The following is a 72,089-nucleotide window of genomic DNA, read 5'->3' as shown; positions in this document are numbered from 1 at the left end:
TGCCTTGGACCCACTGTGCAATCCCTTTTGAGTTCACCCCCTGAGATGCTAAGTTTCACTACTTCCCATCTCTCTGGGTGGAAGTCTGCAGTTCTGCCATGGTTAGAGTTGATTCTAGGGTAACAGCTCACCTGTTTCCACCTGTGTTAATGTAACAGGTTTAGCTACAATTGTTACCTCCAAGACACTCTGCTCTGGTGCCCGTGACCAGCGGCTGATTAAAGTAACTCAAAATAACTTCTTCCAAAGACTTATCTGTTTGCCAAAGGCTCCCAGCAAGCAGGGTTAAACCTACAATAGACTGCCACATGCTTGGGACTTGTTTGCAGTTCATCACCTCTCTCAAGAGGAGCTCTGTTGGGCACATCCTGCAGCGCTCTTGCCTTTGTTCCACAGCGCTGCTGAATTCTTTGCTGATTAGTGTCCCTCCCAGAGAAGCTGCTCCGTCTCTCCCGCTCCTTTTCCTCTAGGTGGGGGGTTTTAACAGCTTAAATCATCATAAACCATATACTACTCACATATAAAGGATAACTGTGCTTCTCTGTTCTACTAGCATTCTTTGAGCATGCCAACAAGTCAATAACAGAAGGATTGGTTGATATATATTTGAAATTCCAAAAAATCTTTGATGGAGCCCCTCACAAAAGATTATATCATCAACTAAAATCATTGGGTTAGAGGTAGGGTTCTGTCATGGATCAGAAACTGCTTATGAGAGAGAAAGAAAAGAGTGGATATTAGTGGTCTGTTTTTCAAGTGGTAAAAAGGGGGGGTTGTCATTGTTCCAGGGCTAGTTACACTTCTCTTACCTTTCTCTTTTGATTAGGTGATTCCATAACTGTCCACTACTTAATTTCTTGCATCTTCCTCTAACGCCTCTAGTATTGTCAGAGGCACAATACTGGATTTCCTGCTCTAGTTGCCTGATCAGATAGGGCAGCTTTCACACTACCTCTATATAAGTATAATTAAAAAGCATTACTTTGCTTTCTATTTTGTTTTATCCTGTGTCAGCCACTTTTCATTATACTGTAATTGTCTGCATCTTGTAACCTGGGATGTTTACTGTAATAGCTCTTAGCCACTGTGTTTTTTCTCCCTGCCTTTGTGAACAGTCAAGACTTTTGATTATAGTACAGAAAGGATGTACTCAGCCACCTAACTTGATGTGCTGAATGTGATGAAGGGCTTTTTTTAAAATCCAAGGGCATTAAAAATATATTCACTTTGGCAATGGGTCAGTAAACTCACAGTTGCACCTGCAGTTCATGAAGTGGAGCAGGTTGCAGCCACTTTTATTTTTAATAGCAAGTCTTGGCCGATGGAGACCATACATCTCAGCATGCAGTGCTCCATTTTGATACAAGTGGCTTTTATTATTTAGATACCACTCAGCATTAGATTTCAATTTTCAAAGCACAGGCAACTAGTCTATTCATTTTCATTAAACAATTTGCAGATGATCACAAATTAAAAAATAACTGTCAATAAATTGAGATACCCTAAATGTCAATAGCATAAAAAGTTTAGAACAGTAATACTGTAGCTAGTAGTTCTGCATTACAATAAAAATCAATACTACAATATATTTTTGAAATGAGTTTTTATTATGAAACAAACATGTATACCAATAATATACTAAATAATAGGAATAACATACAAGTACAGGGAATCATTTTTACAGGGTTTTGTGAAGGTTTTACTGAAAGACAGGTAGTGATTTTTACTTCTCTTGACTGCCAGAGTGTTTCTAGTTTTCTCTCCTTTTTCTTTCTCCTCAGTCTTCCTCCTTTATTACTTCTCTCAGTTATGCCCCCCCTTTCTCTTTCCATGTTTCTCTTTTAAAATGAGGGCTAGCCAAGACTGTGCTATGGAACTCCATGGCTGCACTGCCAAGAGGTCACACTTTGGCTACTCCTTCTATAACTTGGTCTATTGCTTGTGCAAAACAACAAGCAAACATATGATAGAATTAGATGAACAATGCATGAACATAACATGGGATATCTGAAGAGCTAATTCTTGATGAACAGCATGTCTATAATGCTGTTCCTTTTGTCATTTTTTGACATTTGCAAAAATCCCTAAGGAAGATAAATTTGTGCAAGACAGAAATCAAAACAGTGCTAAATATGACTGCTACCAGTTTCGAAAAGAAGTCATGAAAGCTGTTGTTATACTTGGCCAATTTGTAACATGCTGATTCACTTAGGATTTCATTTTGATTTCATGTATCTAAACAGTTTGTATTAATAATACAAGTCAATAGAAGGTTTGTTTTGCCTATTTAAATGTTGGATAATCCAATGGATGTTTTGTATTACAAATAAACCTCCAGTAACTCAGCTCAGAAATGTTAAATACAGGTTTTAAGGCTAAAATTATAGCAAGGAACCTGAAATGCTCTATGATATAAATTATTTTCTAAACAAAAAAATGATTGGTCAAAATGACCAAAGAGGACAATTCAGCTTTCAGTTAGATTTTTACTAAAATTCTAGGAAACATAACTGTCCAACTACTGCATTTTGTTGTTAACACAATTAAACTATAATCAGCTGTGGTCCTATAAATCCTTTTCATATTGAGGTGTATTGTGAAGTAACAAACACTGCTGCTAACGACTTAACAAGCATCTCTGCCAAACTCATAGAGGAAAAGAGAATAAACACTGGGAAAGAATCAACATTCTGTTCCCATTCAATTAATCTAACACTGATACTTTACATAATTTTATGTGGCTATTAGTATTTCCATTCATTTACAAATCTTAGTGGGAATACTGTGTTGTGACAAACTCCCCATCTGCTGCTACCTTCTCCTCCTCCTCCTCCTTCAGTTGCTACTTCCTTAACTTGTGACTACATGTAGTCACACCTCCCCAGTGGCCAGTCCAACTAATGGTAGCCCAAGGGTTTCCTTGACTCCTGGCTGCAGACATCCCCAGTCCATTCTGGTGGCCATTCCTCCTGTCCAATAATCACCCCATTATTACCTCTTCCTTGAGGGTGGCTCATCAGCTTGGTGGCCTCTGTGATCCTTAGTGGTAATGTACCCTCTTCCATTTACCGAAGTATGCAAAGAGTCCTCACTGATTCTAAGTTATGGGCAATGCTCTTCTGGTGGCTTTGCTGGGTCACAGTAGCTGATACTCCATTTCAACTCCTCACACAGTTTTCTTTAATTCTAGCTCTCTGCCAAATCATAAAGGACTGGAATAAAGTGACTGTGATGGGATCTACAAAACACAGGCAGGAAGTGGTTTTGTTATGTAGCTGTCCTTTTAAAAGCAGTGAACCCTTCTTGCTCTGCCATTTCATTATGACCTTCATGAAAGGTCAGAGGGCTTTTTCTTCTTTTGTGCAGCTATTTTCCTCTCTCACAGGGACAAATGCATTCTCTCAGGGATCAGGAACAATTTTTATAGTGGGGGTGCTGACAGCCATTGAACCAAACATAAACCCTGTACATGATGGAAACACTTTAAGGCAAGGGGTGTGGCTGCACCTCTAGTTCCAGCACTTGTGTTCTCTCTTGGGGAAAGGTGTCCCCCACCCTCTTGATAGTTTATTTTATGAAGGGTTCTTATTCACATGAAGGAGGGTTTCTGCTTCCCCTTTGATTCTCACAGGAAAGGAAAGTTTTCTTTTACTGTTGCTTCTAATTCAGCCAAGGGGACTATTTGTTCTTTGTGTAAGGGTGTTACCTGGATTTTGTATGGGAAACCAGTATTTGGCCTGACATAAAGGCTAAAGGATGGAATAGAATCCTGTATGGTGTGTGTAAATGTCTTCTGATGAAATACAATAATTTAATATACTTGTAGATAATAGGCATTCTATTATGTAAATAGGGAAATATGTACTGGGATCTGTATTCATTACAATATGCACTGTTCATCAGCTGACTGATAATTTATTGAAAAAAATACATAGGGAGCAAAACAGAACATTTGTTTAAAACTGAGTAAATGTCTACTGTCTATACACATTAGAATATACAATCCCTATATACACACATTTGGACATAATTAAATTGTAAAATTTAATTTTAGAGAGATTTTCCAAATCTCTGTGGATACTAGTCTAATAGGTTATACTGGCTGTAGAATGACTGTGCCTAATAGGGTACAAAATGTGAGCGAGGCCAAACAGCAAAAATTAAGATGTTTGTACACCAATGCGAGGAGTCTAGGTAACAAAATGGAGGAACTAGAGCTACTGGTGCAGGAAGTGAAACCAGATATTATAGGGATAACAGAAACATGGTGGAATAGTAGTCATGACTGGACTACAGGTATTGAAGGGTATGTGCTGTTTAGGAAAGACAGAAACAAAGGTAAGGGGGTGGAGTAGCATTGTATATCAATGATGAGGTAGAATGTAAAGAAATAAGAAGCGATGCAATGGATAAGACAGAGTCCGTCTGGGCAAAAATTACATTGGGGAAGAAAACTAGTAAAGCCTCTCCTACGATAGTGCTTGGGGTGTGCTATAGACCTCCGGGATCTAATTTGGATATGGATAGAGCCCTTTTTAATGTCTTTAATCAAGTAAATACTAATGGAAACTGCGTGATCATGGGAGACTTTAACTTCCCAGATATAGACTGGAGGACCAGTGCTAGTAATAATAATAGGGCTCAGATTTTCCTAGATGCGATAGCTGATAGATTCCTTCATCAAGTAGTTGCTGAACCGACTAGAGGGGATGCCATTTTAGATTTAATTTTGGTGAGTAGCGAAGACCTCATAGAAGAAATGGTTGTAGGGGACAATCTTGGCTCAAGTGATCATGAGCTAATTCAGTTCAAACTAAATGGAAGGATTAACAAAAATAAATCTGCAACTAGGGTTTTTGATTTCAAAAGGGCTGACTTTCAAAAATTAAGGAAATTAGTTAGGGAAGTGGATTGGACTGAAGAACTTATGGATCTAAAGGTAGAGGAGGCCTGGGATTACTTTAAATCAAAACTGCAGAAGCTATCGGAAGCCTGTATCCCAAGAAAGGGGAAAAAATTCATAGGAAGGAGTTGTAGACCAAGCTGGATGAGCAAGCATCTTAGAGAGGTGATTATGAAGAAGCAGAAAGCATACAGGGAGTGGAAGATGGGAGGGATCAGCAAGGAACCCTACCTAATTGAGGTCAGAAGATGTAGGGATAAAGTGAGAGAGGCTAAAAGTCGAGTAGAGTTGGACCTTGCAAAGGGAATTAAAACCAATAGTAAAAGGTTCTATAGCCATATAAATAAGAAGAAAACTAAGAAGGAAGAAGTGGGGCCGCTTAACACTGAGGATGGAGCGGAGGTTAAAGATAATCTAGGCATGGCCCAATATCTAAACAAATACTTTGCCTCAGTCTTTAATAAGGCTAAAGAGGATCTTGGGGATAATGGTAGCATGACAAATGGGAAGGAGGATATAGAGGTAGATAATACCATATCAGAGGTAGAAGCGAAACTGAAACAGCTTAATGGGACTAAATCGGGGGGCCCAGATAATCTTCATCCAAGAATATTAAAGGAATTGGCACCTGAAATTGCAAGCCCATTAGCAAGAATTTTTAATGAATCTGTAAACTCAGGAATAGTACCGAATGATTGGAGAATTGCTAATATAGTTCCTATTTTTAAGAAAGGAAAAAAAAGTGATCCGGGTAACTACAGGCCAGTTAGTTTGATATCTGTAGTATGCAAGGTCCTGGAAAAAATTTTGAAGGAGAAATTAGTTAAGGACATTGAAGTCAATGGTAAATGGGACAAAATACAACATGGTTTTACAAAAGGTAGATCGTGCCAAACCAATCTAATCTCCTTTTTTGAAAAAGTAACAGATTTTTTAGATAAAGGAAATGCAGTGGATCTAATTTACCTAGATTTCAGTAAGGCATTTGATACCGTGCCACATGGAGAATTATTAGTTAAATTGGAGAAGATGGGGATCAATATGAACATCAGAAGGTGGATAAGGAATTGGTTAAAGGGGAGACTGCAACGGGTCCTACTGAAAGGCGAACTGTCAGGTTGGAGGGAGGTTACCAGTGGAGTTCCTCAGGGATCGGTTTTGGGACCAATCTTATTTAATCTTTTTGTTACTGACCTTGGCACAAAAAGTGGGAGTGTGCTAATAAAGTTTGCAGATGATACAAAGCTGGGAGGTATTGCCAATTCGGAGAAGGATCGGGATATTATACAGGAGGATCTGGATGACCTTGTAAACTGGAGTAATAGTAATAGGATGAAATTTAATAGTGAGAAGTGTAAGGTTATGCATTTAGGGATTAATAACAAGAATTTTAGTTATAAGTTGGGGACGCATCAATTAGAAGTAACGGAAGAGGAGAAGGACCTTAGAGTATTGGTTGATCATAGGATGACTATGAGCTGCCAATGTGATATGGCTGTGAAAAAAGCTAATGCGGTTTTGGGATGCATCAGGAGAGGCATTTCAGTAGGGATAAGGAGGTTTTAGTACCGTTATACAAGGCACTGGTGATACCTCACCTAGAATACTGTGTGCAGTTCTGGTCTCCCATGTTTAAAAAGGATGAATTCAAACTGGAGCAGGTACAGAGAAGGGCTACTAGGATGATCCGAGGAATGGAAAACTTGTCTTATGAAAGGAAACTTAAGGAGCTGGGCTTGTTTAGCCTAACTAAAAGAAGGTTGAGGGGAGATATGATTGCTCTCTATAAATATATCAGAGGGATAAATATAGGAGAGGGAGAGGAATTATTTAAGCTCAGTACCAATGTGGACACAAGAACAAATGGGTATAAACTGACCACCAGGAAGTTTAGACTTGAAATCAGACGAAGGTTTTTAACCATCAGAGGAGTGAAGTTTTGGAATAACCTTCCAAGGGAAGCAGTGGGGGCAAAAGATCTATCTGGTTTTAAGATTCTACTCGATAAGTTTATGGAGGAGATGGGATAATGGGATTTTGGTAAGTAATTGATCTTTAAATATTCAGGGTAAATAGGCCAAATCCCCTGAGATGGGATATTAGATGGATGGGATCTGATTTACTATAGAAAACTCTTTCCTGGGTATCTGGCTGGTGAATCTTGCCCATGTGCTCAGGGTTTGGCTGATTGCCATGTTTGGGGTCGGGAGGGAGTTTTCCTCCAGGGCAGATTGGAGAGGCCCTGGAGGTTTTTTTGCCTTCCTTTGTAGCATGGGGCATGGTTGACTGGAGGGAGGTTTCTCTGCTCCCTCGAAGTTTTGAACCATGATTTGAGGACTTCAATAGCTCAGACATGGGAGAGGTTTTTCATAGGAGTGGCCTGCGCTGTGCAGGAGGTCGGACTAGATGATCAGAGTGGTCCCTTCTGACCTTAGTATCTATGAATCTATGAAATCACTCAGCATTGGCTTAACTCTGCTCCCATTTAAGATAATCATAAAACTCCCATGGACTTTAGAGAGCAGAAATAGGTCAACACTGAGTACTTTGGAAAATGTTAGAAACTCTGAGCATGAATTTGTTTTTATATATAAATAGTTTGAGAGGTTTTTATAATAAAACTTAAATGATAAGGGCAGGATTTTCAAAAGTGCTACATATCATTTTTATATTTTTGGAAAATGATCTAGTTTGGAAATTTCTGAGGGAGAAATATTATAATGTTCTCTGTTTAGGTTTACAATATCTGCCTCTTGAAATGTTCTGAAGTTAAACAGACCTCATCTCTAGCTTATCAGCATGAAAGAGAGAATCCTAAGAAATTATATATTTAGTGACATTTTTATAGGTGATAATATTTTTAATTTAAATTAATAGGTGAGGTATCATTTTGTTATTATTCACTAAATACTCCTCATATAGTATCAAAACATCCTTTTATGAGCACAGAGTTCTCACTTTCCACAGAGACATGAGTCACTCTAGCCTACTTCAATAGTAAACAAGAAGAAATTGTTCTAAAAGCATGTAAGCCTTCCTGCTACTGTTCATTTTAACATTTATGTAGGACAGGGTGGAGCAACCACAGAATCTTAACTATCAAGTCTTCTCAATTGCTAAACTTTCATCTTATTTTTGTATTGTTTTCCCATCCATGAATTTACACGTCCATAAAATAAATTCATATTTTACAAGAAATTGTATTTCAAATATTGGAATTTTTTTTGTTCAAAACTAATTTATTCCTGTCATGTCTGTCTGTCTTCAGAGAAATCAAGAATAACTATAAGAGGCACAGGTTTCAGAGTAGCAGCCGTGTTAGTCTGTATTCGCAAAAAGAAAAAGAGTACTTGTGGCACCTTAGAGACTAACACATTTATTTGAGCATAAGCTTACATGAGCTACGAAATGCATCCGATGAAGTGAGCTGTAGCTCACGAAAGCTTATGCTCAAATAAATTTGTTAGTCTCTAAGGTGCCACAAGTACTCCTTTTCTTTTTATAAGAGGCACAGGATACTTCAGTCTGTAATTGCTGATTTAAGGCAAAATTATCAAAGATTTCTTTTAGAACATGTAAATTAAGCTGTGGATAGACTTTATAGTCTGACTTTGGAAAGTTATTTGTTTAGATTAGACTAAGTAAATAATAGAATTAAATGACTAGCAAGTTTGCAGTTTCTAGGATCTGCATAGAAATGCAAGGCTCCTCTGTTGAGCAGCTCTAAGCAGATGTATGCTAAAACCCTGTCTAATGATGCAGAGTTACTACTGTTGAGTTGCAGTAGCAGAAGCATCTTGTTAACATCAGCCAAGATATGATGAGTTGGAGTTTATTTCTCTGAAGGAGTTAGAGTGTGGAATAGAGGACACCTGCAGGGAATAATCTAGGGAAAGTTTGGGGAGAAAGTTTAGGCTGAGATTTGTTGGATTATCTGAGTCATCAATAAATCAAACTCCAGGAAAGGTATAAATTTGGACTAAATACAGTGTATGTATATGTAGTGTTCAGAGCTGGATAGGAGCTACAACTGCTCGTAATGACTTTACTTTGACAGGAATTGCCATATTAGAACATCTAATCCATTTTGTCAAATAGTCTGCATCTGACAGTAGTCTACAATGGGGGCTTCATAGAAAAACTAGACAAGTGTAAAGGTAATACAATTACACTTATTTCTGTCCCTTTTTAGCAAGGTAGAGAAGAGTTCCATTTGAGGATTGGCCCACAAATTGCAAGGATTTCTGTGGTCACTAATAAGGAGTTTCAAAAAGATTTCAGGACAGTAATGTCAATAGGGTTCAATAGATTTAACTGATGGCAGAATTTGGCCCATATGCTCAAACATACTTTTTTTTTTCACCTGAGAATGCAAACCAGTCCTCAGTTAATTGTACTTCTAATTAGTATTTTTCTTCTGAAAATTCTAGGCATGTCCTCCACACCTCATCTTTTAAAAAGTTAAAGCTTGGCTATATATAACCTATAAACTATGTTGGAATAAACATAAATTTTAGTGCCAAATGCTTAATAAAAATTCTGCATACAATATCAAGCACCTAAAGATTTTATCTATCCTATTACCTATCTGAACATTTTGTGTGCCAAATTCTTCTCTCAGTATCTTCAGTATAAATCGTAAGTCACTCCATTTTTGCCCCCAAATGCAAAGGACCATCTATATATGGACTTTGCCCCCTACCTTGTGAAAGAGAGACTTGGTAGTCCATGGCACTTTCCCTTTGGATTCCACCAAAGCCTCTATGGTTCAGTATCCATAGTGGGTGGGCCAAGGATAGCCTGAGGGTGGATGTACATTATTCTCATTCTCCTGTGGAGAATCTCCAACAATACAATAAAACTCCATCTTGTATAATCTTTTCTGGAGAATCTCACCCTAGCACAAGACCAGCTGTGGTCAGGAGGTGGCCCTTCTAGGAAGCCAGTGGTGCTGTCAGGATCTGAGCCAGAGGTGATATGGATGAAGATTTCTCCCCCAAAGCCTCCTTCCTCTATGCAACTCATGGAAGGAAGTGTTCTGGGCCACAGACTTCATGGAGTTACTCTGGATTTTCATCGGCGTTGTTGAAAGCAGAATTTGGCCCTGCTACTGTTGTCCTAGCCACTTATCGACTAAGAAGAATAGTTACAGTAAGAATGATAACAGAATTAGATCTGTGAAAATAACCGATCTTTTGATTTGCTGGCAATTCAGAAAAATTGAAAAAAGTTCATATAGGCTCAACCTGAAACTATTTTTTTTCTAAATTTGTGGTGACTCAAAAGTTGGAGAAAATTGTTTTGGGTTGAACAAAATGTTTTGTTTGATTTGGGGTATTTTAAACTGTTTTACTAATAAAAGCAAAGGAAATTTGGAAACAAAGGGCTAGATTAACAAAGGGATTTAGGCACCATTCACAAAACCAAAGAGGAGGTGGATGCCCCACCTTAGACCTAATAGCCCAGTAGCTAAATAAACATTAGGCAAGGACTGGAGCCCAAGTGTCCCCCACCGCCAGGTGAATTCCGTAACACCAGGCTACACTGTCATTCTTACTCTTCCCTCCTCTCTCTGGCTCAATGATTATTGATTTATACAAAGTGGAGCAGCTTCCACAGGGGTGATTAAGACCCACTCCTAAATACCAAGTAGCCTGATGACTAGGGCAGCCAGCTAGAGAGGTAGACCTTGGTTCACGTCCCTGCTTCAGAGGGACCTGTATCTCCCCCGTTCCAGGTGAGTGCCTTAACCACTGGACTACTCAGTTTAAGGGGGGGGAACCACCCCATTTAGTGAATGGTGCCTAAATCCCCTAGTGAATATAGCCCAAAAAATGAAACATTTTATTTTGGAAATATCAAAATGAACCATTTTAATACTGCTGATTTTTTTTTACTTTTTTCAACCATGAAAAGAGTTTTGTCTGAAAAAATTCTCACAGCTATAAAAAAGAAAAAAGTTAGATCACCATTTGTTTTAAGACACAATGTTAGATTTTTTTCCATGATAAACATGCTGTTGTGTTTATAGGTTAAGTAATAAGGACCTCCCTCATATTCAGGGCTCAATCCTTCTTCCATTGAAGTCTATAGCAAAATTTCCATTGCCTTCAGTGGTGGAGGATCAGGCCATCAGTTAGGGAATTAGTAATTTAGAGACTGTTAGATATGGATAATTTGTAGGATGCTATGGATAGTGGTGAATATATTAGTTCCCGTATTTCTTATTTTAAGCTTAGTTTTCACAACAGACTATATAGCCATAAATCTAAACTTCAACTTGAATACCTGCTCATCAAAAGAATCCAAACAATTGACTAATTATTTCAGGAAGCAGCTGACTTCTACTTAATTCTCAGGTTTTTCATGGCATGTTCTTGACCTAGTCATTGGTGATATCTGCCCCCTTCTCCTATTCTTCCCAAGGAGCTGTAGGGCATATATAGTAGCTGGTCCATTTCCCACCCCTTTTCACAGACTCCTCCCTCTACGCTTCTTAAATAAATATTGGATCATTCAATTTACAGTGAAAAGTACCTAACTTCTTTTTAAAGTGACACAGTGTGAGGAAAATATTTTTTCTTTCAGTGGGTACAACTACTTTTGCCTGGAAATGTTTAATTTCATAGCCTCTAATTATCATACATATATTAATGTATGTAATTGTATGGCTAGAGCTAGTTCTATAATAATGTAATTTACTAAGATAGCACCTTTTATCCAAAAATCGCAGTGAGATCTTTCTAAACATTAGGTCTCAGAACACCCTGAAAGTTAGGTAAGTGTTATTATAATACCCTTTTTCCCCCGAGGAAAGTAGAGGACACCTCATCACTTGAAATAGGACTAGAGAGAACAAAGCACTAACAAATATTATTTGGGGAACAATCTTGCATTTGCAGACATAGAATGAGATAACCAAGAGCCAATCTGGCTCATTTATTGTGATTACTCATGGGAATAAGGAGAGCAGATTTGGCCCTTAATTAGTCTTTTCCATCTCTATTTTGTTTGCTTTTTATATGGCTAAACTGAGGCACGGAGTGGTGGTAAATGCCTTGGCTGACTCCCAGTCCACTGCTCTAACAACATTTCCTCTACATTTCTTCGGAATTCTTCTCTTCATAGAAGAGCTTTACAAAAATCTCTGTCTGACACTTATGCATAAGCCATCAAACAGGGAAAATATTTTGTATCTTAGAAATAACTGATACATGGGAATGTTGTGCCTAAGGAAGCAGTAAATGCAACTCTTTACCTCTGCTTTAAAATTGATGACTGTGAATATCTGAAACTGAGGTATTTTTATAGTGTGCCTTTCATTGTTATTGCTACTAAACTGAAAAAGGCAATTTTAAAAAAATAGGCTGTCACAATTAACTGCATATTTTTGAAGTTTGGTCCCAAGACAGACCACAGTATTGATTAATGTTAAATTAAGAGAAAAGTTATGCATTGGCAGACAATCAAAGTGAAGGATTAACATACTGCTCTTTCAACAGCTTTTAGTTAGAACCAGTTTTATAATGTGTTAATTGGATAAAAGCTCAGTTTTTTGATAGGCTGATGAAAGTTCACTTTTAGCACAATAGTTATATCCAGGGCATTTCTCAAGTATTGCACTTAATGGCTGGTTTACTAGCTAGTGGCCTGAGGTGAAGCAGAGATGTTATTGCTTGTTATGATGTTTGGTCATAAACCATCTACTGAGGGAAGGATATTGAGATTTTTTTCTCCATTAACTGTCCTGAATATGAGAAATTTATATTTCATATAGTAGGAGTTAGGGAATTTGTAATCCTTTATAAAGACTTTTAATGGAATTTGGACTCTCTACCGTATAGGATTCTGTTCAGTCAGCACCTTGTCCCAGAATCTCTCTCTAGGCTTCTCCCAGGGCCATGCTGTGCTTCCAAGGTGCTGCTTGGCTTGCTTTCTTTGCCTCTGAGTCTATCCTCCTGCTGGTCTTTTCTATACATACAAACATACACCTGCTCCAATGAGTACCCATTCACAGGGTGCTTGTTTTTGGAGCAATCTCCATTATGCTTTATTTGTTGGGGTAGGGGCCTTTAACTGTCTCATACAGCTCTCTTACGTGAAGAGCATACCCACACCCTAACATTTCAATGAGCTTTTAACCAACCATAATCCATTTAAGGTGGAGAATGGGTCTTTAAGGCATGTGTATACTGTAATTAAAAAACCCATGGCTGCCTGTTCTGGGCCAAGGTGTTCGAAGCACCACAGGCCTGGCAGGAGTACTCTGAAAAAAGGAGACTTACACACAGCTGTGAGTTATTGGCTTTACTGAAGGTTAGTGACACACCCCCAACGGGGACTCCAAGCGTTGCAGTCATGGAGGCGGGGAACCATGCACAACGGAGCTCTGCCTGGGACGGAGTCCAATGGGGGGGCAGATGGCCAGCATTAATAAGCACTACACAAAAACAGCTCATGAATATAGAATTAGGTATTTTCCAAAAGGGGTTTTCCGCTACCTGGCAAAGGGCCATGTGAAGCAGTTGTAACCGGCCGATGGTCGGTTCTAGCTGGTTTTCTATGTCCTACAATAACCTATCAGTGTGAGAAAGTGGAAGTTCCCTAGCTAGGCCGTAACAAAGTCTTCCGCAGTCCCCTACACTCCTCCCCTCGCTTTCTCGAGCGATGTCAAAGACCATGAGGATACATTGCGGAGGGGAGACTGCACACAGCACTGGGAGATTAGGCCACAGCCGCAAAGGCAGCAAAAATACAAGCCAAGAAGACAAATAAGGCCAATAAGTAGGCCTTGGACAAGATGGGTGGCCCAACCCCGTAATGTGGAGAGCCAGGACCAAAGCCAGGCATCCCCTTGCTGTTGGCGGATCCCTTCCGCCAACTGACGGAGTCGTTGTAAATTGGCTTCAACGGAGGGCCCGGCGTCCGTTACATTAAAGCAACACAAGCCAGCAAACTTCTGGCACGAGTGGCCGTGTCGGAGTAGCAAATAATTAATAGCTAGCCTATTTTGCAGCATTCCCTGGCGTACCTTGCCCAACTCGTGTGAAAGGAGTGCAGGACTGTAGAGGTCAGGTTGATGGCTTTCGCGACAGTACACGCAAGCTGTTCCACCGCATGATAATTATGCACCACCAACCCAGGAATGCCAATCAACGAAAAAGCAAGGGCCGCAGCCTCGGCCTTGGAAAATAAGGTTACATCAGCTTTACAGGTGGAGTCAAGAGGGATGATGTCTCTCCAGTGGCGGGCAAGGACTTGTGAAGGATGTGGAAAGATGAGGGGAGCCACATGGCCAAGGGCACAGGGTTCCCCTGAACTATTGGCTGAGATCTAGGTGTAAGCGGTCCTGCCACATAAGAGAAACCATCCTGTGGGCAATTCATATGCCCGTATGCAAATGAAACATCAGTACTTTCATTACAGATTAAGTCCACATTGGTATGATTTGCCTCAATGTGCCTGGCATTTACAAAGACCATACAAGAGAAGGCAACAGTTACATTGGTAAGATGAAATGAATACATAGACGCATCTAGATTGTATTGCGCGGGACCCAAGGCATACAGATCCATATATGTAATAGTTTTGTCAATTGTCTTTAGTAAGGAATAGTGCTGGACAAGGGTTAGTGCTGTGCAGATACCGATGAAACAGGTTTCCACCACGGCACCCACAGCATACGTACGCGATAAACAAAATGACGTCGCAATTACAGCACTTTGGGTTAACACCAACCAGGCATTCACGGAGGAGGTAGCAGCTCCTTCAGCAGTGATTCTCATAAGGAGCACCACGACAAACAGGAGAGTGAGACCATGCGGGGATAGTTTTCCCCTTCTGGGAGTATGTATGCCCATCCTTCCCCGGTGGTGAGGACTACGGCAGCTTGTGATTCCCGCTGCGGTACCGTCCACCACACGTTAGCCAATACGTGCCACTCGGTCTTGCTCGGGGCGCTGGTTTACGGAAGATGGTAGTGCCAGTCCACTGCCACGTCTCGCTCGGGGCGCTGGTTTCTAGACCTACAGGAGGTAAAGGAAACAGGTTACACAGGGCCTCCCCTCGCTCCCATTGCAATGGCTCTGTTAGCCACTCTAAGGTCTGTAATCGAGTGACCAGAGAGATTGAAGTGTTCTCCAACTGGTTTTTGAATGTTATAATTCTTGACGTCTGATTTGTGTCCATTCATTCTTTTACGTAGAGACTGTCCAGTTTGGCCAATGTACATGGCAGAGGGGCATTGCTGGCACATGATGGCATATATCACATTGGTAGATGCGCAGGTGAACGAGCCTCTGATAGTGTGGCTGATGTGATTAGGCCCTATGATGCTGTCCCCTGAATAGATACATGGACAGAGTTGGCAACGGGCTTTGTTGCAAGGATAGGTTCCTGGGTTAGTGGTTCTGTTGTGTGGTGTGTGGTTGCTGGTGAGTATTTGCTTCAGATTGGGGGGCTGTCTGTAAGCAAGGACTGGCCTGTCTTCCAAGATCGGTGAGAGTGATGGATCGTCCTTCAGGATAGGTTGTAGATCCGTGATGATGCGTTGGAGAGGTTTTAGTTGGGGGCTGAAGGTGATGGCTAGTGGCGTTCTGTTATTTTCTTTGTTGGGCCTGTCCTGTAGTAGGTGACTTCTGGGTACTCTTCTGGCTCTGTCAATCTGTTTCTTCACTTCAGCAAGTGGGTATTGTAGTTGTAGGAATGCATGATAGAGATCTTGTAGGTGTTTGTCTCTGTCTGAGGGGTTGGAGCAAATGCAGTTATATCGTAGAGCTTGGCTGTAGACAATGGATCATGTGGTATGATCTGGATGAAAGCTAGAGGCATGTAGGTAGGAATAGCGGTCAGTAGGTTTCCGGTATAGGGTGGTGTTTATGTGACCATCGCTTATTAGCACCGTAGTGTCCAGGAAGTGGATCTCTTGTGTGGACTGCTCCAGGCTGAGGTTGATGGTGGGATGGAAATTGTTGAAATCATGGTGGAATTCCTCAAGGGCTTCTTTTTCATGGGTCCAGATGATGAAGATGTCATCAATGTAGCGCAAATAGAGTAGGGGCATTAGGAGACGAGAGCTGAGGAAGCATTGTTCTAAGTCAGCCATAAAAATGTTGGCATACTGTGGGGCCATGCGGGTACCCATCGCAGTGCCGCTGATTTGAAGGTATACATTGTCCCCAAATGTGAAATAGTTATGGGTGAGGACAAAGTCAAAGTTCAGCCACCAGGTTAGCCGTGACATTATTGGGGATACTTTTCCTGATGGCTTGTAGTCCATCTTTGTGTGGAATGTTGGTGTAGAGGGCTTCTACATCCATAGTGGCTAGGATGGTGTTTTTAGGAAGATCACCGATGGATTGTAGTTTCCTCAGGAAGTCAGTGGTGTCTCGAAGATAGCTGGGAGTGCTGGTAATGTAGGGCCTGAGGAGGGAGTCTACATAGCCAGACAATCCTGCTGTCAGGGTGCCAGTGCCTGAGATGATGGGGCGTCCAGGATTTCCAGGCTTATGGATCTTGGGTAGCAGATAGAATACCCCGGGTCGGGATTCTAGGGGTGTGTCTGTGCGGATTTGTTCTTGTGCTTTTTCAGGGAGATAAAGGAAATGCAGTGGATCTAATTTACCTAGATTTCAGTAAGGCATTTGATACCGTGCCACATGGGGAATTATTATTTAAATTGGAAAAGATGGGGATCAATATGAACATCAAAAAGTGGATAAGGAATTGGTTAATGGGATTTTGGTAAGTAATTGATCTTTAAATATTCAGGGTAAATAGGACTAATCCCCTGAGATGGGATATTAGATGGATGGGATCTGAGTTACCCAGGAAAGAATTTTCTGTAGTATCTGGCTGGTGAATCTTGCCCATATGCTCAGGGTTTAGCTGATTGCCATATTTGGGGTCAGGAAGGAATTTTCCTCCTGGGCAGATTGGAGAGACCCTGGAGGTTTTTCGCCTTCCTCTGTAGCATGGGGCATGGGTGAACTGAGGGAGGCTTCTCTGCTCCTTGAAGTCTTTAAACCATGGTTTAAGGACTTCAATAGCTCAGACATAGGTGAGGTTTTTCGTAGGAGTGGGTGGGTGAGATTTTGGGCTGATTCTGCCCGTACCCAGTGCCCCAGGGGAATCTGCGCATGCACGATGACCGAGGTGGGACCCATTATGTGCTCGGTATCCTGCAACGCCCAGACCACTGCCAGGATCTGCTTTTCCAGGGGGGTGTATCCGGGTTCAGCCCCCTTCAATGTACGAGACTAGAACCCGATCGGTTTTGCTGGGCCCCTACCTGCTGCCATAGCCCCCAAGAGGCCACGTCCGCCACCGTGGTGACCTCGAGCTCGAAGGGGACCCCGGGCTGCGGAGCGTGGAGCCGAGCATGAGTGAGCAGGGCCTCTTTACACAGGTCAAAGGTAGTTTGAAGGCCCTGCTGCCATTTCCAGGGTGCCGCCTTTCATACCAAGGCCTGCAAAGGCCGTATGAGGAAGGCTAATTGGGGAATGAAGGCATGCCAGAACCCAAGTAGACCAAGGAAGGCTTGCAACTCTTTCTTCATCTGGGGTGGGGGATAACCCTGCACCGTTTGTTGCACCTTTCGAGTAATTTGCCGATCTGGTCTCGCCTTCATAATACCTAGGTAGACTACCGTCTGAGCGGGGTCCTGTATTTTCTGTGGGTTCAGAGTCCATCCGCGCACCTCCAAGCCAGTAACGACTGCGTGTAATGCATCCGCCACCAGTTCACAGGAGGGGCCAGATACCATCACGTCGTCAATGTAATGAGAATGGGTCATGTCTGGCAGCCGTATTCAGGCAAGGTTGGCACTCACCAACTGGTGGCAAATAGTTGGGGAGTGCTTCCAGCCCTGTGGCAGAACACAGAAGGTATATTGGCAGGCCTGCCATGAAAATGCAAACTGCTCCTGACTCTCAGGAGTGATGGCGATGGAAAAAAAGGCATTTGCGAAGTCAATTATGGCATGCCAGGGTAAGGCAGCTGCCGCAATGTGCTCGATTAGGATCACCGTATCTGGCATGACAGCCGTCAGATGAGGGGTGACCCTATTCAACTCGTGATAGTCTACCGTCATACGCCAGGTTCTATCTGGTTTCCGCACTGGCCAAAGGAGGCTATTATACGGGCTTAAGGTGGGCCGAATAATCTTGGCCTCTAACAGTGCACTGATAGTCTGGGTAATCTCCTTCTCCCCTCCAGGGAGGCAATATTGTCGCTTAGATACTACAGCAGTTGGGAGAGGCAACACTACGGGCTCCCAACGGGGTGCACTTACATAGCGGGGATGTCCGAACGCGAAGAGACCGTACTGGGTATCCACAGAGCGACCCCGCAGGACGTCGATGCCCAGTATGTATTCTCCAATAGCGGCCACCAAGACTGTGGCTCAGAACGGGGGAGCCTTCCCCAGGGTCAGAGTGACAGTAACCTCATACGCCGGGGTCTCCACTCCTCCAAGGCCTTTAACGACAGTGGCTTGGCCCTGGGTCGGCGCGGAGTGTAAGATGGTGACCTTAGCGCCCGTATCTATCAACACCAACACGTGTTGGACTCCTCCCCTCGACCAGCAAATCGCTAGGGGTACATAGGGGCGTTGGTCCCCCGCCTCCCTCCCGTGTGTGGCCACCATGATACACGGAACGGAGGACCCGCCATGCCCTCAATGTGCACGCGGCAGTTTCCACTCGGCTGGCAAAGCAGAGGGCTCCACTGGCTTGGTTCGCTCCACACTTTTCTCCCCTTTTCCTCCGGCACTACGTTTGGTAGGGGGCAGCTGCATCCACCACTTATATAAGTCCGCCGTTGGCTTTCCATTGATTTCCTCACGAGAGACACCAGCTTGCAAGAGATCTAGCCACAAGATCTTCCGGGGCACCCGCAACTCCCCTTTCTCCTGTCCCCCGCCATGCTGCCCTTTCGTAGCCTGTATGGCTGTTGGCCTAGCACCCGCCAAGGCCGTCTCCAATTGCATAAGGGTGGCTGCTAAGTCTCCTACGCGCCCATTCTCTGCCATGACAACCACGAGGAGGGAAGGTTTTAACTCATCAGGGGCCAGGCGTAACACTGTGGCTTTAATTGATTTTGTCACCGGTACATTGTCCGGCCCCATCTCCCCGCCCGTGGCGACGGTCCAGGCCATTCCCAATTGACGGAGGGTTTGCACCCCTTCCAGAACGGTCTTCCAGGGGCGTGCCTGTGCCTCCAATTCCCCCACCGAGGAGTAGGCCGCTTCCACTGCAGCTGCCAACCAGCGGTACAAAGAGGGGCTTTCGACGTCTTGTCCCCCGGCCTGCGGCCGCGGCGCATTTGCCAATTGTGCATGTACCTGAGAGTCTTGTAATAGGATGCCCAGCTGTTGAAATTCATAAGGGAGCAGCAGAACCGTGTTACCTGCATTGTCCCAGACCCTCATGAGCCACTGCAGGACGCTCTCCCCGGGCTCCTGTCGGAACGTCTTCACAATTTCCTGCAACTCGCTCGTTTTAAATGTGCGTAGGAGTTCTGGTTGTAGGGCGCCTCCTTGCACCCGCAACTCCCGGACCGGGGGTGCCAGAGCCACCGCGGGGGACTTCTCCTCCCCCACCGTCCGAGGATGAGGAGTCCCAAATGTTCCCATCCCAAGTCTTGGGGTCCCAGGAGGGGGTAGCGGTCACCGGCTGCTGCCCGCGCCTGAGGTGCCTTTTATTCGCTACCTGGGCAACCAACACTTCGCAGCATCGTGTCAGCTCCTGGGCGCGCTCCGCCTGGGAGGTGACAACTTCTTGAGCCACGGCATGGGCCACTGCCTGCACCGTGCATTCCTGAGTCTTCCCTTCCAGTGCCTGCTGTAAGCAGAGCACCTCCTCATCCTGGGCCTGGACGGCGGTCAGGAGGAGCCACCCTAGCTCCCCCATTGCCCGCCGCTCCGTCCCAGAGCGCTGGTTCGCTCGTAACCATTGTAACCCCTCAACCAGCTGCACAGGCGTGACCCCTGCGGCCTGTTGGAACTCCGGCCAATCCACCAGGGCAGCCCACCCAGCCATGATCTGCGCTACCGGCCCCCAGCGCTCCATCGGGGACCATCCTGGTATGCGCTGTAGGGACAGCGATGGCTTCCCCACTTTCCCTACCATCGGCCAAAGCGGCATCGCTTCTCAGAGTACCCTGCTTGCTGCACCAAATGTTCTGGGCCAAGGTGCTCGAAGCACCACAGGCTTGGCAGGAATACTCTCAAAAAACGAGGCTTACACACAGCTGTGAGTTATTGGCTTTACTGAAGGTTAGTGACACACCCACAACGGGGACTCCAAGCGTTGTAGTCACGGAGGCGGGGAACCCAGCACACTGAAGCTCTGCCTGGGACGGAGTCCAACGGAGGGGCAGACAGCCAGCATTAATAAGCACTACACAAAAACAGCTCATGAATATAGAATTAGGTACTTTACAAAAGGGGTTTTCCGCTACTTGACAAAGGGCCATGTGAAGCAGTTGTAACTGGCCGACAGTCGGTTCTAGCTGGGTTTCTATGTCCTACAATAACCTATCAGCGCGAGAAAATGGAAGTTCCCTAGCTAGGCCGTAACAAAGTCTTCCGCAGTCCCCTACACTGCCCCATGCCAACTGACTGGGGCTCCGGCTAATGGGCTGTTTAATTGTGATGTAGATGGTTGGGCTTGAGCTGGAGCCTGGGCTTTATGACCTTGCGAGGTGGGAGGGTCCCAGAGCTTGGCTGCAGCCTGAGCCTGAACATCTACACCGCAATTAAACAGCCCCTTAGCCTGAGTCAGCTTACACAGACCAGTCATGGGTTTTTAATTGCACTGTAGACATACCCTATGTGTCTAAAGTTGGGAGTCAGGCAATCTGTTTTTGTAGGGAGGGTCCAGTTAGTCTTTGTTGGGGGAGAGAAGAGAAGCTGATGTCTGTGTGTAAATTCATGCCCAGAGTTGAGTAAAATGGTTGGTGTCTCAAACTGGAGACTCAGGAAGTCAACTTCTAGCAGGGATCTTTCACTGTGTGATTTAGCATTAGTATGTGAAACACAGAAGAAATCCCTTTCCTTTGTGACTTTTAGTGCCTATTAATCCTTCCCGTGGTAAGGCTGCCTTTCTATTAGAATTTTTTCCCAGCATGCCTTTCTAGTGGACTCACCTTTTAAGATAACAGTTTCATACATCCTTTCCTTCTAATATCTTACTGGGTCTGGGAAGGTAGAGAGAACCATCCACTATCAACTCATAAAATATGCTAGATATCTGTATTTTGTCTGAAGTGTTGTTTCTCATATGAGAATCTAAATCATGTGAGGCACTATGCTGAAGTAAGTGGTGAACACTAGTACATGCAAAAGGTATGGCTAGCTTTTCATTTTGCACATTGTATATTTGCGTAGGTCCTCTTCTCTCTTTTCAAAATCTGAAAGTGCTATTTATATCTCTTTTAAAAATCCTGGTGTGGAGGGATGGGCATTATTCCAACAGCCCCCATAACCATCTCTAAACACAATCTCCAGTAACATCAGAGGAGTTGGATGAAAATGACAGAAAAAAGAATCAGTAAAAGTACAGGGTCTCCATAGACTATTTTTGCCTTTGGATTTGGAGGTGGAGGAGGTTGTCACTCTTCCTGTAACAGAAATCTTGAATGTATATTTGCCCGGACAGAGAACTTCTTCTATAGTTACTTGCATCCATTAATAGACAAGAATGTGAGGGGAAATGGTTCATGTGGGTGTTTTAACTCAGATTTTCTTATCCCGTAAAAATCTCAAACCTGAATTTCATTTCTAGAAGTAATGCTTGGCTTGCTGTGGGGCTCTGTGCTAGACAAATTAGATTTGCTGTTGATGAATTACTGGAATTGCCACCCTAGTTATATAACTTCCCTGTTTCCAGCTGGAGCCAAGTACAGATTGTATGTATCATAGCTGATCTGCAGAACCAGTAGGGGCTGAAACAGATGACGTTGGTCATCATTACCACCAGAACCTTGAAAGAGGAACACAGTTGATCTATTACCCAACTATGGTAAGGAAGGCGCATTATTCCTTGTATAAAAGCAACACATATTAACAAACTGAGTTCCTTTCTAGGAACAACAATGAACATTGCAACCCTTCAAAATGTGCATTATCCCTACATCCACATAATTCACTTTGCTTAATCAGGGCACATTAATTAAACAGAGTTTCATCTTATTTTATAGTATAACTAAAATATTTCAAGTGCAGTTTTACCACATCTTGCTTCTCACCCCTGAAGCATATTTTCTACTCATTGTTTCATGAGTTTTTGTTGCCCTCGTGGAAGCAGAATATGAGAATCTGTTCAAAAACACTTCATCAACACCTCAGTATAGATTTTAGCACAACGGAGCTTTGTGGCTTGGACTTCTCTCTCCCATCAACTACCTCTTGTCCAGCTGAGTCAAACTATCTTACTAAAGAGCTCTCCAAATAGGTACCCTTACTAATATCACAGTGTGTGTACCAATTACTGTAAACTACATTTGGATGCTTTAACATGCACCATTAATCACGGAAAAAAATGATTTGGTTCATAAAATTGAGGTGTCTTAATAATTTTGTTTTCTTAGCCACTGTGATATTTTCCAAGTTCTCAATTCCTCTGATGACAGAGTTGAATTTATTAGGATTATCGCCCTTTTCCATGTATGAATCTGAGAGAATGGAAGATATCAGAGTATGATTCCAATGAGAACTAGAGTCCAATCAGACCTAGACTAACACTTTTCCTTCTCTGTTAAGTGTAACCTTGTTTAATATGAAGATTATTGAAAATTTACAGTTTTCCATTGAAGTTGCTTGATAGGTATAGAATTTATAGTAGCTCTGGACTGATTTAACTGGCTTAACAACTGACAATCATGGTCAAAAGTTCATAAAAGAACATGTACAGAAGTCACAGCTATGCAAGAGTGACCCACCTCTTAATCAGAGACACAAGTGGGTGAGCACTGAACAACAATACCCTTTAGTACTGATTTCTAATTGCTTCCTGTAGCAATTGTTTCTTGCTTCTAATTTCTGAGTTTATAATTTAGTTCCCTAAAATGACTGGTAACAATTTGTTTGCAGTAATTAGCTTTAACCAGTGGTGGATTAAGATTACACAGGTTTTGGATCCAATCCAAACAACAAATCAAAGGGTTGACCCCCTTACCAAAGTGCTTATAGCTGGATAATAGGACCTCTTGGCCCTCTCATCCACAGTGGCTTCCCCTTCACTGATAATTGGTTCTCAACTTTATGGGTGCATGGGCCCCCTCCTGACTGAGGTCATGAATCCCTGTGTCCTGTCTTGATCAGCCCTTTTACAAGTTAAACATCCTACACACCATGATCATATGCAGGAGCCAAATTGCCCCATTATTGCATGGTTGGCCCGAAATGTATTGTAACTTTTTCTTGAGGTAGACAGACAGAAGAAAGAATGACTAGTTCAATGAGTCAAGGGGTCCCTTGCAAAAGTAACGGGAAATGTATGGCTCAAACACCCACTCAGGGCTGTGCTCCCTTTCCCATCTTTAGGAAATTGAACTCTAACCTTCCTCATCACCTTTCCTGCTGTTTCTTTCTCCTTGCAAGCACATAGGATTCCTCAGTAATATGAAACCATCACAACCCTTTATTTGGGAAAACACAGCAAAAATATGGATTAGCAAGCCACAAATGGTCTATGTAGGGTATGGACCAACCCACTGTCTCAGTGAACTGCCCAACTGGTTAAGGGACATTAAATCAACCCTCACCCACCTGAACTTTGCTCATGAATCCAGTTAGATCCAGTGATGGTCAAGTGGGTGCTAGTAGGTGGCTGTTCCTACATTTCTACTTCGGTTTATTCAATGCAGCAGCACCACATTCTGTTTCACTCCACTCTGCTGCCTTCAGTATGGTCTGTTTTTATTAATTTAGATTAAGTCTATGGGCCAAAGGTGTTAATATAATCCATTTACTGTATAACATTAAACAGTGCTAAACAATATTCAGTGTTTGGTATACAGAAACCTCAGCCTGCTTAGTACCATGGGAAAATATACCATTAAACATACTTTTAACCTTTTATTAAAAACCAAAAAGGAAGAAAAAAACAGTTAAAACATTTTAAATGTAAAGTATTAAATGAGACTTTCATTTTAACAACATCTCTTGTTCCCTTTAGCCAGAGAGAGTTTATAGAAGACAAACCCCATAATTTAACAGTATTTTAGATGGTATCAAAGATGGTAATAACTGGCCTTTTAGGGAAAAGAGAAGGTAGTTGAGACAGGTTGGAGCTATTGTTGTTGCTGTTATTAAAGTCCATTCCTGTTTCATCCCTGGTGATGTTCAGGATTCATCTGGACCTAATAAAGATGGTGATGTCATTTGGGTCCCTCTCTCTAGTCTGGTCTGGTCAGGATATCTCTCATAATCAATGATGAGAAAGGCCTGGGATCCCAGGAGATGGTGAGGGTGGCAGCCATGATGGAGAAGCTTGCTCCAGTAGCCTATTTTCTCTCAAAAGTCTCTTTCTTTAAGGACCTACAAAGGGAGTGGTAGCTGGAATGACCCATCCCCTCATTATTTGGTCCACCAATTAGGCCTAGTTTCCAATACCAATTTTTGTTCACTGATTTCTGGTTCCAAACTTTTATTGTTTACCCTACATGATCCTAACATAGTCCTTAAATTATATAAATAGGCCTTTTTGTTTGAACTAATTCAGTCTTTCTGTCTCCATTTCCATAACTTTTCACACCAATATTTGTTGTTTGTAGGTTATTGTGACATCTGATGAATTTATACTCACCTTTTGCAGTTGAACTCACAACTTGGGTAAATTTGTATGCCCAATTATCATGACAGATCCCACAAACAAGTCTGCTCTACTGTTAGTCTGTCACCTGACCAGTTCTGTAGCGCCCACTCCTCACAGGGTTCTAATTTTCTGACTAGGAAACCCAATGCACAATAGGACCAAAGACAGAGGCTCTGCTCTCAGATAGAGTCTTTCAACTCTCTCTGTAGTTCCTTGAGTTTTGGGCTCTGTATCTGGAGTTCATTGTCTTTAGTCTGCTTTTTCCCAGGCTATAACTCTCACAATTCCTTCTCCCTTACAGCAATTCACTTATATGACTCATTTTAATAAAAATTTCCCAAAACAGAAAACAACCAAACTCAATGCAACAGAAAATACTGGTCAAAAATGCACTGGGGTAAAATTATACTATACAAATTAAGCTTTCTAGAACGCTTCCTCTTTCTTCTATAGAGGGAAGTTCCATCCTGTCACAGTGGTAAGAGGAGAGTTCCACCCCTCTAAGTTTGCTAGCTCTGGTGCATACTGTATTATTAACTCAGTATTATTGAGATCCAAGTTGTGTTTGCAGTCTTGGCCATTTGAAATGCCAACCTTTGACTTGTAACAATGTTTTGATAACGGAGTGTTTTTTGATAATTTCCTAAATTCTAAAAAATTCTGAATGGAATATTACTGGGACCTTGGAATTAGCTATGATTTGCCATGGGTGAAATCCCTGCATGGAATAGTTTTCAGAAAATTTGAGACTTTGTAAATATATCTCTGCTGGATGTCCCCGATATACAATATGGAGTTTTTCTAGAAGAGCCATGAAGAAATGAAGCATTAATTCAATATTTACATTATGATGCCATTATTATTACTTATGATGATACAAATGATCTACTGTGTATACCTTGCTCTGTGTGTGTTCGAAACACATACTCCCCAACTATTTTTAAACATGCTAATGCTCTGATTTGATTGGCTTCTTGTCAAAATAGGAAGCTCCACCAAAGTGCTAACAGATCTTAGCAAAGCTGGTTATGCAGTTGTGACAAGAATATAATTTATATCCGTACTGTTTTGTGCCATAAGCCATGCTACAGCTGCATTGCATTGTAAAAAGACTCTGCTTTTTAAGTCTAATCCATGTTGTATATTCACCTGACTAACTGGCTTATTGAATAAGGATTTTCTTGTATCAACAGAGTTTTAGACAGACTATCTATTGAAGTCAGGTGTTAATCTTTTTTTCTGGATAAAAATATTAGAAAATTTTAAAAAAAGACATCTGTTATGAGTGACTCTAGGAACTTAACAATGATAACGTACTGAATAGTACTTACTTTTCACTTCCCATGGGCTGTGGTTAAAATAGTCTGCATTATCAGGTGGAGCATTTACATTTTTTAATCCTGTAACTGAGAATACATCCTGAATCAGACACATTTAAATTATACTGCATATGTTTTGTGGAGGCCCTGCTCTGTGTAAAAGACTATGTTAGGAAGAAAGTAATCAGAGAACACCTAAACATAATGCACCAGACTCATGATAGAGTGTCACATAATGGTTATTTCTAGAGATGCCTGGAGGACAACAATTCTGGTTAGGGGCAGCTTTTGAGGTTTAAAAAAAATCTTTTAGTTCTGTACTGAAACAAACAAAAACGTTAGAATGTTTTTGTGAAAATGGAATTGTGTTGAAATGTCAATTTTTCGGATTGAAACCTGAATTTTTCAATTCAGGGAGAGGTAGGAGGGCTTGTGTGTCAAAATGTCAATTTTTGGATCAAAACTTGAGCTTTTAGATTTGGGAAGTGTGTTTTGGGGGCTGGGAATAGAACACTGGTCTGGGTATTGGGGGAAGCCAGGTTCAAATCCCTGCTGTGCCTGACACAGATCAGAGATTTGCATCTCAGATTACTCTGCATCAGACAGTGTAGGTAGGGACTTAAACCTAGCTCTCCTACATTCTGAGCTAGTGCTCTAACCACCAGGCTGAGAAAGTCTTGCAGCAAAACTGGTACATCTCTATGAAATGTTTTGCTTTGACAAAGTTATATTTACTTGAAAATGTTCCGACCAGCTCTAGTTAATTCTTTGATTAGATTTGTTTTTGTCTGATAATGGTTTCAGCGTTGCTGTACAGAGTAATCAGTTGCTTATCAAGGAAGTCTCTAAGCAAAGTTTATTGTGATACTCAAAGAGAAGATAACCTTAAGGACCACCTGGAAGCTAGTTCAGAACAATAGTATTATTCAGAAGGAACATAATGCACCAGTTCATTAATTCGCCTAGCTTTTTGCTTACTTTCAAGTGCAAGTCAAGGTAACTGAATTCAATCTATAAAGCTCTATGGTAAAGCATTTGGAACTATATCCTACCACGGGGCCAACATGGTGGTAGGGGTTCAGAGCAGTACTTGAGTTAACGGTACCTAGATTCAGTTGTCTGGGACTGGTAGAGGGGGTTCTTAATGGATGATGCTTGACTTGGGAATTCACTTCCACAACTTGTCTGTTAGAACAAGGGTTTGTTGATCTGTAGGTCACATTGCAAAGCCCATCTCTCTTCACAAGCTTTCACTTGAGGTTGTTATGAGTAGGTTGTTGTCAGTTTATCATAGGCTTTTCTTTTTTTTCATATAAGCATATTATGTTTTTCATTTATGTACGTGTTGATGTGTCAGTGGCACAAATCAAATTAATATAAAAATAATCTAGAAAAAATGTTTGCAAAGCTATTTTAAATTCATATAACTCTTGTTTATGATATTTGCAATTATGTAATACCTTTTTATTTGAGGATTTTATAGCCCGTTTACAATTTGAGTTCTCACAATACCTCTATCATGCAGATAAGTATTTATTAATTCTTTTATAGATGAGTGAACTGAGACACAGTAAGATTAAACTATTTTGCCAGTGTCACGCAGGAAGTCAATAGAAGGGATACGAATTAAATCAAGGAGTCCTGAGTATGTACTAACCCCTGCTGTAAACAGTAGACCACAATCTCTTTTTGTGTCAAACTTGATATATATGATCATAATCTGCTATTTCAACCACCAAACCCCTCCCCCCCCAAAAAACAACCAAAAATATCTTTAAATCCAGATTATGTTTGAAAAGTACAGTGTTCAGGTAATCTGGAAATTTGTCATAGGAAAATATTTTCCTAAATTACCTTGCCATTTTTGCTGACATAATGCACTTTACGATATTTTTAATGTTTTTAACCATCTGTACATTTGCTAACGTTTGGTAACCCAAATTCCAACTCCCCTTCAAAAATAACTCTCTTTCTCCTGAGTAAATGCTCCTTAATGATATTCAGGCTAATACACTTCCCAGATACTTTCTGTTAAAGAAGCAAAAATTGATCTTTCAAAAAAATCCCAAACACTCTAATATCTTGGTTTGCCAAGCAAATGCTAAGACATGGACAGTTTCTGCTACCATTAAGAGTTTACTACAGTCAGTTGCACTCAATAAATAACATTTTTATCTATAATCATCCTGAGCAGAATACTAGAGGATGCCATAAAATAATTTAATAACTGTATCAAGCTTTTCAGTCTTATTTTCCTCAATTCAACTGCTCTCAGAAATGGAATTCTAAAGATGCAGCAAACATTTTAAAGAGTAAATCTATTTTTTAAAGATCACTGTTGAATTAACATCTGAGGGGATTATGAAGTGCCTGCAAACAGCTCTTACAGAGATCACTTGCAATTACTAGAAATTTAGCATGTTATATTTGCCAGCTGTGGATTTCGCTGAAACTGTTTGCTCTGCTTTGTACAAATGAATAGCTAGGAGAAATGTACCTATTAAGGCCAATATTGCCAACCCCAAATATTTAAAAAAAATTATGAGTCAGACTCACCAAAAATCACGAGATTGCGTAAAAAGAATAGATTTGGTGTTCTTTTTATTTGCCTTCTGCTTTTTGAGCCTTTAGGGTACACTGGGCTAACATTTGGAAATTTCCTGCAGCCATGAGGGCTAGAAACTTACTTTTTATTTAAGAATGAAGTCTGAAATAATCACATATCCATTTGACTCCTGGAGCTGGGGCTTTAAGGAAAACAATAATTCTCATTTCGTAGGTCCTTCTTGTTTCTCACCAGGATGATAGGAACATTAGGGCAGAAGTGTTTCACTTCCGGAGTCCACTTCTCAGGAATGTTCTCTAAACTGTCTGGGCTGTCGATGGAAAAGCACATGAGGATAACGTCTGTGTCTGGGTAGCTGAGGGGCCACAGCCGGTCATAGTCTTCCTGCCCCGCTGTGTCTCAAAGGGCCAGTTCCACCTGCTTTCCATCTACTTCGATATCAGCAATGTAGTTCTCAAAGACTGTCGGCACATAGACCTCAGGGAACTGGTCCTTGCTGAACACGATCAGCAGGCAGGTCTTCCCATAGGCGCCATCTCCCACAATCACCAGCTTCTTTCTGATGGCTGCCATTGCTCGGCCGCGGGGGTCTCGCTGGCTCCAGGCTGCTCGGGCTCCGCGGCGAGCGGGACTGAGCCGGGCAGGGCGGGGCCACGCGGGACTGACAGCACTGGGCCGCCCACCCCGCCAGGCCTGCTGCGGCCGCCACTGCCCCGGGGGCGGAACTCTTGACAAAATCAGGAGAGTTGGCAACACTGTTAAGGCCTTCTGGTTGGGCCCTGGATGGAACTCCCAGTGATGTCAATGAGAGTTCTACAAGCTGGCTAATGGCATGAAATGGGCATTCTTTTTCAGAGGAGAAGTTTTATTTCATGCCATGAAAGAGTCAAAAGGCATGTGTTGATGGCATGGAAAGACTTCTATATGAAGAGAGATTAAAAAGGTTAGGGCTGTTAAAGAGAAGATATTAAATTAAAGGTATAGAACAGGTAAACTGGGCTCTTTGTAATCCCCCATTATTATAATGAAAGAACAAAGGGGATGAAACTAATGAAACAATGAAAACTAATAGGCAGCTAATTTAAAATTCATAACAGTAATTGCCTTTTTACACAATGTACAATTAATCTTATTGCCCCAGGATATCATGGAGGTCAAGGGATTATTAGAATTCAATAAAATATTCAACATTTTCAAAGATAACAAGAGTATCCATTCTTACAGAAGATAGGGAAAAATTATAATGAATATAAATCCTCACGGTTCAGATAATAAAGGAACTTCATTCTATTTCTACACTCCCATATATCCACATCTTTATCTTAGTTATGTTGTTCTCAGCATGAAACTTGTAAGGGAACCCACAACTTGGGTCCAATTTGCCCAAATGTTTGTTGCAGTATGCAAACATTTCAGCAAGCTTTGACTGAGTTTTGGGTGAGCCTGTACCAAGTTTAGAGCAAGTTTGTACTGGTTGGTAGCTTTGAGTGGATACCTTGTATGTGAAATAGAATTTTTGAATGCTTACAAGTTGAAACCAGTCAAAAGTCCTCAAGTTTGGACAGAACTTTGCTTTGAGTTTTTGCGTTTAAAATGAAATGCAGGGATGTAAGTCTAAGTCAGAAAGTAAGATTAATAAAAACTGGTCCAATTTGACTCTTGTTTTTATAAAAGAATGGATGGTCCTAGGTTTCTGCACTTCTCTAACAAATGCTTTAATGGGAAGCATGAATTATATATTGTGCTTCATTTTAGGTAAGTTTGAGTCACATGGTCACAACAGTAATGTGCACGGGAAACGTACAGCTCTTGTTGCTGGTGTAAGTACTCTCGGAGTCATTGCTCCATAAACTCAATATAAGAAAAATCTTTAATAAATTGTTGATGGCTGATGCAGTATAGTCACTTCTTGAATAAGGGAGCTTAGTTATTTCCTTTTGTAAACAATTATTACATGTAATTGATCACAGAAAACTAATGGCTTACAGCAACAAACAAACAAGGCAAGCAAGCTCCATTACATTATTGGAGTATATTATACAGAACTGAAACTGAAACATTTTGTGTCCACTTTTACCACTGGTTTAAAGTCTCTTAACTAATTAGAAAGCAAAATTAACAGACTGACACTGGAGGCTTTTAGAGCCCAATTCATCTCAGAGAGAACCTTATGCATCTAGTTCATAAGGTGTATAATGTGTTGAAAGTGTACATTCAGAAGTGTTTGCATTTGGGCAGATACGGTAGGCCTGTTAGCAAACTCGGATGTGGCCAGTTTTACCATATTTTGTGTATTCTGGCTACAGCTGAGTAAAATCTCTAGGCAGTGTCAGTAAACATTAACAAGTAGTAGAGTCATTGGCATTCACAATGGCATGCACCAGGAAGGATTAGGAACTGCCAGTTTTATTTCAGACTTGACAAATAACTTCCTAAATTTAAAGTTTAACAGTAATAGGTGACGTTTGGCAAAAATACGTAGTATGGGGCTAGGAATTTGCAATCTTCCAGAGTTAACTATTGTAGCATTTTCAGACGTTACTAAAGACCTAAACATATGTTGAATACATTATTGTTGTAGCTGTTTTGTTCCCAGGATATTAGAGAGACAAAGTGGGTGAGGTAATATCTTGCACTGGACCAACAAAAGATATTACCTCACATACCTTATCTCTCTAAACCCACCTTGTTTCTCTAAACATATGTTGGTACATAAGTCTGTGTTTCTGGTTTGGTCTCATCTCTGCTCTTGACTGGCCCTGAAGATGTTTCACTGGATTTTTCATAATTTATTTTCTATTGCCCTCCTTTATAAAACTTCATTATAAAAATGAAGAGGCCTATAGTGCTGACACTTTAAAAAATGTATTTGTACTCTTTCAAATAGCGTTAGTTTATCTGTTTCCTTTGATCAGTAGTTGGTTATTCTTGAGATTAATCTTGTAATACAAGTGAGACAAATCACTCTAAGTATCTCTAATGTAGAATGCCAGTGACTGAGGTAGTGCTTAAAGCACTGAGAAAAATTATCCTATGTAGATTAATGACCGTTCTCTGTGTAGTTAAAAATAGAGTGGTGGTAACTGAGATCTGAGTGGATGGATCAAGAGCTTTGTAAACAGTCAGGAAGCCGTTCACCACATGGTGAGTATTTAAGTTTTGTATCATGGTGACTGAAAGTTTTTACTTTCAGTCAGTTGATGGTTCAATTTTTCTATACTGCCATGGTTGAGAATATTATTATTTATTTATATTACCATAGTGCCTAGGTATCCTAGGCACAGATATGTGAATAGGATCTCTCTTAGTATGAGCAAGAGGGAGTTACTGGACAAGATATTTTTCACGAGGGATCCTTGATTTAGGAACTTGCTCCTTGCTTTGTTAGAGCGCAGATTTGTTGACCTTCTGGACATGCTCCAAAGCCCATCTTTCCCTCTCCCCCAGCCCGGCTTTTAGGGAGGGAATGGGTCTGAGGGGTTTAGTATGATTTACTTTAGTTTATTTTATTATGGGATGAGCAGTCCCTTCTATTACACTGTTAAATTATTATTGTATGTGTATCCTAATTTATAGGATGGGCACCCAGAACACAGGATGAATAACTAAAGAGTTTTATGAATCAAATCAAACAAAAAATGATTTTTTGTTCTTGATACATAGTGGACATGTTGTACTGTACAGTCTGTGTATAAATGAGTAACATTGCCTTCTAGTGCCAGGAACTAAGTGAGAGGACGTGGACCCTAATGCTACTACTGCAGGCAAAGGCAGTTTTCCTTCAGTTTAGATGGTGAAGGCCTGTGTTTTTGACTCAAAAGGGTGAGAGTTTTAGTCCTTGCTCTCAACATCCATGTGTTTGTGTGAAACTGTGTTTACATAATCTTTTGTCTGCAGTGCACAGACTCATTACAAATTGTTCACATCACAACTGGCATGATCTGCAACCCTTATTGAAAGTCTCAGCCAAGAAGCCAAAGAACGAATGGCTATAGGGAAATAAACTAGAAGTAGTTGTTCCATCCATATCAGATAAGAGGCATGTTAGCAGATTAGGTTGGAGAAACCTGCATTTCTATTGCCTATACTGTATTTGCACTGTGGACAGATATAACATTTCAATTGCTAAGATAGTCAAAGTAATATCTTTTATGGCACCTAATTCATTTAAAATACATTTAGAACAGAGGTACTCAACAACAAATATTATTGGGAGAGGTCAGGGCATAAAATTGTAAAGTAAGATTTACTGATATTTACTATATTTTAACTGTCTCTAAAAGAGTTGGTTGTACTTTTTTTTTTCATGGGTTGGAAGAAAGAAGACATCATTAATTCACAGAATAATGGTTTTCTGAGATCAGTGCTCTCCAAGGGACAGGGAATTGAATGGATAAACTTTTATGCAAGAAGTTGATTCTCATGTTTGTAATACAAAATGCTCAAAATAGTGACTCAGGTGGTCACACAATTCTTGATGAGGTCTGCTGAAAATGAAAGAAGTAAAACAAGCAAGCTTCCCTAAGTCTTTTGACTTTTGACAAGTTTTATTGTGAGGAATTTTTGCTTGAAATTATTAGGCAATGCAGAGAAGTCAAACTTTCATTAGTGCCTTGCATTTGCAACTCATAAATATTTACACTGTTGAGGATTCTGATTGAGGGGTGTTATGCCGTAGAAGATACCCCCTAGTGTGCCAATAATTGTAATAAATTCTAGTCATGGATGTTTACCAATCTGGATTTATAACTTTAAATTACCTGTTGGACAGTCTGAAACACTCTGCTGCCTAACATAGAGAACCTAGCCTATTTTCGTTCTACTTGTAAATAACAGCACTAAAATTATTCTGGTGTGTTGCCTGACCTTATCCCTTTTACATGGATAGTCAAGAATATGTTCCATATCTAAGAGGCTGGAGCCTATTTATTTTATATAAAGTAATACTGCATTTGAATGTTGTGATTTTCAGAGGCCTTGACTTGGCTTCTATGTATAATTTTGTGCCCATAAGATTTTGAGGATGCATACATTTGGGTTTGTATATGAACATAGCACTTGCTCACACAAATTGGTGGCTAACCAACAGTTTGTACATGCAAATGCTGTAACTGCATACAGATCAATTTTTTTCCTTGGGCAAAAACTTGGAAACACAAAATTGCAGGTATAATTTTAGGTGCTGTTTAGTAAATGTGCCCCTCATTACTAGGGCCAGTTCATCCCCTTCCATGGTAAAACCCTTTGGCTCCACCCTTGGTCTACCCAGTGTGATGGGGTCAGGCCAGATGGCTACAGGAAAGTGGTCCTATTGCGTTCTGGGGAGGTGGGTGGGCACAAGCCTGCCCACGGGCTAAAGGACCCTCCCCAGCCTATGGGGAGGATCCACTGAGCCTGGGACTCAAATAATGGGGGATAACAGAGAAAAAAATAACAAGGACAGGTGTGAAGGTCAAAGGGTCAAAAACAGGGAACCAGAAGGGGACACCGAACAGAGAACCCTGGACAGCACCCACTGCTCCTTGAAAGTGTCAAGGGAGACAGTGTATGCCACCCAGAGAAACTCTGCCTGGATGTGTGAATGGAGGGAGGATCAGAAATAGGCCCCACAGTCGCAGGGAATCCCCTCCGCCAACCTCTCTTCCCTGGTATTATAGATGGCTTGTTTGGCCATCTCCCGGAGGAGGTTAATGATGGGGTCCCGCGACTTTGTGGGGCACAGATAGGGTGTGTGTATATGAGAAGGTGGGGGGAGAAGTGCAGCCAAAAATGCAGCAGTAGGTCCGGGAGGAGGTGGGAAAGGGGCTGCAACCTGGAACACTCAAGGTAAACGTGTGGCAGGGTGTTCCTCACACCATAAAAGGGACAGGCATCGGGGACAGGGGGAACCATGCCAGGTACACCCCGATGCTCACGGCTCTTTGAAGGAGCTGCCAACCAATCTTCCCAACAGGCCATGGGACCAAGGTGGAATATAGGCTGGCCATCAGGGTTCCTCACCCTCACAGGACACCTGGGGCCAATCAAGGGCCTGCCAAAACCTGTTAAGAGCCTCCTCTCCAGACAGATAGGGGTGCGCGATAGGAGCCGTGGGAGGAAGGTTGAGCTACTGGAGAGCTGGGCAGTGCAGACGCTGACAAGCACCAGGAGAGATACCACACAGCTACAGAGGCAAAAGGTGGAAGAATCCCTGCCCAATGGGATGGATGGCCCTTCCGGGTCCCAGAGGACTGCGGGAAGAGACCCCGCCATAGGGGAGAGAATGAACCTAGTGTCTGGTCTGCTACCACCATGCCTGGAGGGGCTACCAGAGACTAAGAGGCTCCCCTTTCCCTCCCCTCATGAAGGAGGCTGGGAGGAACCCTGCTGTGGCAGGCTGTGAACAGCAAGCCCGGAGCATGGGGAAAATTCTGAGGGGAAAGAGGAATACCCCAGCCTGCCGCTAAATGGAAGTACGGAACCCATCGAGGCAGAAAAGAAGCTCTGTTACACCAGTCTCCATCCCATTTCCAACACAGTCCCACAAATTTCAAGGGGAACAGAGGGAAAAGATCGGGGCCATAGTTATGTTCTATATCTGTCCATTGTGTTTTATATAAAGTAAGGAGTCTGGAATATAGCTTAATCCTGTTGGAATGTCTTATCAAGTCTTACCCATTTGATATGGAACCTGAACAGGGGACATAATTGCTGATTTTTTTTTAACTGGAGTTACTCAGGGACAGCTTTATCAAACAAATTAGAAGTGAAAGGCTGAATGTTGGGATTAACTGGGATAATAAATCCTCTGAAAATGCAGTGCCTTAAACTGTATTTTATCCTTTTGATTTACAACTCTGTAGTCTGATTCTGTCATTTATGTCTCTTAATTTCCACCTCAAATCCGTTTTTGGAGCCCAGAATTTATTTTCTAACTATGATAATTTCTAAATCTTTTTCTTTTTTCTTTATCTATTCTTGTTAAACTCATCTAAAGTTCTCAGCATGAATCTGCCCATTTTAATTATTGGAAGTAGTTATAAAATGTAGGCATATTTTAATGTATGGACAGCTGGTGCACATTTGCATAGAGGCTGGTCTTTCAAAGATGGTAAGAAGTGGATTTGGATTTCAGGCATCTGTTATTTAAGAAAATGGATGGAAGTATAGGTGACTGATATGTTGAGTAAACATATTATCACTCTAAATATGCACTTCCCTTCTTTCTAAGATTGGGAGAGTCCATTGTTGGGTTGGGTTTCATGATGCTTCCTTTCTCTCTTTAGCCTATATGTTGGTAACTGTAACTTATATTTTCAAGTTTCAGAGTAGCAGCCGTGTTAGTCTGTATTCGCAAAAAGAAAAGGAGTACTTGTGGCACCTTAGAGACTAACAAATTTATTAGAGCATAAGCTTTCGTGAGCTACAGCTCACTTCATCCGATGAATCTTTTTATATTTTCAAGTGGGTGGACTGTATAAAGCTAAAAGAGTAGACTCTTAATAAATCTTGCCATGCTACCTGTGATGATCTGGGTAACCTGTCTGTAGAGTTTATGAATTTTGTGTGAGATTATGAAATTTCTGTATGTGTTTACCAAGCTGCAAACTCCATTTTGAAGGTGCAGACTTTTTTCTTTTCTTGACCTTTCACCTCCAAGTTAGACTGAAATTCCTACAGAGTTAGTAGCAAAGGTCTAACATAGACAGTTGTTAAATCTTGATGATTCTCTATTCAAAAAAGGAAGCACTCTCAACAAAAGGTTGGTTACTATCCTAGAGAATTGGGGTGGCAGGGGAGAGGTCATCTGGCAACTTTTGAAGTCACCTAGTAGGACTCTGTGGTCATCTTTTGAGGCTGATCAGGAAATCACCTGACTGAAGGACAGAAAAGTTATAAAAGGGTGGAAGCTGCTCTATTTGGTATTTCTCTGGCAATTTTGTACCAGTTTAAGATGCGGGGAGCTGCTGCAGTAGCCCAATGAATTGGGGGACCTTGTCTACCTCTCAGAACACAGATGGTCCCCAAGGATTGACAAGGGTAAGCTGGAAGGGGGAAATGCATGTAGGGCACAGCTTGAGGGTGCCAGAACTGCTTACAATGACATCCCAGTGCTTCTTTTGTGAGGGAAGTGATGAGATTTGCTGAGCTGAAGGAAGCATTGGTACATGCTGAGCCTGAGGGGCTTATGGGGGGGCTCAGCTCAGAACTGGCCAAGGGGTGGGGGGGCCCTTCCCTTCTTCGCACCACTGTCCCTGCCTTGCCTATGGTCAGTGGTACAGGCACCCACTTCTTCCTTTCAAGATAGGGCGGAGGAGAGGTGCTTTATCACTGCAAAGATTGAAGTTGCTGACAAGAATACAGTGACCTCTTCCCCCTTTTGCTGCCCATGAGCAAGTCAGCCAGGACTGGTGTCAGCAGAGCTTCAACAGAGAAGGAAGTTCTGGCACATCTTTTTTTAGGACTCAAGCACTGATACAGGATTTATCATTTTCCTTTCCAGTTCCATTGGACATTCCCATAAGGGTTGTAATGAAAAATCACAGCTGGGGCAAATGCACATTTTGCTTAAGGAAGAAATTTCATTATTTTTTGCCACAAATGAGGCTGTTGTTTGTTGCGGAAAGGGCATTTTCCCCTGCAATAAAGTGGACTTTGCTTATAAAGCCAAATCCTGCAATGTGCTGAGCACCTGCAATTCAGCTGAATGCCAATAAAAATGAAACTCTAGTTATAGAGTAAACTAAAGACCCAGTCCTCCACCTGCCCAATGTGTCTTCTCTTTCCCAGGAAGACTGTGGAAAATTAGATTGAATGGGCAGTTACAGATCAGATAAACTCCTTTTTCTATAATATAATGACTATGCCATTCAAAGATACTGGATTTCTGCAGTTCACTTTGCAAGTTCCTTTATTTATTTTATTGTTACCTTGAATAAAATATAAAGGTAATAGAACCACCACAAACTATCTGAGGTAAACCTACAAAGCGGGGATTACTCCAGAAATGCTGTTTTTAACTTACTCAACACAAAAACTACATATTCATAGAGTTTGGACACCCCTCTTGGGTTCTGATTTATTTAGGAAAATAGAAAGACAAGGCAGTGAGATAGTATCTTTTATTGGACTAACTTCTGTTGGTGAAAGGGTCATGCTTTTGAGCTGCACAGAGCTCGTCTTCAGGTCTTATGTTTAGAAAATGTCATTCCAAAATAACACCACATGGACACTTTCTCTCTCCCTCCCCCGCTTGCTTCTGGAGTTCCTTCCATCAGGAGCTGTTGCAGACCCTGGTTCCCTATGCCAGAAGGGATTCCTATGCATTCCTTTTATTCAGGATGGAGTCTTATGAGCCACAACTTCCCACTGGGGTCAGCAGTAATTAACCTGCAGGATTCTAACACCTACAGGATGGGTCATTAAAAGACTCCTGCTACCCCTTTAATGGGAAGAGATGGATTCGTATGAGATTAACAGATTGTTTTAGGTTGCAAGTTGCTTTGAGGAGTGATGTAATACTTGTATTCTCCAGTGCAGCCACTTAATAGCCTTTCCAGTAAATCCAGACTTGACTCTATTTGCTCCCGTGACTATGGATACTGACTGCAACCACCTTGTATCCTGAGCAGAAATACTTATTTAAGGGAAGGACAAAATCAATCCATTTTGTTCATGCAAAGCTTGAATGGTAAACTTATAATCATGGAAACTCAGCTTCCATTTTGTGACTTACGTATTAAAAATATGAGTTTATTTTAACAATGTAAATGGCGTTACCTTAGGACTACCTATTTTGAGCTTTGCTACAAAGTTATTAGCTAGTAAGAATATTATTTTACCTTCTAAGGGATCTATTTTAAATTTATAAATGAAATCCAGCAATTAAAACCCAGAAATGACCTTAAATTCATAATACAGTATAATAGTTTTAATAGACAATGTTCAGTTAGAGGAAAATAAAATTATACTAGAACTTGGGAATATAACTTTAGAGGAAAGAGTCAAGGAACTAAGTACTTGTGGCACTTTAGAGACTAACAAATTTATTAGAGCATAAGCTTTCGTGAGCTACAGCTCACTTCATCGGATGCATTAAAAATAAATTTGTTAGTCTCTAAAGTGCCACAAGTACTCCTTTTCTTTTTGCGAATACAGACTAACACGGCTGCTACTCTGAAAAAAGGAACTAAGTGTGTTTAGACCCTAAACTCCCTTAAAACTATACACAGTTTGAATGTGAATCCATTTGCATGCACAAAATCTGCATTTTGCTCATGAAAATTGGTCGGTAATCCTGTAGTTAGCAGATATGATGCTTGTGCAAATATTTGCACATGTGTAATTTCAGAGGTTGTTTTGAAAATTTGGCCCATAAGGGCTAACGGTGTGGAAAAGTGTATAGAATGTATAGTCATTCCAACTCAATAGATGAGGTTGAACTATCTGATGAGGATGATGCGTAAAGCTTTGATGATTCTATGACAGAGTTCTCTGATTTCAGATTTAAAAAAATCCGATTTGCAAAATTAATTTACAGATCTAAGATTTTAAAGTGAGCAAAAGTTTGTAGAATGGAAACAAACGTGCTACTGTAGTACTCAGCATTGTGGAAATATGATATAGCTTCTGATGGCATGGGGTTCTTTGCTATAATTATTGTATGCTAAAAAGAAAGCCTGAAGTTCTTGAAATTCAGTTAAGCTAGGTTTCAAAATTAATTTAGGCCCTCCCTTGTTATGAAGCCTTTAACTGGACTTTTTTCAAGCAAAACATCAGTTTTACCAAATTGTACCAGCAGTTGTTTTCAACTTTTCAGCAGAGAACACCGAGTCCAAAAATAGTAGATGCAAGTTGCATAGTCATAGATTTTAAGACCAGAAGGGACCATCAGATTATCTAGTCTACCCTTCTGTATAACACAGGCCATAAAATTTCAACCAGCTACCCCATGTACTCAGCCCAATAACTTGTTTAAGGATAAAGCAGGTCTTCCAGAAAGTCAGCCAGTCTTGACTTGAAGACATCAAGAGATGCAGAAAACAGCATTTCATTTGGTAGTTTGTTCCAATGGTAAATCATCCTCACTGTTAAACATTTGGGCCGTATTTTTAATTGGAATTTGTCTAGTTTTACTTTTTACCTGTAGGTTTTTGTTATGCCCAATGCTATGCAACTGACAGCTTTGAATACTATGGAGAATTAGGATGGAGGTAAACTTATTGTACTTTAATTTTATTTTCCTGTTTCTCTGAATGCAGCAGTCCCCAGGATCCTGTGGTGGGGGGTATTGATCCTGTCCTTGGACTAGTAGTGAACGGGTCAACTTCAGCCATGAGAACAGCTGCAGCTGTTGGTTCCAACTGTTAGGAATAAAAGGCAGGAGGTGTCTTATAGAAGGAGTGAGTTGTCATCTTTCTAGGCAAGTCCTAGGTCCAATGTATGGGACTGGTATTGGTCCCCTGTTCAGTGGGAACTCTGGAGCTGAGAGAGCTCTGGGGCCTGAAGCGCTAAGGAAGGGATCAATTGGATTTAAGCATACCTGATTCAAGGGTAACTGGGGATCCGTGGAGAGGGGATGAATGGCTCTGGGAAAACAGAAAAGACTTCGTTTTGTTAGACTTTTTATTTACCTCTGGAAAGGTGAGGGGGCAGATTCTATCATTTGGCCAGAGGGCTAACTGCTTAGAAGCACTAGAAATGGCCCAACCAAAAGCAGGACACTGATGTTTCTGGAGCCAAACAAGGAGAGGCTGAGGGTATGGAGCACCAGGTACCAAAGTGACTGAGTCCCATTTCCCAGTGGTAGAAGCAACACTGTCCTGGCATACTACACCCCAGTTATTTTCCTCATATCTCAGGAAAATGGGACTGAGCCAGTCCTGAACGAATAGCCTAATGGTTAAAACCATCTGGGTTTTGTTGAAGCAAGTTCTTGTAACCATGTGTTCTCTCATAGTTTTCCTCATTCTTCCTCCACAACTCCCTCAGTTTGTCTGTCACACTCATTTCTTGCATCTTGTCTTAATTTAGTCTGGAAACTCTTCAGGAACTCTCTTGTGTGTTTGCAGAGTACCCACTCCAACGCTCTCTCTGACTGGGATCTCTGGATGCTATTGTAATATCAATAATAATAGACTGTTGGAATCTGGACGATAAATGTCAACATCCACGTATATCTAAATTAAATCTGGAATTGTATATGTATCATACTTCAGGAGAAACTGAAAAACAATAATATGGAACAAAAAAAAGACTTCCTACTTACGGGAACGTTACCACATAAAGGATAGAGAGAATTTCCTGAAATAAAAGAGAAGCCTCAGGGCATCTTAATAATAACCAAAACACTCAGACATAGTGCAATAACCACAGAAAAGTACTTCATAACTTAGGAATATTTATATAAGAAATACACATAGATATACACAAAGATGAAACCAGTACCAGAAAACAAGATGATTAGGCCGCTAACGGCAAAAGGGGCCCATTTCTGAGTGGAAGTAGCTTTACATGTGACATGTGAAAATAGCAATTTCATCAAAATTCATGGCAATGCAAATCACAAGAGGCAAAAAAATATCCAAAATGAAATAGCAAAAAGTAACCTGTTCACCATTTTCTCACAGCTCTATCCAGCAAAACCTCACACATCTTCTGTTACTGGAGTATATTTATATATCCATATACTTACAAGGTAATTTAAATTGCAAGGACTTCAGGACAGGGATTGTCCTTTACTCTGTGTTTGTACATGGCATAGTACAATTGGCTCATTTTGTCATCTGAGGCTTCTCAGTGTTACTGTAATACAAATAATAAAGGTTGAGATCCCACAATCTAATGTAAATATTGTTTAAAAATTACTTAAAACTTTCTGTATTTCTCATTCTTTGCCCTTAAATAAATACATTTTCAAGCAAACCAGATATGATACCTCTGGTCCTGATCTTCAATCACCACTTACAGTCATAGGTCTTGAATCATTCCTATGCTAATGCAGGGACTGAATGGGACAAGGGGGCTTATGCCCCTACCTCTGATTTGAGAGCTGCTGGTGCCATTGCACCTCACAAAACAGGTAAGGACAGCCTTGAGGGCCCCAACCTGCACCTGTCTGGTATGGGCTTTGCAGCCACTGGGAGCCAGGGTGTAAGAGTGCTTCAGCCACACTCTTCGGGAATGTGCTCTATGTTAAGGCTCTTGTAGGAGTGCCACACAATGATTTCTTCAGCAGGGGTATTTCCCAATGTGAGGAGGAAGGGTGTGTGGTACAAATGGTGCTGCATGGTAACTGTGAATTGGGCCCCAAATCCTCTCGTTGAGTTGGATCCTTAGAGTTCCCACTGAGAGCTGCTGAAGCTCAGGACCTCTTGGGATCGGTCCTTTGGGACTTCATATTTAATTGATAGGGAAATTATTATGGCTTACAACTAAAGAACAGAACACATCTCTGCCTCCTTTTGTTATTCCTTTTGTTGCCTGCATTGATTTTTGGTGAATGGGGCATTTGAACATTACACCTAAAATGTATGTGTGCATTCCATCTCCTTTTCAGAAGTACTCTAACGTTTTATTCATGATGGTACATCTAAAGAATTATAGTTTCAAATGGGAAATAAACAACAGAACTAAAATCAGTGATCTTATGAAACAACAATCCTGCTTTCATTCCAAGGTACAAAGAACTGAAGATCCCAAGGAAGAGAAATACAGAAAATATGATGTTATAAGAAATAGTTTTGAGTAGAATGTTTTCAACAAGTGCTCATCTGCTTTTTTTATAGTGATCCAAAGAGGGACAGCTGGAGGCATTTAAGGATACATATAAAATGTCTCTTAAAATATAATTAAAAACATCATGTTTTGACAACTTTTTATTTGGACAAATAGAAGAAGATTTTTTTGAAAGTTCTAATTCCTGAAACAGATCCAGCTTTCCTTTTCTTTGTAAGTGTGAGTTCTGTCAGTTCTTTCCCTGCTCCAGAAATTAAACACAGAATAACTCTTAACAGCTTTGTCTTCTCTTAGTTTTCCCAGAAAAAGATGCATGTTTGCCATCTGCTTCCTTATATTCTAAATTGTTTATCCATCAGAGTGAAATACTTAAACTCTCTTCTGTGACATTGGGTAGGTGACATTTCAAGTAAAACAATGTGTCTGATCTCCTGGAAAGTATTATACTGATTCTTTTCTGGTGTGATGAGATAAATATTAAACCAGGGCTCTTGCCACTCACTGTCATTAAAAATCATTTTCACTTTTCACAAGTTTCTTAACCAAATTATAACTCTTGCAATTATAAAAGGAGTACTTGTGGCACCTTAGAGACTAACAAATTTATTTGAGCATAAGCTTTCGTGAGCTACAGCTCACTTCATCGGATGCATTCAGTGGAAAATACAGTGGGGAGATTTATATAAACAGAGAACATGAAACAATGAGTGTTACCATACACGCTGTAACGAGAGGTTTTAGAGTAGCAGCTGTGTTAGTCTGTATCCGGAAAAAGAAAAGGATACAGACTAACATGGCTGCTACTCTGAAATTTTGCAATTATATTATGCTTGTCAATAATTCTCTCTGTAGTTTCAATTGTATCTCATTCTAAAACAAAATATCTTATGTATAGTTGCTCTTATAGAATGTTTGCTGTTTCACTCCTTAAAATGGCTGCATTTCATTGGTGAGTGATTCGTATCAGAACAGACAACTTAACAGCACTCAAGTAAAATGATTTGGGATCGTTCAAGATGAAAGATACTTTATAAATTGTGTTAGAGTTATAAGACAAGAAACTAATTACAAGTACCTGAAGATAGAATTTCAAGGATGTCTTTCTGCCAGAAACAAACATTTGGGTGAAATAAAGATTTTAACTTTATATGGTGCCTTTGATGGTACCAAAGAATTTACAAGCTATAATATAGCAGTTCATATGCTGGCAAAATGTCCTTTGACTTTAAGAATATTTTGCCTGTGGGTACTTCAGGATTGGCTGAATAGTATCAAATTAATCTCAGGTACAATTCTTTAATTAGGAATGTTTAAATACATATGTTGGGCATACAGACCATTATTAGATCCAGACAAGGTTACATTGCAGTGCAGTATTGTCTTGGATGATCCTGGAAATTTACATTATGATTGCAAATTCACTGTATTTGGTGGATCTTGTTCCAACTGGACTTGGTGCATATATCTATTTTAATCTTACAATCCTATGAAAAACATAATTTTTAACTGGATATGGAACTTGCAATTTGCTAGAGTTTTCTTTATGGGGGATTGGAAAAAAGGTAGAATTGAGAATTTCAGTTTACCTATTTACATTCCACATTGGCTGGCAAGTTTAAATATGATCTTGGAGATTCCAAGTCATATGCTGATTTAAAACAAATCAGGAGCAACAGCAACAACAGTGAAACAAACAAAATAAAAAGCCAACATCATTAGCAGCATATGAATTTGCAAGAATCTTTCTGGTGTTTCTGGGCTTGGTATTAAATATTAGTAATGTCCTGCATTTGTATAGTGCCTTCCCCCCCGAGAGCTTCATAAAATTAGGAGCATGAGACCTATTGTCAACACATAGCAGGAATGCTGTAAAAGGACTAGAAGCAGCACTCCCACCAAATATGGCAGCCCTTCACAAACTGAATGCACCAAAAGCCCCCAGACCATAAAATATAATTAGAAAACAGATTAGTATCATTCACTGAAGGATAGTGTGAATACGCTGGTCTTCTCTTACAAAAAGCAGGCAGATTTTATATATTTGATTCTTTGTTGCACCAGATTCCGAGGGAGATCACACCTTACAATAAAGTACACAATGATCTCTTCTAAATCTGTTTCTTCTTGATGTGTTTAATCTTTGCTTACCACTGAATACAGTTAGACTACTGTCTGAAATATAGACAAGCAATGTAAAGTTTTGAAAAGACCAGAGCCAAGCAAGTTGGAATGCAGTAATAAACAAATTCAATGGAACAAAAATGAGCTTGAGTTTAAGATCCAAGGAATTACCAAGCCACTAACTGAACTCTGTGTGCATATGTACATGGGACAAGTCCACCTAAACACTGTTGTGGACTTATGTAAGACTGGAATTTTTCCATTATGAATCTTGTCTGGTATCTCCACCTTGAGTCACATGTGAAAATGGGCAGATCTTAACTATGTACACCTCTTTCTAGGAGATCCTAGAACATTCACAGAAGATTTTAGCTAAAAAATTATTTAAGTTTAGACAGCTGTGTGGGGATGTTTTTTGGCTCTTCCTTAGAAAGCTATAAAAATAAGAGGAGTTCCCTATAAATTATTAGTATATACAGTTAAATATCAGGGCTGTAGCAATAAAAAGAAGGGTAAGGGAGTAGAATATTTTTTAGTATTGTGAGCAGCAATACATAAATAATAAAATCTCCAGGGTGAACATGGAAACAACTTTATTACAGCTCCAAATCTCACTCAACAATAGCTCACACACAGCCTTGGACATTAGAAGCTGTTTTTCAGAAAGGGGCTGTTGGACTGGAATTCTAAGTTAGGAATTATCCTCTACTGTTTTCAAGAAATGTCATTGGCTCTTCAGCTTCCACATTAACAGCCACTAAAGATGATCAGAAGGGATCTTGCTTTAATCAATGTCTTCATTGTAATCATGTTACCTCTAAAGTTCACTGCACGCTGGCAAAATTCATAGCCATAGATTTCCATAAGTGCAGCTCTACTGAAAGCAGCAATGGTGGAAGCTTTAGAGAAAGCATGGCACAAAGTTAGCTGGCATGGTATGCCCTAGCTACACAGCAGTGTCCACTGCAGTTGCCACCACTGTAGAATTACATATTTAATTTTTCCTGGTGAAGACAAAGCGTAATAGAGCAGTACCTCTCTGGTATTGCACTGTAGTGTCAGACCTACATTGGTGTTGAAGTCCTAGTGTAGGAAGTGACTGGGGGGCAAAAGTTGCACCAAGTGAGCCACTACAAATACATGTTTAAGGAAGCTATTTTGGTACATTATCATGGTAGGCACATCACATACTATGGCAGTGCAAAAATAATTCCCTACAGGGCACAGCCAGAATATTTGTACTCTGACCTGGAGGAAGCACTTCTGAATTCGTTCAGTCCTTGGCCTACCTGCTGTGGCTGCCAACCAGTTTGCTGATAGTACCAATTGTGGTGGTTGTTTTTGTGACATTTTGCACATTGTGCAATAGTTTGTTTGCATTATTATTTGAATATGTGATCACATACATTTCTAATGTTCTTATCACTGTAGAATCTGGAGCTCTCAGACAAATTTATCTACTGTCAGGGTTACCTCCTAATGGAAACATGGCTTTCCACCCACGCAATCATCTCCTAGATAGTCTTTGATTAGAAAGTTCTTATGTCAAGTGAAGTTGAGGGATACTTGTCTTTAGGAGAATGCCTCTGTGAATGGGTGAGACTTACACCATGCCCTGAAGGTCTCTTTTTCAGAAGATAATATTTTAAAGGAAGTGCATCAGAATTATGTTTATCACAAAAAGCACAGCAGGAAAATCACTGCTTTTGTATAAAAATACTTTTATAATGACTTACATTTTCATACAATATTTTAAACTCTGGACTTCTAAGAATGTACTGGGTTGAGGAAGGGAGAATTTAATACTATGTTTTTAGGTAATAGAAAGCTAAGAAATATGATCTAGTAAGTTAGCAAAACGCAAATGGTGACAAAACTAAAAATAGTACCGGCAGTGTGCTGCCCATATGGATTTCATTAGCACAAAGCCTTTCAAACACACCTTTTTGGAAGGGAGTTGCAGGGCTAGTCATTTTCCAGCATGTGCCCTTTTGCTTAGAGAGACTACAAAGAAGTCAAAAATTTCCTTCAAGGCAGCCATTCAGCCGATTTGTCATCCTTTGTACGGTGCTGAAAGTGGTGTTATATCTAACCTGCATTGCTCTGGTTTGATGTTACATTTTTTAACTTGAAAGCTAAACTTTTCAATAAATTGTCTCCAGTCTGATTACTTTAGCAGTGCTTATTCTGTGAAGCTGGCATCTTGATGCCTATTCTGAACTCTGGTTGGTAGCAATTTAACTTTGCTTAAATCTGAAACTACCATCAATGGGAAATATAAAGTTGCCTCCCCTGCATTTCTGCTAATATTAAAGTTCTCTTTATCTGAAATATTTCAAGTAGACAAAAATATTTACTTCTAGTTGTCTTCCATTAAACAATTACTATATGATGTGCAGCTTCCCTTAACCGCTGTGTTCTTGTCTGTCTGCCTTAGACTGTGTGCTCCTCAGAGCAGGGAGTGTCTCTTTTTCAATGTCTGGAAAGTGCCTAGCACTTCCTCAGCGCTACCATAAACAAATAGGAACTTAACTCTAATTTGTCTCTCTTAGACAGCATTTGAGCTGTCTATTCACATTTTTCAAATGGATTTAATTGTAAAGAAATAAATATGCAAGATAAATAACTGATCGTTGTATTTGTATTGATATAATAATTACTGTCTTACATTTGATTTCTTCCTGACGGATCTTAGAATGCTTTACAAACTGTAGGCCTGCTCCTGCTCATACTGAACTCATCATTAGTCTAGCCATAGTTTTCTGTAAATACAGGATCAGGAACAATGGGCCTAATTTTGACAGGTCCCGAGCACTGAAGAGGCACTAGTGTCACATCATGCATCAGCATTAGTATGTTGCTCAGAGGCTCATACTGGATATCATGTTGCTATACAACTAAGATTAAAGCCACTCTCTATCCTGGCTGCTGCTAGGGAAGAAAAAGCTGAATAGAGGATCACAGTTCATTGACTTCCCTTGGTGCTAGACCTTTCTGGTCAGAAACTATTTAGGACTGGAAAGGGTGGAAAACTATACTCCCATTGAGAGGCAACCCTTGTAACAGAGACATCTGTGTAAGTGCTTTTAAATACTACCTTCCTTTGTATCTGCTATCTTTATCAGAGGCTTATGATCCATAACCAAGGTAAATGTATTTCCAAATGAGTATTCAGAATATTTAATTATTCCAAAAATTATACCTAATGTCTCTATCACATCTTGAGAATAATTGTGTGCATGCAGGAAAGGCAGAATACTGGAACTGAGATCTGCCCTGAGAGGAGAATTTTGCCCTAAGTGCAGAAGGACAAATGCCTTGAGTTAGCATTGCTTATGGTTGTGGTGGTTTTCCCATTGTTAGAGAAAGAGGAAGAATATTTCACCAATATAGTGTTGCTGTAGGAGGTGTGGAGGTGTATCCTTCATGATTTATGGAGGATTGTGGGTGTAAAAAATCACACAGAATTTCAGATGAGGGTAGGGTGACCAGATAGCAAGTGTGAAAAACTGGGACAGGGAGTGGGGGTAATGGGTGCCTATATAAGATAAAGTCCCAAATATCAGGACTATCACTATAAAATCAGGAAATCTGGTCTCCCTAGATGAGGGGCTTTTTAATTTGTTCACAATCCCATCCCTTTTGTTTGCTTTTCTGTGACCATTCATGCAAATGGGTTTTTGTCCAGGCTGCTGGCATAAGCTAAGAACTAACAAACTCATAGCTGGAGCCCAGATCAATTCATCTGTATGTTACTTTTGCTCAAAATAGGTATTAATGTTATAAGAATGTATCTAGTGTTTAGACTCTACGAAATGCTTTTAAGTTTCTGCATGCATTAATCTCACTTGCAATGCCTGTATTCCATGCTATAAGAAATTATGTAAGTTTTGTTTTATAACTTTGAAAATGTTTGCTCTGAACTTGTGAACTCAGGCCTGGGAATAGTCACTCTCCCCATCCAAAAGAACTATCAAAATCAGATGGGTCATCAAGGAACATCACAATACAAAGGATTGGTTCATGGCCCTATCACACCTGGGAAATGCTAAGTGGAAGGAAACTCATCCTGTGGATTTGGAAGCTGAATGAAGGAAATAAAACAAAGCCACAGGAAAATTTTCCATCTTTCTGGCTGTTTGAACTCTGACAGGGCTAGAGACTCTGAACTGAAGTCAGAGATCCCCAGGGGCTGCCTCTTGGGTCTGCCCTGAAAGACACTTTGAACTGACAGATCACTACAACTCTGTCACTCTCAGGATTTAAATGGTAAATCACTTGTGTGTATATGTTTGCTTGCTTTAACCTGTAAATAACTCTATTTCGTTTTCATAGTTAATAAACCTTTGGATAGTTTGTTACAGGATAGGCTACAGAAGTTCTAGGGTACCAATTGATCTGGGGTAAGTGACTGGTCTCTTGGGACTGGAAGCAACCTGAATGTGGTGTGATCTTTGATGTAAGTGACCATTTATTACTAAATCCAGTTTTCTGGGTGGCACGTTAGACTGGAGAGTATAAGGGGACTATCTGTGATTCCATGGTAAGACTGTTACAGTGATCCAGGAATTCATTTTTGTTACTGCTGCAGTGAAATCTAATCACAGAACACACTACCAGTTTGGTTATGAGGCACTCCAGACAGTGTGACACACATGGATATTTGGAGAAAGGCTGTTTTTCATGCAACACCTATATTCGTGCATGAACAAGAATCTTAGCAGGTAAATACAAGTATCTGCCCTGTGCACAGGAAGTACTCACCTCTGTTTATAAATGCTGTCGTCCAATCAGGGAGCAGAATTGACACCATGTGACAGGTAAACAGTCACATATCATGAATAGTGGAAGACATAAGCCTGGTGTATGCAGCTGAACTGTTTCACTAGCAAGGGAAGGGAAGCAAACTCCATGCCAGCTTCCTTTTTAAGACCCTTAGGGATGTGTTGATTGTTTATAACAAAGATTGCAAATCAAAACAAAATAACACAACACAACACAACTCAACTTCAAACACCTGTCATAGCCCCCAAGAGGCTTTTCCCTGCCTCCATCAACTGGGGAAAGAGGACACACCCATCCCCTGCAGCCCTGTACCCAGCTTTCACTTCCTTATATACCCTGGCCTGTCCAAACGTGATTAGCAGGGACTACATAACCCTGTCCAGGCTGCTGCTTTTACCTTGTTACAGTCTGGTTCTTATGTCTAGTAAGACTCCTTCAAGTAGGGCCACTTGTACAAAGCAGTCTGAAACATGGTGGATCTAGTTATCAAGGGATTAATTCAGTGTGGGGAAAACTTCTGGTGACAAAGAATCATAGGGTTAGAAGGGACCACCAGGGCTAGCAGAGAGACTCACAGGCTATTAGAACTGACTAGAAGACAACAATTCTGTATCCTGGGAACTTTCAAGGTATCAGAATTTGGTTGCATTTTGTATTGGAGTTAATCAAATCCTTTCATCAATATAAAATTGTCTGGAAATGTCTATTTTGAAATCAAAATGTCTGTGTTAAGAGCACTGGCCTGGCATGTGGGAGACCCAGATTCAAGTTCCTTCTCTGATTCAGAATGATCTGGGATGAAAAATTCTGCTCTGAACCACACAGAGTAAGGATTTATACCTGGGTTTCCTACGTGCCAGGTCAGTGCCTGCACCACCAAGCTAAAGAGTACGTGGCTTGCTCTTCCTTCCTTCCCTCCCCCACAAAATCTTCTATGAACTGTTTCAGCAAAATGAAATGTTCTGGTCAGCTCTAAGTCCCACCTGCCTCTTCATTTCTAGTATAGGACGTCTGGGCTGTCCTCCCATACATCTAGTTGCTCTCTAGTTGCCAGAATGCTCTTTGGAGCCATTAGTTATTGAGATAGGTTAGAGCAGCTCCCAGCTGTTCCCAGGATAAAATTTAATGCCATCTTTGTTCCCACTCTGCTCAGGTCCTAACTGACTATAGCTCAGCTGGACCAGGGAGGATCTTGGTCATAGAGTGAAGCGTTTGTGTACAATGCATTGGCTGAAGTATGTTTGCTGGAAGTGTTGAACAATTGTAACTAAATTTTAAAAAATAAGAGTACGTTTGGGAAAAAAAATCAGACAAATTGATCATAATAAAAGGTTACTGAGCCGTAGCAGGGACCATGGGTAAGCCAGATAATCAGCATACATACAAATTATATAGATATGCATAAGCACAAACATACGTGGACAAACCCTCTTCCTCATGATTGCCTCCCTTTACACCTCTTTTTGATATCAGTGGCAGAAGACTGTGGAGAATCTCTGTGAACCTTTTGGGAAAGGATAAATTAACATTCAGCTTCCAAGGCTGCCTGCAGATTTTCTTGCATGTGTGTCAGCCAAATTTGTCCCATCGTACTGATTCTTCGGAGCTGGAACTCTCAGTAAAAGCACTCTCCAGTCTCTAGAGTACTTACTAGTATCATCAAGGCTGGTAACAGCCATTCACTGGAAAAAATCCCCCTGCTTCCTCCTGCACAAGAATACAGTATTGTTATGAAAGGATTTGAGAAGCTGTGGTAATGGAAAAGTTAACATAAGCCAACCAGCAGAGGTTAGAGAGTCATTATGAAATTCAGCTTCTGTTCATGCAGTTCTCAGAAAAACAAAATTCCCAAGTGCTGAACTTTCAATCTTAAAGAGAAACAATGGTTACTAAATACTTTGCTGCCAGTCAAAAAACCCATAGAAAGTATACTCCATTACATGGTTATGTGTATCCGATGAAGTGAGCTGTAGCTCACGAAAGCTTATGCTCAAATAAATTTGTTAGTCTCTAAGGTGCCACAAGTCTTCCTTTTCTTTTTGCGGACACAGACTAACACGGCTGCTACTCTGAAATGGTTATGTAGTAATCCATATCCACCTAGACCTACAGACACTGAACTCATCAGTGGGATTGAACCAGAGACATTCAGCTGCAAGGGGATTGATCTAAAGTCCATTGAAGTAAATGGAAAGCCTCCTATTGAGTTCAGTGAGTTTTTGATCAGGGCTCTAAATCAGAACCCCCTACTGCTTGAGCTGAAGGAGTAATTCTGTTAGCTGACAGTTAGTAGCAGGCTATTCTCTGTCCTGGGCCCAGCTACTAGAGAGACATCATCACATGTATTTGTTACAGTAAAACAAAGGAAAAGAAAAGAAAATATTGGTCACAACTGTTGAAAATGGATTATTTGTACAGGTCTTTATGACACACCTGAAAGAAATGTAATCTAAAATAAATATTAATGATCAGATTAGAGTACTGGCTCTCATCAATGCTTGTTTTTAATTAACTATCCAGTTTAATTTTGGATGCATGCAGTCTTGTGGGGTGAACTATCTCCTGCATTTTTTTAGGGATGGAGTCTCAAGATTTTAAATGTGGCCCAGTGCAGAAGGCTTATATAAAGCCTAATATATCACTTAACGACCACCTAACCCATAAAGGTAATTCCTTTACTTAGCTCTATGGATTTGGAGATCCCTCTGGCTGTGCAACAGTTGTGACTCTCTTGCTCAAGTTAGAGAGGAAGGTTTGATGAGCTAACATGGAATATACAGCCATGGTATGGCCCTGAACCCAGCTCCGTGGCAGCTCCTTGTGTGATATGCAAATGGAGGCAGGAGTGGGGTGGCGAGTAATCTGAACAAAGGGAAAGGAAGTTCTACCACTGTAAAGATCCTCCATTTCTCCTCTCTATGGAGAAAAGGGACAAGGAGACAAAAATAGCCATTAGGTGAGAATAGTCTCTGTGTGTCTCTGATCCTGCTCTACGGTATGGGGAGGACTCTTCCCCCAGTTTTCCTTGCAGAGATTTCCCATGGTCCTGCTCTACGGTATGGGGAGGACTCTTCCTCCAGTTTTCCTTGCAGAGATTTCCCATGGTCCTGCAAAGTTTTTCCAGCTGGAAACTTTTGGAGAGGTTTTGTGCTTTTACCTGAGTCTTAAATGTTGCATATGACTTTTGGGGGTCTGGAGGTTCTTCTGCACAGGGGTCTTTCTGCACAGGGGTCTTTCACACAAAGGGTGGTTTCTCAGGCTTTCATTGGGAGGGTGGACACTAATTAAAGTTCCCTGCTGCCTTTTTTAAGAAATAGGAGAAAAAATCTTGAAACTTCCTTGAAAATGCATTTTCAATTCATATGCTTTTTTTTTTTGGCAACACTTTATAATAGGAGAACATAGAATTTCAATCCATTAAGATGTCTAAGAGTCACAATCAGTAGGTCTGGCCAGAAAACAAGAATTTTGTTTTGTGAAAAATATTGAGGTTTTGGAATTTGTTTTTATTCTGACGCTGAATGAATCTGAGACCATATGAGGTTTTTTTCTTCCCCTAAATAAATGGGTGGTGAGGGAGAGCCTTGCCCCACAATAGGTGGTTAGGCTACTCACCTTGGATATAGGAGACCCATGTTCAAGTCCTTGCTCTACCTGAGTCTCTTTCAAGTGCTGGAATTGTACTGCTCTGTATAAATAATTAAATGTTCAGGGAACGAGAAGGAGAGACTCTCTAGCTCTTTGTTTAGGGCACTCATCCAGGCTGTGGAAGCCCTGTCCCACCAGATTCAAGTCCTGGACCAAATCAAGCAGAGCAGTGACTTGCCCCTGCATCTCCCGCATCCAGGCTATTAGCTATTCTAGGGTTGTCTTTCACACCAACAATTCCATCCTAGAACTTGAGAAACCTTCCTGTTGAAAGTTTCTTTGAAACTGTTTTCTGCAAAATTTTGGTTTAGATGAACTGGCATTTTGCAGTGAAAAAAACATTTCATTGAAAAATTCCTGACCATCTTTAGTAATCAGTGTTAACCATTGTTACTTAATGATGTACAAGGGACATGCACTTTTCAGCACAATGCACAAGAAAGCGTAGGAGCATATCCACAGGGTAGGAAGAGGACAGAGAACATTGTTTGCTAATATAAAATCTCTTGTTCTGTAATATTTGGGACCCTCAGATAATTTCAGGAGACAAGTTTTTTGATGACATTGTTAAATAACTTTGGTAGCAGTAGAAACAGGCCGATAATACAATAGCCAAGAAAAAAAGCTGCATATCACACAAAAAGATGGAGGCACTCAGAAGCACTTGGTTCACCTTTCTATCCCTTCCTACTGGCTGGAGATGTTGTTGAGAAAGTCTTCTCCTGTACAGCTTCTGCTATCTGTAACACCCTTTCTGTGCCTCTCTACTTTATCTATCCTCTATTTCTTCTAAAATATCAAGTCAACACATATCTTTTCTCCCTTACATATACCTGTTAATTTCTCCTTTTTCTCTTATTTATTGGTTAACTCAGTAAAGCATTTTGGGATAGACTTTGTTTGAAAAGTGATAAAATAATATCTATTGTACTGTATGCATGGAGGTTTCCACGAAAAAGGAATATGACTAGACAAGAAGGGCTGTTATTTAACCCTTTTATGGGAACAGAACTTAGTATTGTAAAATGTAAGACCTCAAAAATCACTTCCCTCAATACAGAGAAAGATAGGGCAGAGAATACCCAACACTTCCATCTTCCCCTTGGAATAAGACCTATATTCATTCCCACCTTGGATTATCACATAACTGTTTTGGGTCACATGTATCTCAATTATCATTAACAAAGTTAAAATGCTACAGACAGTGGGCCAAATTCATCCTTGGTGTAATTCCAGAGATGAATTTGGTCCTGTATGCCCAGTTTTGGTGGAATCCCATCCAATTCAGATGAATTCTGCCAAGTCAGCTGTAGATTTCTTGCATTATTTTGGGGGCATAATTTACAAAACCGTGGATATATGCTTCCAGTTCTAAAATATACTCTAATCCATGTGGGTATAAAAGACAGAAATAGATCATGACTTAAGAAAAACAGTCTGCTCAGAAGTCAGTTGGGGGGGGGACTTGATTCCAATATGCTTTGTGGAGCCCAATGACAGGCAGTGACCTTAGTCACAGAAAAATATAGAATATCTTTTTTAAAAAACCAAGGAGCGGTGTTAAGTCTGATGTCAGTTTCTACAAAATCTGGGAACAGAAGTTGTAATCCAGTGCTGTGTCAAAACAATTTCCTAACAAAACACATAGTACATGATTTTTTGTTATTGCCATTTGAAATATTCACTTAAGCTTTAGCCCAGCTACCTCAAAACAATACTTGGGTTTTCTCTAGGTATCCATTTTCTGTGCCATGTCAGTTTACTTCAGACCATAAAAACTACTTTGTAAGCATACAAAGTCTCAACATGGGTGGAATTAAAGGTGAAACTGAACCAAAACTCATACATACACTCCTAAACTCAGAATCTGGATCCATTTTTTTCCAGCTGGCCTTTATTCCTTTAATGGCCTCTTTTCTGAATACCTCTGATTTCTATATTTTTGGGGAGGCAGGAGATGGCAAAATGGCTCTAGCTCTGAATTTTGGCACTGGCCCAGCTCTGGGTGGAATGTTAGGACACTTAAACAGCATCTGTATCTCAACTCTCTGGTGACTGGGATAAGTTCAATTTTTAGTGCAGATATATCACTGAAAAAAGTGTGGAAGAAAGAAAATACACTTAGTAATGAGATTAGGGTAACCTTGAACTGCTGAGCTATTAGTTAGTGGTTAGCTTTAGAGCAGCTCTTGGGCAGAAGTAATTGGCAATTTCAGTCTTGTTTCTAACAGTAGGGGTTGCTGCAGGCAAGAGAACAATGCAGTATTGATACCAGGACACACACAGGAAACTATGAATTCACAGGAATGCCATTTCACTGAAGTAAAGGTTAGATAGACTGTTAAGCTTCACTGTTTGGTTTAGAAATGTTTGACTAGTGAATAATTGCCATTTTTTCAGGACACTAAATCTAGGAATGTACAATTTTGCTTTGTTAATTCATATTAATTTAATATGTCCTCTATAGAAAAAACTTTTGATTTTAATTTTAACATGCTGGTTAAAATTAACAATAAATGTGACCCTCCCCCCACTCCCAAGCGTATACAAGGTATTTAAAAAGCTGTTTATTTGCCCTGAAGGCAGATTCAATGCAACACATGCAACTGCTTTGTTGGGAATGGGCTGAGATTTTAAATGATGATAAAGAAGGGTCAGAGTAAAGGAAAGAGTCTGTCTTAAGTGTTTATATGGTGCCAATCACTATTATATCTGGGTAGCACATACTGGTGTGAAAACCCCTGAGCCCCTAGTGTGACCAGTCTGGTATCCTGAGTTACTACTCTGGCATTCAGATATAGCACTCTTATTTATTTGTTTTTATTGCAGAATTGCCTAAAGTCATAGTCAGGGACTAGGGCCAAATTGTGCTAGCCACTGTAGTATACATACATAACAAAAAAGATGGTGTGACAGGTTCAAGAGCGCTTCCTTGCTCAGACCCTAAAGGGTTAATGCAGCAGCCAATTAACCCGGACCTGCCAGAAGGAGCGCTGGAAATATAAAAGGTTGCCTGGGAGACAGCATAGGGGAAGCAGTGAAGTGTGAGTTGCAGCTTTACTTGTAGGTCTGGATGCCTGGGGAGGCAGTTAATTGATGCCTTTGTTTTGCTACTGCTGTTTTGGTTTTTGTGTAAGTTCCTGTAAAGGTGTCCCTGGAGAAGGGAGACCACAACTGACTGAGGGCTGTTTGACTGTTTTATTTTTGGGCTGGGAAATCAGTGCAAAAGAGCTCCTAGATGGTCTTTGCCCTCCAAAAGAGCTGAAGAAATGCCTTTTTCACTTGCAGAGAGGTTAGGCACTCTACCATGTGATTTTCCTTATGGAGCAGCATAGCGAGGCAGTGTGACCATCAGTATGATTAAGAGTGGGGAGAGAGACTGGATAATTCAGTGAATTGATAATGGAATATTAAACCTTTCGACCGTATCCTCAGAATCCAGACCAGCAGCAATTTAAAAGTGCTATTTCCTGAGGGTTAGTGGGCTATGCATAATGAATTTGTGGTGTTGGTCCAGTCTGTAGTAGAGTAGTGTCCTGATCACAAGAAGCATTAGCTGGCAACCTTGTTGACAGTCTTAGCTGAGACACCAAGGATTGAATGGGGTGTGGACATTGAACTCTCTCGTCTCTGGAGATGGCTCACCTGAAATAGAGCTTGGGTACACTTATCTGGCAAGAAGGGTAATCTTGCCCTGCTCTCACCCTTGGACCTTTGATTTTCCTGCATTGTGTGATCAGGATATACAAACACTGGGCTTCCAGCTTCCTTCTGCGTCAATATAAAAGGGGAAAGGAGGGCCTGTGGAGCTCTCACCTCGCCCTGTGGACCTGTGGCAAAGAAGCCAGGATTTGGCTCTAAGTTGTCTTTTTTTTTACATATAATGCTAACACATATAAGAACTCCTGATTTTATAGAGCACAAATAATTCACTGCAAAATTCAACTGGTAGTAAAATATATATTTTGAAGGTTCCATACTCCTTAGAAGGCTACACCAGTAAACACCACAGGTTCAGCCACAACCCAGATCAAATTGCCAGAGTCATTTGACTTTGCCAAACTGAAGCAATGATTTATTTCAGTGGCAACTGAAGCAGATGATAGCTGCAGAGGAGCAGCCTCAAAGTGAGGAAATGAAAACAACAATGCAGTTTAAAAATAATTTGGACGAATATTTTGTGGTTTGAGAAATGTTAATTACGGTGGCAATAAAAAAATATTGACTGAGGGTTGCTTTGTACTGCTCTGTATATAATGATGAAGAGGAGGGGATATGCCAAAAATAAACCTACTGATGTGTGGAAACACTATCTCAATTTTGCCTCCCCACTCCTCTTTAAATTGGAAGAAGAGAAACTTGGGAGTAAGGCATAACTACCTCTCATCTTCTTCCCACATTAAAACCTTCCTGGTATTAAGTTATGGAATTTCTCTGAGGATAACCATGGAACCAACATTGCTAGAGGATGTTGCCATAAATATCCTCTAAGGTCTCAGGGTAAAAGTGCAGCTGCTGGGGGGAAGCTATGGAGGTATAAGTCCCAACCCATAGATCTGCTGCAACTGGGAATCAGGGGACTAGGAGCACAAGTACCTGCAGGCCATGTTCTAGTGCCCCTTTTAAACATAGATAACAAACACACACAGCTGTAGGGAGCTTATGCTCTAAAGCAGTGGTTCCCAAACTTGTTCTGCTGCTTGTGCAGGGAAAGCTCCTGGTGAGCCAGGCTGGTTTGTTTACCTGCCATGTCCGCAGATTCGGCTGATTGCGGCTCCCAGTGACAGCGGTTCGCTGCTCCAGACCAATCGGATCCGTGATGGGGGCCAGTATGTCCCTCAGCCCATGACGCTTCCAGCAGCTCCCATTGGCCTGGAGCAGCGAACTGCGGCCACTGGGAGCCGTGATCGGCCAAACCTGCGGACACGGCAGGTAAACAAACCGGCCCAGCCTGCCAGGAGCTTTCCCTGCACAAGCGGCGGAACAAGTTTGGGAACCACTGGGATAAAGTCACATAAGACCAACTTCTAACTACAGGAGATATGTTACTCGACTGAGGGACAAATCCTCCCCTATTCTGAATGCTTTGCACCATTGGAGCTGGAAAACCAACTTAACTGGCTACATGGAGTTTTTCAGCTAGTTAGAAAGCCAGGCCCAATTCACAGCAACTATGTTGCACCTAGGACCAAGAGATCCCCAGAATCAGCGGGGATGTTAATGTAGCATAAAACCCAATGCAGTGGGGAATCTGACTCTCAGTTTGCAACATAACACCTTAGCCCAGGGAACTGTTTGTGGTGTGTTTTGAAATACTATGAATAACTTGTTTTATATACTTGTTTAGAAATGTGATTGTTATGATTCAGTTACAATATGGTGTCTACAACAATCGATTGAGAGCCAGGCAAAGCCTGGATTCCAGACCTAGTATAGCTACTATGCAACTTTGAACAAGCCCCTTGACCTCCTTGGGCTTAGGTCAGTTTATCTGTAAAATTGAATAGAAACAGACACTGCATTCTTTCCTCTAATATCCTTCAGCTAGTCTCTTCTGAGGTGTAACTCTCATACAAGTGTGTAGGATTATATTTTCCAAGGATGCTGTCCTTAAGGCACATCCCTGGCCAAACTGAAATACGTGGATACCATATTCAGGATTTATTTATTTACATTAGTGTCTACAGGTCCCAACTGAGATCGGGGCCCTATTGTGGTAGGTACTCTATGCCCACATAGTAAGAGACAATCCCCGCCCTCAGGAGCTTACAATGTAAAGAGACAAACCAGACAGAGTGGGAGGGGCAAGAGAGTCATAAAGAAGAGATAACAACTTGCCCAAGTTCTCCTAGCAAATCACTTTTTCAAGCAATAGTAGAATTTGAAAGAATTTAAAAGAAATCAGACCATCAACAAATTGAATTAATTATTATTTATATTGCAGTTCCTGTATCCAGTAAATGATCAGGGTCCCATTGTGCTAGGCACTGTACAAACAGATTAAAAAAAGAGACAATGCCTACTCCAGAGACCCTCTTGCCTAGAACATTATTCCACTACCCAATTCAATTACACCAATTCACAAATCCAAAATGCCAGGAGAATTCTCCCATCAATCTAGTGGTGCCTATGCTGGGGGACGGGTTAGGTCAGTTTAACTGTGTCGGTCTGGGGGTATGGATTTTTCACACACCCTCTAAGAGGCATAGTTATAGTGACCTAATTTCCTAGTGTAGACCAGGCCTAACTCGCAACAAATATTTAAACTCCTTCCATAAAAGGACTGAATTCCTACAAAACTAAACGATATAAAAATACGAAAAACAGCCTGTAGTTGAATCACCCTTGTATTTTGTTTAATATAGGTTTATTCAGCAAATTGGCTACCAGTGGAGTGCAGTGGTTTCCATACTACAATTTGTGGCATATTTAAAACAGATGGAGGTATCTCAGAGCCTGCTGTGTCCAAGGCCAAGAACATTTTTCGGCAAGGATTCTGAACTTGTTGCCACATAAACAAAATGAGTGATTTAACATAGCGTCTACATATTTTGGATTGACAAAAAGTGCTGAAAAAAAAAAGACTGAAGCCAGAGGGCAAACTCCATGAAAATAGGAACAGATTAAGAGAGAGAGAGAGAGAATTGCTGGCAGCAGCTCAGCCTGAGTGTTTGTGTGGTGAGGCTCTGAGCAAGCACTAGGCTGTACTGGTACATCTGGAAAATCTCACTAACATTTTTATCCCATAAACACAGAACCAACCTATGTACTGTAGATAAAATATTCAGATCACTTCTGCTGATTGGCACTACTGACAAAATTAAGACTTGTGTTTTGTTGAAGTGTGTTTTGTGTATGGTATTTTTCTTTTCAGATTCAGTGAGCTGCTTGCCAGAAATTCAAACTCTGGCAAATAAGTTCCAGTTGGGGTGAGCTAGAAATAATGGATGTGAATTTTATTTGCCTGAAAGGCTTGCAGCGGCTTGCTGTTATAAACTAGTCCTCTGCGTGCAGTTTTTATTTTTTGAAATGTGATGTGGAGCTCTCAAACTGCTACAAGTGGACAAGTAAATAGATTAGATAATAATCAGGACCACTAGAACATAGTGGGGGCAGAGGACACTGGACAATACACTCTCACCATGAGAAATTTATTGTGGGAGCATGGGATCATGATATCTCTAAAATATGAATGTTTCCAGGACACATGTCACTGGGGTGGCTAACTGCTGATAGATCAGCAATATCATTCTCATGGTCTTGTTGTATATCTCCCACAGGTCATTTAAAGTTTAGGGTGTCACACTGATACGGTAAGCCATCTGCTCCTGAATATTATCCAGGTCATTCTGATTGTGGAGAGAATCAGTGAGGGTTTGCATTGCTACTACTAGAATGCTGTAAACCTATCCTGAAAGCAAAGCATGACCTAGTGGTCTGAGCACATGAATAGAAACCAGAAACTTTTTAATTTTAATGATTCTGACTCTGCCACTGAATCCCTTTAGCCAAGTCCACACTAGTGAAGTTCATAGCCATAATTCCCCACTGGTGCAGTTCGATTCAGAGTAGCAGCAATGGAACTTATAGTGTAGATAGGACTCAGACAATTTTACCAGCATATCTTCTAACTCTCAGTCTTTCCTTCATCAAAATGTTTACAGACATGGAGAGGGGAACTTTCTGATAACATAGAAATGGGCTGAAATTCTGTCTCCATTGAACTGAATGGGAGTTTCTCGAATATTATTTTATGCCAGATATGAGTTTGATGCTAACTTTGAGGCCCTAGTGCATCCTCAGGTGCACCATCTGAGCCCCCATTCTCATACTCAACAGAATGCTAGAGAATCCTTCTCTGTTGCTACATGGATGTACAAGTTCTTTTTCCTTCTTTATACAGCTCTAGATATGAGTCAGTATTTATGCTTCAGAAAAGTAGGACAAACTAAATTAGATGGGCTATTTGGCTTCTCTTTACTGGATACAACTCTGATACTATAATCTGACCACTTAGTAAACTAATCAGAGGGAGATTGTGACAGGGTGTATCAGCCCCACACTGGTACAGCAGGGGTTAATCCTTCTCTCTTAGCCCAGAGCGTTTCCCCCCCAACTCCCCGCTCTGTTGGGCCTGCGCCAGCTGGAAGCGGGATATAAAAGCCAGCAGAGCAGCTCAGTGTGGGCTGACTGCTGGCGGGAAAGGAGGTGTGTTGCAAGCTCCTGAGGAAGAAATGCCTGCACTCCAAGATGTGGAGGCCAACCTATTGGAGATGAAACCCAACACACCTCAGTAACCCAGGGAAGTTTTGTGGGAAATGTTTACAGAACCGGAGTAAGGCTTGATGTGTTTTGGTTGGTGCCCTGTCAAGCTGGTGGCGGGCAACCCCGCCACTGATAGGGCTCTGGATTGGGACCCAGTAGAGAGGGTGGGCCCAGGTCCCCCAAACGTGGCCACCACCTGAGGTGGTGGCCCCGCTCAGCAGTATTATGGACTCTGGCTGCTAGGCCACACTGTTCAGAGAGCGAGGGCCCTATCACTGACTCTGGCCCATAGGCCACACTGCCCTGAGAGCAAGGGCGGAACGTATAGACTCTGGCCATAGGGCTGTACTGCCCTGTGAGCAAGGGCTATATCATGGACTCATGCAGCCCCGAGACATGGGGCAGCCCTTCAGACTCAACCACAGGGCTGTAATACACCTCTCCCCGGCCCCCATGGGGTGACGGGGTGTATCAGCCCCATGACAGGGATAAATCATTGAAGCTCCATGGACTTTAATGGAGCTGTACAGATTTCCACCATCTAAGAATCTAGCACATAACTTTGAGACAATAGTTTAGAATATAAATCTGTAGATTTCACTGAAGCTTACAGATTCTGTAATTGATTTTATGCCGGGTTGTAGAAGATATTGCACTTCGCAGTATATTAGAGATTGTATTAATTGAGAAATAATTTATAACATAAAGAAGGATCATATGTTAAAGCATAAGCACAAAAGGACAGACTTACTGTTGAGCTTTTAACTTCCTTGTTGCATTTATTGATTTTGAGTGCTTGATTCCTCACCTTTAAAGCTGCATTAATGCTACTGTGTGCAATGAAGATATTTTTCTGTTCATCTCTAACGCTGGCTACCTTATTAATTTACAAACAGTAGTCGAAAAACATCCAGCTAACAAAAAGCTTCTTTATTACCTTTTAGACACATTTACTAACTTTCCCAGGAGACTGCATGATGACATCCTCATCCTATTTCAACCCTTTTCTGTTCTGTCATATTCTCCCACTATTCTTGTCTTAACATAAATTATAAATTCTTTGGGATCAGGGACTGCATCTTTCTGAGTCTGGAAAACATCATGGACATGTATTGTGCTATATAAGCAATAAATAATAGTAATGGAGGAGCAGCAGCAATCACGCCAGTATAAATAGAATAAAAACAATGGTCCAAGATCATCATGTAGCTCTATTGACTTCAGTAAAGTTGGATTGTCATGGTTAGAAAAATTGTATTTTTGTTTTTAATCCAGCAGATTTATTAAGAGGAAAAATATTGATGGAGAAAAGCCTACTCAATAGTGATTCCTACTGTATACAAAATTAAAGGAATGTTTCTTATGAAAAATGACTTTCCTGGTTCCAGCGCTACGTTTTTGTTTTTGTTTTAAAGGGTACTTATGTTGGCATTAACTATATTACCATCCTGTAATTTTTTATTAATGTAGTTCTATATTATCTGTTCTGTTATCTTGCCTGGGTTTGCTGTCAGACTGACAGGCCTGTAATTACCCAGATCATCCTAATAAAATAAAGTATTTAAAATATTAGCACAACTTTAGCTTTCTTCTGGAACTTCAACAATGTTCCAAGACATTGAAAAAATCAACATTAATGGTCTAGAAAGCTCCTCAGTCAGCTCTTTTAAAACTCTTGAATCCAGGTTAGCTGGACTTGCTGATTTAAAAATGTTTAACTTCAGTAGCTGCTGTTTAATATCCTCCTGAAATATTAATGGAATAGAAAAAGTGTCATCCTCATCATGATATAACTATATCATCTGTCCCCTCCCCAAAAATAGAGAACAGAAAAGTTTACAGAACACTTCTACTGGACTAGCAGCTTTGCAAACAGCTTATCCATAGAGCAGAGGCAATGCAAGCTTCTCTTCATACTTTCACCAATGCTCCTGAAACCTGATTCCTGTGATGAGACTGTAGTTTAGTTTCCAGGTGTATGCAGTTCCTTGCAACTCGTCTGAGACTGCCAAAAAGGATGATATTCTGTAGCAGTCATGGTAATGTTTTTTGGAATGGACATATCTCCAATTGGAACAGGCCTAAGAGCAACAACTCATTTAACTGAAGTCACTGAAGAATCATTAGATAATGACATTTGGTCGCTACTGGGGGGGATATGAATTGGCTATCTAGAGTTAAAAGCTTTATCTTCCTTTAGCACCCCCAAGGTTATTGAATTTCCCTGAACTATGGGCTTGTTTTCAATTTTGCACCATGATCATAATAAAAATGTAACTCTTCATTATCAATGAGTGTAAACAATATTACAACTTAAGAAATTATTTAAATTTATGAAAGAGGGTAACTCATGTTTTGTGAAAATAAATGTGGTAATGAACACTGACATGCTTACAAATGCATCATGGTTACAGTGAAAAAGTTTACTTTCTACTAAAAGCACTGAAAAACTCTCCGGGCTTAGTTTCTTTTTCTTTCTTTCTTTTTTGTTTTCTAATCCTGTACTGGCTGGGATGGACTTGATGACCTAATAGGCAGTTTTCAAATTCTATTATATGAATTTCAATGTGGTATTTCATATTCAATTTTGTTGTTTTTGTTGCAGCTCAACCATGGACACATGAAGACACAGCTTTCATTACAGCTGCAGTAAAGAAAATCATATTTTGAAATAAAGGAGAGTTTATCTCCTCAGGTATCTTATTTTTCAGTTCAGAGCTGCACATTTTAAATGTATCTGTGTTCGTAATCTCTTCTTTATATACATTTAGTAAAATTCACAGCCAGAGGAAAGAGGTACAAGATTGATTTGCTCAGGTTCTAGCCATATTCTTAACTGCAACCATTTGAAAGTGATAAAATATCTACAAGGAAACCTTATTAGAAAATGTTTGATAAATGAAGGACCAGATTCATTGCAACCCGTTTGACTTAATGGGGTTGCACATGGTTTATAGGAAATGAAACCTTTTCTTTTTGGCTTATAAAATATTGTAAATTTAAAAAATATTGGAGAAGATAGAGGTTTTAACGCATGAAATAGACAGCATTGCAAGGCAGTTGTACAAGATTGTTACATACCTCTGCTTTTTCCCACTATATTCTACTTTTCTCTGAACAACCATAGACTGACAACAGAAAATAAAGGTATGGTTTCAATTTCAGATAGCCTGTTGGATAAGAGAATGAGGACTTGCTGGAAAATAGTGTGCTTTTACAGGTGATACTATATTTCCTTGATCACTTCTGTGGTACAACTAGGTTGGTTAAGGGAGGCATAGAATTGGAAGACAAGGACTGGTTAAGAGGCTTTGCGGTGCTGAACTGTCTGGGGTTCAGAAGAGGTGAATTAGTCATCAAAGGTGGGATATGATTGGGAACGTGTGTGTGTGTGTGTTTAAAGCCATTGGTGTTGATCTGAGTATCAGAAAACTGCTGCTGATTAGTATAACTATTAGCAATTTTATCCCCTTTGAAGTTGGTCAATTTTTCCATAAATAGAATCTTCTAGACTTTTTGTTGTAGCAGTTTTGTATTGTGTAGAAGAAGTGTTCCAATTCTGAAGCCACTTCAAATCTGGCATTGATTAAATGTTCTCCAGGCTTTCTATGTGCCTTGGAAAGATATAGTCAAAGTGAAGCACCAGAGCTAGTGCCAAGAGCTAGGTTATATAGTTAACTTGATTGTTTGCCTCAATCCTGGATATGTCAGAGTGGGGTCCAATGGGCTGAAATGGGGGCTGTAAGGAGGTAACACATCTTAGGGTACTCTGCAGCTCTGCTGAGTTCCTCTGGTCTTGAAGGCTGTTGTCTGTCATAATTATGACATACTGGGGAGTGTATAGCTTCTAGTAGGCCTGCCTTTCCCTTTTGTCATGCTCCTACAGATGTTTTGATCCTTAAGCTGTCCCATCAAGCATTATTTTATTTCTAAAGGGAGAATTATCTGAGCAGTGTAATCTTGCAATTAAGGAGAGCTCTGATTCAGAAGAAAAGACTGACACTGAATCTATGGGAATATCCTCTGTAGCACTAGATTTAAACATGCTGCCATAATCCCCAAGATTTGCAGACAGGATCATTGTGATCGCTGTTATATCCCTAAGGTTCTGCACCTACGTTTGTAGCTTCGTTGTTTACTGACTTGACCAGAATGCCTTTCCAACGTGAAGGGGGAATTCTGTTGTGGAAGTGGTTGAATGCTCCCTTTCTCCTGCATGGGGAGAGGAAGAGTCATATGTGGAGGTTCCCTTGCACATGAGGATCCAAAGGTCCATGAAATGAATGAAATGAAAGCCAGAACAGTTCTGCAGTTCTCTCATTATTCTGGTCTCTACTTGCTGGTAGGGGAAGTAGTCCACTTGTCTGGGATGGTATCGGACACAAGAAAATTTCAGGCTTTTGGGAGGGGTTTAAGTCAGTGTGTTCTTCCTCCAGATGTACAAATCCATGCTGGATATAGTTTCTTTAAAATAAGTGGAGGTGTATTAAGGATGATGAATTTGTCCCATTGTGCACTTTTTGAAATGTGCCAAACCAACAAAAACTTTGAATACTATGGAATGAAAAAGCTAATGGAGCTCACAGACATGTCTAGCCACTCTCATTCTGTTTACCACAATATATCCAAACCCGATATTGTACATAGAAAGCACCGGATTCCCTGTATAACAGTTTTTCTTTAAAGTTTGCAGCATAATGAAATACAACATAATAGATCATGAAGTAAAAAGTCAATTTAAATGAGACCCTCAGGATTTAGAAAAATGTGTTGTGTCCAAAACAAATAGCTAAATGTAATGAGCCCACTGCATCAACTTTAAATTTGTTTTTAAAAATCACCATGGAAGATGCTATTTTTCTACCTTTAAGAGGGGAGTGGTCAATTTCAACAAGTACATGGAATGTGGCAAGCCAATAATTTCATTTTTAGAACAATTCCTTTCATAGTGATCAATTATTTCATTGAAGCCAATAGCTTCAAACATGATAAAATTTGCTGCTTATTTAAGTGGAAACCTTATAAGAAATTATTGTGTCCAAATCTGTATCTGTGGTAACAGTTGTTGTGGGCCATAACATTGAGGAATGATGAGTGTCTATTGTGGAATAGCTTCTGTTCTTCTCTATAACCTACAGTATGTCTCCATTGACCAGCTAGATTCTCTGACAATGCTTCTTCTTTCATAGTTTCAGAATACCAGAACAATCTAACGATATATGAATCATCTACCCTTACTACTGGGAACTTCCAACAGGTAGGTGGCACAGCAACTGACAATAGCAGATAATGTGTGCAGTACATTAGACATGGGATTTGAGGTCTCAAATTTACATCGGATGCCTTGCCGCTGATTTGCCAGATCCGATCTTTCACACTGCTTTACTATTAATACTGAATTTTAAGTCAATGTAACAAAATCCTCTTGAGGATTCAGTTGCTTTTTGTTGGATTTTTGTGGCTAGAGAAGTTGCATATTTGTTTTACATCCAGCAGCTGTATTAAGAGGAAAAATCATGATGGAGAAATGCTTGCTCAGTAGTGATTCCTAGGAAATGAAAGGAATGTTTCTTGTGAAAAATGACTTCCCTGGTTCCAGCTCTACATGTTTGTGGGTTGTTTTTTTTTTCTGATGGTTAGAATCTGTAATCTGGAAAAACTGAAATGCATGAAGAATGAGGATATTTTACATTGCATCATAGCATATGTACAGAGCTGTTCAGAGTTAACTGCATATGGGTGGCCAAGGATAATTAAAATGCTCATAGATTGTTTTAATCTTGAATTCAACTTCAAAGATGTATCAGATCTGTAAACTGCAGTAAAGCCCAAATAACAAACTAAAAAGTAAGACTGTAGCCAACTCAATGAAACGTGGAGGCAGGCCCATGCAACTAAGCAGTGCAGCAGAGTAGGAGATCATCTTAGTAGCTGGGTTAAGAACTGAGCCTTAGCACTAGGTGACTTTTATCATATCGGTGCTAATTCACCTTTAGGATTAGAAATCTGAGCAGTATAATATGTGCTCTGATTTTTAACCAGCTCTACAAGTTTGCTGTTGATCACTAAAAAAGTGAAGACAGCACTCTACAAAACTAATCAGTCCAATACATACAAGCTGATGTTACCCACTGGCTCTTCAACTGCTCTGTTAGTGTTACCTGTTGTCTACTCATTATCTCAGTTGGTATTGCCCAGTGGCTTCTTTGTCTACACTGTTTAGAGTCAGAACTAGTCTTCTGAGCATATTCTTGTGTCAGACTTTTCTGTTTTGCAGATATGACCAGCACCCTCAGCCAAGTACATTCAGGCCAGGGATTATTAAACACCAAAAGACCTTCCAGCTGGTGGCTTTTACCTTTCTTACTTACTCAACTGTGAGTTTGTTTCCATGAAACTTTCAACATTGCCATAAATCAATTTGTAAAAATTGATTGCACATTGCTCTGGGAGCAATATCTCCACTGTAATAAATTACACCACCTGTAATATATTGTAATACCTCCACTGTGTGCATTATGGATACATGTGCACAAAGAGGAGTAATCCAGTGGTCTGATCACAAGGCTGGGATCCAGGAACTTATGATTTCTAATTTTGATTTTGACACTCTGTCTCTGTCTGGCCCTGGGTAAGTCACTTAGTTTCTGTCTCCATTTCCCATCTTCAGAATGGAGACCATATCTCACAGTGGAGTCTGGTGGCACCTTAAAGACTTAAAGACTTTTTTACCCATGAAAGCTTATGTCCAAATAAATCTGTTAGTCTTTAAGGTGCCACTGGACTCCATGTTGTTTTTGTGGATACAGACTAACACGGCTACCTTCTGATACTTGACACCATATCTCACAATGGTGCTATGAGGATTAGTAAAATGCCACCCACCTACATTAAGGGGTGGGGTAACTTGATGGGGCTAGCGGTGAAAGGGGATAGTCCTAGCAGAAAGGGAGGGAGACTCTTCCCAAGGGTCAGTAGGTAGCTTTTCCCTCTGGGAGTTTCTGGCACCCAGTGTCCCGCTGGGAAGAGGGGTCAGCATTCCCCAGCTCCCAGGATTTAACTCAGAATGACGGCCATGTGGAGCCTCTTTCAGCTCCACTTCAGCAGCCCACCCTACCCACCCAAACTAGGAACAGGAACACAGCCTGATAGATGCTGCAAGTCTGGCTGATCACCTATTTAGGGAATCAGGAAGGAATATTTTCTCCCATGGGCCAATTGGCAGAGGACCAGGGAGATTTTTGCCTTCCTGGCAGCACCTTCATGCCACAGTGGGTTGAGTACGAACACACTTAGTACCTGATTGAGGTACTGGGGTGGAGTTGTTTATTTGTTGCAACTTGTGGCCAATTTCCAGTGTGGTTAAGAGAATAAATTGAAGGGTTCCCAGAGATAAAAGACCTGGTATTTTGGTGATGATCCTTGGGCTCATGGGATAGGATGAGATCTTGTGGCCTTCACACACTGAGGTCAGACCTTTTGGCCCTCGTGGTCTAAAGTCCCCACCCTTCTGCACCCTCTGTCTCCCTCAGAAGGAGGAAGGTGCTAGGACTCAGAGAGAGCTGAATTCTGGAGGGTAGACTGAGGATAGGGTTATATGGTAAGGAGCCCTGTAACCCTTGTGCTAGTTATGGGTTATATGGTAAGGAGCTATGTAACCCCCACAGTGGAACCAATTCAATGCCTGATATAGGACAATATGGATGAGGGGTGGGTAGAGCCCCTCCCCTGTGTTTAAAGTTTAGTAAAAGTTGCAGCCTGTCACTTAATTCCATGCATATCTGTCCTCATTTCACCATTGTGTCCATCAATGGCTGTAAAATGTTTTAAAGATAAAAAGTTACATAATTGCTAAGTGTCAAGACAATGCAGCATAATTTGGATACTGTTTTCCAAATATACCAGTTAGGCATTTTATTTTGAATTTTACCCCTGGATAAACTTCTTTATGATCATTGGTTTATATATGGTGTGTCATTTTGCTGCTTATATGAGGTAGAACTCTAGCCCCCTAACTAATAATACCTTTTGCTAGATTGTTCACTGAAGGGCAACTCCTGGGAGCTACTTAAAGTCAGGACATTAGAGGAAATTTGGTGTTTCCACTGCATGGGATGGCGTCAAACAATGAAAAGTTCATGCCGAAGGATTTCACACTACTGTGTTTCAGAGTAGCAGCCGTGTTAGTCTGTATTCGCAAAAAGAAAAGGAGTACTTGTGGCACCTTAGAGACTAACAAATTTATTTGAGCATAAGCTTTCATGAGCTACAGCTCACTTCATCGGATGCATCCGATGAAGTGAGCTGTAGCTCACGAAAGCTTATGCTCAAATAAATTTGTTAGTCTCTAAGGTGCCACAAACACTACTGTGTGAGTCTCACAGCTTTGTATTTCACACTGCATACTGGGTGTAGGCGAAGAGAGGGGGTAGCTAGTGACTTCACACACAAAGTAGATTCTCAAGGCAAAACCCCTCTGTATGGTGCGGACCAGCCGTTCATGTGCACTATTCCTTCACCATATCCTGCAGTATGTGATTGCATCTACACTGGCAATATTAGAATCTGTAATACCAAATGGGTTCAGCTTCACAGGTGGAAAGTGATTTATTACTATTATTAGTCATAGCGCCTAGGAGCCCACATCATGGACCAGGACCCCATTGTGCTCTGTGTTTTACAAACACAGAACAAAAAGATAGTCCCTGCCCCAAAGAGCTTACAGTAATACTAGTGAAGACCTGAAGCTTTGACACTCAGGTTTATGGTAAATATGACTGAGGGTGTGCTGGGAGACTTTGTTTTGTGAAGGATGTGAATGAAGGGTATGTGCTGTAGTGAGGGGCTCTGTGTGTTTCTGGTTATTGTGAGTGGTGGTTGTATTGTGTGCGTGGTTTTGGAGAACTGGGAATTGGGCAAAATAATCCACTACTTGTGCAGTCTCCCTCGTACAAGCAATGGAATTGTTGCATGCATATTAGCTGTCCTGTAAGGATGGTGTTGATTGAGTTACCTCTGATATCACAGTGGTCCTAGGACTCTTTGCATAGCATAGATACCTACCTTCCTGTAACTGTACACTGCATGAGTTTAATTCGTAAATCAGTCACATGGCTGAACTTAAAAATCAGATGTTGAGAGACAGCAAATCCTGGTGATAATTGAACCTGATATTCTGAACAAAAAGAGCTCTCAGCCATGCTTGTAGGTGTTTCCGTCACCTCCAACTGACTCAACAGATAGTCTGGGCTTCAGAATGACATTCCTGGAATCTTATTATATAGACAGACACTAGACTGGACTTGACATTTCTACCTCCATGTTGTTTAACCCTATTCTGAGCAGGGTTGTATAAAACATGGTAGTAATAATGCCTGAGTCATTTCTACCTAGAGTTTGCACTGATGCCATTGGGAAATGTGTTCTGAAATTGCCTGTATAGGCAACTGCATGCTGTTTCCAAACTGGAAAATATTCCATTAAATATAATTCAAATAACTATATTCAATACTGGAAAAGAGAATAACAGCCTGTGATGGTGGGCTTCCCATTCGTGAATGTGTATGCTTTTTAAAAAAAATCATAAAACATGTCTGACTTGTCTAGGCAGCCTTCCAAAATTCCATTTTCTCAGCATTTTTTTTGCTCCAGTGCTGATCTGAAAAATCAAGATGTTCTGCAGTACAGATCTTGGAAAAGGGTTCACAGCCTGAGTAAACAGATGGTATGACCGAAGTACAGTCATATGCTGACTGTTTACTGGCAATTTCAGAACACATTCGCAATGGTACCAGTGGAAACTCTAAGTGAACCTTTATGCCCATTCAGTCCTTGATCTCTCTGCATTGGCTGACAAGTAGTTTGTCTCTCTGCAATACTCAGTGTCAATGACAATGCTGTAGGTTGCAAAAAACAGAAGAAATTCTACACAGGGTATTTTCATTTAAGGGCTCTCAATTATGGAGGTCAGATAAAACTAATTTGCTCAGTTCCATAAATATTAATTTGGAAAGGCCTTTCTCCAGTCAAGAATACAAGGAGCACAGGCACTCTTTCTAGACTTCACCCAACTCATGATCCTTAGAAACATGTTTTTTTAAAGGAGGAGCAGAGAAGATTCCACATACTAGGACTGATGTGGCACATTTTTTAATCTTGTATTAGGCACTGTATGCCACAGTGATGGGTTCTAAAGCATGATGTCTATCTGGAATTTGTATTGTTTGTTATGGCCATCTAGCCACTAGAGACAGGAATGAAGCTGTCACCTAGTTGAACAATAGTCTTTTGGAATGTCTCTCTAAGTCTTCGCAAAAAGAAAAGGAGTACTGGTGGCACCTTAGAGACTAACAAATTTTTGTTAGTCTCTAAGGTGCCACCAGTACTCCTTTTCTTTTTGCGAATACAGACTAACACGGCTGCTACTCTGAAATCTCTAAGTCTTGTAGTTCTGACCTTGAATAGATTCCCACCAACAACCTTGAGTTGTATATACATTGCATATAGCTAACTGTGCAATGTGAAAAATCCACATGTTAATGTATCTTATTTTTTTTACAATTCACTATCAGTGTGGTAATTTATAGTCTGGAACCAAGGAAGCCACTCTGCACAAAATAAACCCCTTTAAAATCTGAACATTAAATTACCTGTTTTTTCTGCATATATTTTGCAAATGAGACTGCCTGTGTTTTGTGGGTAGATTTTCCGCCCCCCCACCCCGAAACCAATAAAAGTTTTTTTTTAAAAAGTGCAGCATAAATTTAGGGACAAGTTCTTCTAAAAGATTAATCAGAAAGACTCCAAATTTACAACTTTTGCGTATTGAGAATTGTTTGCAGAGAGGCCAGCAGGTGTTAAAAATCTCCCGTACTTGATGGGAGCTTCTCTTTAGCATGGAGGGACTCAAGAAAGAGACATTTTAAAATATAATTTAAGGCAAACTTTTC

At 40.7% G+C, this 72,089-nt stretch overlaps 1 protein-coding gene and 1 long non-coding RNA gene across 2 annotated transcripts; one reads left to right on the top strand and one right to left on the bottom strand.

Moving 5' to 3' along the window:
* Positions 1-28,788: 28,788 nt before the first annotated feature.
* On the bottom strand, positions 28,789-29,300 carry LOC119857324 (rho-related GTP-binding protein RhoC-like). The gene is given in 1 exon segment (XM_038406093.2): positions 28,789-29,300. A coding segment is annotated over 1 exon segment (390 nt). The 5' UTR covers positions 29,179-29,300.
* Positions 29,301-48,129: 18,829 nt separating this feature from the next.
* LOC122460717 lies at positions 48,130-67,034 on the top strand. Its single transcript, XR_006282173.1, has 3 exons — positions 48,130-48,368; positions 50,088-50,091; positions 67,025-67,034. It is a non-coding gene; the product is annotated as an uncharacterized LOC122460717 (long non-coding RNA).
* The last annotated feature ends 5,055 nt before the right edge of the window (positions 67,035-72,089 follow it).

Source organism: Dermochelys coriacea, chromosome 6 (genome assembly GCF_009764565.3).
Source record: "Dermochelys coriacea isolate rDerCor1 chromosome 6, rDerCor1.pri.v4, whole genome shotgun sequence".
Classification (NCBI taxonomy): domain Eukaryota; kingdom Metazoa; phylum Chordata; order Testudines; family Dermochelyidae; genus Dermochelys; species Dermochelys coriacea.
The sequence above is the reverse complement of the archived record's forward strand: the minus strand, read 5'-3'. Positions and strand labels throughout refer to the sequence as shown.